Source organism: Triticum urartu, chromosome 3 (genome assembly GCF_003073215.2).
Source record: "Triticum urartu cultivar G1812 chromosome 3, Tu2.1, whole genome shotgun sequence".
NCBI classification, from domain to species: Eukaryota; Viridiplantae; Streptophyta; class Magnoliopsida; order Poales; family Poaceae; genus Triticum; species Triticum urartu.
The window spans coordinates 106,564,088-106,636,176 of NC_053024.1; the positions used below are offsets into that span (position 1 = coordinate 106,564,088).

Below are 72,089 nucleotides of genomic sequence, written 5' to 3' on the forward strand. Positions count from 1 at the left end.
GGGCTCTAGCTTAATAGGTTAGTCCCAAAAATAATATAAGTGTTTAATAAAGCCCATAAACATCCAAAATAGATAATATAATAGCATGGAACAATCAAAAATTATAGATACGTTGGAGACATATCAGCATCCCCAAGCTTAATTCCCGCTCATCCTCGAGTAGGTAAATGATAAAAACAGAATTTTTGATGTGGAATGCTACCTAACATATTTATCCATGTAGTTCTCTTTATTGTGGCATGAATGTTCAGATCTATAAGATTCAAGACAAAAGATTAATATTGACATAAAAATAATAATACTTCAAGCATACTAACAAAGCAATCATGTCTTCTCAAAATAACATGGCCAAAGAAAGCTATCCCTACAAAATCATATAGTCTGGCTATGCTCTATCTTCACCAAACAAAATATTTAAATCATGCACAACCCTGATGACAAGTCAAGCAATTGTTTCATACTTTTGATGTTCTCAAACTTTTTCAATCTTCACGCAATACATGAGCGTGAGACATGGACATAGCACTATAGGTCGAATAGAATGGTGGTTGTGGAGAAGACAAAAAGGAGAAGATAGTCTCACATCAACTAGGCGTATCAACGGGTTATAGAGATGCCCATCAATAGATATCAATGTGAGTGAGTAGGGATTGTCATGCAACGGATGCACTAGAGCTATAAGTGTATGAAAGCTCAAAAAGAAACTAAGTAGGTGTGCATCCAACTCGCTTACTCACGAAGACCTAGGGCATTTTGAGGAAACCCATCATTGGAATATATAAGCCAAGTTCTATAATGTAAAATTCCCACTAGTTTATGAAAGTGACAACAGAGGAGACTCTCTATCATGAAGATCATGGTGCTACTTTGAAGCACAAGTGTGGTAAAAGGATAGTAGCATTGCCCCTTCTCTATTTTTCTCTCATTTTTATTTTATTTTTTTGGGCCTTCTCTTTTTTTGGCCTTTCCTTTTTTTCGTTCGGAGTCTCATCCCGACTTGTGGGGGAATCATAGTCTCCGTCATCCTTTCCTCACTGGGACAATGCTCTAATAATGATGATCATCACACTTTTATTTACTTACAACTCAAGAATTACAACTCGATACTTAGAATAAGATATGACTCTATATGAATGCCTCCGGCGGTGTACCGGGATGTGCAATGACTCATGAGTGACATGTATGAAAGAATTATGAATGGTGGCTTTGCCACAAATATGATGTCAACTACATGATCATGCAAAGCAATATGACAATGATGGAGCGTGTCATAATAAACGGAACGACGGAAAGTTGCATGGCAATATATCTCGGAATGGCTATGGGAATGCCATAATAGGTAGGTATGGTGGCTCTTTTGAGGAGGGTATATGGTGGGTTTATGGTACCGGTGAAAGTTGCGCGCTACTAGAAAGGCTAGCAATGGTGGAAGGGTGAGAGCGCGTATAATCCATGGACTCAACATTAGTCATAAAGAACTCACATACTTATTGCAAAAATCTATTAGTTATCGAAATAAAGTACTACGCGCATGATCCTAGGGGGATAGATTGGTAGTAAAAGACCATCGATCGTCTCCGACCGCCACTCATAAGGAGGACAATCAATAAATAAATCATGCTCCAACTTCATCACATAACGATTCACCATACATGCATGCTACGGGAATCACAAACTTCAACACAAGTATTTATCAAATTCACAACCACTCAACTAGCATGACTCTAATATCACCATCTCCATATCTCAAAACAATTATCAAGTATCAAACTTCTCTTAGTATTCAATGCACTATATATGAAAGTTTTTATTATACCCATCTTGGATGCCCATCATATTAGGACTAAATTCATAACCAAAGCAAATTACCATGCTGCTTAGGACTCTCAAAATAATACAAGTGAAGCACAAGAGTTCATCTATTTCTTCAAAATAAAACCACCATTGTGATCTAAAAGATATACGTGAAGCACTAGAGCAAACGACAAACTACTCCGAAAGATATAATTGAAGATCAATGAGTAATCGAATATTATGTAACTATGTGAAGACTCTCTAACATTTAATAATTTCAGATCTTTCTATTTTATTCAAACAGCAAGCAAAATAAAAGAAAATAAAATTTCGCTCCAAGCAAAACACATATCATGTGGTGAATAAAGATATAGCTCCAAGTAAAGTTACCGATGAACTAAGACGAAAGAGGGGATGCCATCCGGGGCATCCCCAAGCTTGGGCTCTTGGTTGTCCTTGAATATTACCTTGGGGTGCCTTGGGCATCCCCAATCTTAGGCTCTTGCCACTCCTTATTCCATAGTCCATCGAATCTTCACCCAAAACTTGAAAAACTTGACAACACAAAACTTAACAGAAAACTCGTAAGCTCTGTTAGTATAAAAAAATAAATCACCACTTAGGTACTGTTGTGAACTCATTTTAAATTCATATTGGTTTAATATCTACTGTATTCCAACTTCTCTATGGTTCATACCCTCCGATACTACTCATAGATTCATCAAAATAAGTAAACAACACATAGAAAACAGAATCTGTCAAAAACAAAACAGTCTATAGTAATCTGTAGGTTTCAAATACTTCTAGAACCCCAAAAATTCTAAAATAAATTTCTGGACGTGAGGAATTTATCTATTAATCATCTGCAAAAATAATTAACTAAATATCACTCTCCAATAAAATATGGCAGCAATTCTCGTGAGCGCTAAAGTTTCTGTTTTTTACAGCAAGATCAACAAGACTTTCCCCAAGCCCTCCCAACGGTTCTACTTGGCACAAACACTAATTAAAACATAAAAACTCAATAATAACAGAGGCTAGATAAATTGTTTATTTCTAAAAAGGAGAAAAAAGCAAGGAACAAAAATAAAATTGGGTTTCCTCCCAACAAGCGCTATCGTTTAACGCCCCTAGCTAGGCATGATGATTTCAATGATGCTCACATAAAAGATAAGAATTGAAATATAAAGAGAGCATCATGAACAATATGACTAGCACATTTAAGTCTAACCCTCTTACTATGAATAGGGATTTTGCGAGCAAACAACTTGTGGGAAGAAGAATCAACTTGCATAAGAAGGTAAAACAAGCATAACTTCAAGATTTTAAGCACATAGAGGGGAAACTTGATATTATTGCAATTCCTACAAGTATATGTTCCTCCCTCATAGTAATTTTCAGTAGCATCATGAATGAATTCAACAATCTAACCATAACCTAAAGCATTCTTTTCATGATCTACAAGCATAGAAATTTTATAACTCTCCACACAAGCAAAATTCTTCTCATGAATAATAGTGGGAGCAAACTCAACAAAATAATTATCATGTGAGGCATAATCCAATTGAAAACTAAAATCATGATGACAAGTTTCATGGATATCATTATTATTTATAGCATACAAGTCATCACAATAATCATCATAGATAGCAACTTTGTTCTCATAATCAATTGGAACCTCTTCCGAAATAGTGGATTCATCACTAAATAAAGTCATGACCTCTCCAAATCCACTTTCACAATTATAATCATCATAAGTAGGAGGCATGCTATCATCATAAATTTTCTCACCAAAACTTGGGAGATTAAAAACATCATCTTCATTAAACATAGCTTCCCCAAGTTTGTGGTTTTGCATATCATTAGCATCATGGGCATTCAAAGAATTCATACTAACAACATTGCAATCATGCTCATCATTCAAGTATTTAGTGCCAAACATTTTAATGCATTCTTCTTCTAACACTTGAGCACAATTTTCCTTTCCATCATCCTCACAAAAGATATTAAAAAGATGAAGCTTATGAGGCATCCTTAATTCCATTTTTTGTAGTTTTCTTTTATAAACTAAACTAGTGATAAAACAAGAAACAAAAAGATTCAATTTCAAGATCTAAAGATATACCTTCAAGCGCTAACCTCCCCGGAAACGGCGCCAGAAAAGAGCTTGATGTCTACTACACAACCTTCTTCTTGTAGACGTTGTTGGGCCTCCAAGTGCAGAGGTTTGTAGGACAGTAGCAAATTTCCCTCAAGTGGATGACCTAAGGTTTATCAATCCGTGGGAGGCGTAGGATGAAGATGGTCTCTCTCAAGCAACCCTGCAACCAAATAACAAAGAGTCTCTTGTGTCCCCAACACACCCAATACAATAGTAAATTGTATAGGTGCACTAGTTCAGCGAAGAGATGGTGATACAAGTGCAATATGGATAGTAGATAATGGTTTTGTAATCTGAAAATATAAAAACAGCAAGGTAACTAATGATAAAAGTGCGCACAAACGGTATTGCAATGCGTTGAAATAAGGCCTACGGTTCATACTTTCACTAGTGCAAGTTACCTCAACAATAATAACATAATTGGATCATATAACTTTCCCTCAACATGCAACAAAGAGTCACTCCAAAGTCACTAATAGCGGAGAACAAACGAAGAGATTATGGTAGGGTACGAAACCACCTCAAAGTTATCCTTTTTGATTGATCTATTCAAGAGTTCGTAGTAAAATAACACGAAGCTATTCTTTCTGTTCAATCTATCATAGAGTCCATACTAGAATAACACCTTAAGACACAAATCAACCAAAACCCTAATGTCACCTAGATAATCCAATGTCACCTCAAGTATCTGTGGGTATGATTATACTATATGCATCACACAATCTCAGATTCATCTATTCAACCAACACAAAATTACTTCAAAGAGTGCCCCAAGGTTTCTACCGGAGAGTCAATACGAAAATGTGTGCCAACCCCTATGCATAGGTTCATGGGCGGAACCCGCAAGTTGATCACCAAAACATACATCAAGTGGATCAATAGAATACCCCATTGTCACCACGGGTATCCCACGCAAGACATACATCAAGTGTTATCAAATCCTTAAAGACTCAATCCGATAAGATAACTTCAAAGGGAAAACTCAATCCATTACAAGAGAGTAGAGGGGGAGAAAACATCATAAGATCCAACTATAATAGCAAAGCTCGCGATACATCAAGATCGTACCACCTCAAGAACACGAGAGAGAGAGAGAGAGATTAAACACATAGCTACTGGTACATACCCTCAGCCCCGAGGGAGAACTACTCCCTCCTTGTCATGGAGAGCACCGGGATGATGAAGATGGCCACCGGAGAGGGATTCCCCCATCGGCAGGGTGCCGAAATGGGTCTAGATTGGTTTTTGGTGGCTACGGAGGCTTCTGACGGCGGAACTCCCGATCTATTGTGCTCCTCGAGGTTTTTAGGGTATATCGATATATATAGGAGGAAGAAGTACGTCGGTGGATCTCTGGGGTGTCCACGAGGAAGGGGGGCACGCCCAGGGGCGGTGGGCGCGCCCCCCAACCTCGTGGGCAGCCCGGGACTCTCCTAGTCCATCTTCGATACTCCGTGGGCTTCTTTTGGTCCAAGAATAAGTTCCGTGAAGTTTCAGGTCAATTGGACTCTGTTTGATTTTTCTTTTTTGCGATACTCTAAAACAAGGAAAAAACAGGAACTGGCACTGGGCTCTAGCTTAATAGGTTAGTCCCAAAAATAATATAAAAGTGTTTAATAAAGCCCATAAACATCCAAAACAGATAATATAATAGCATGGAACAATCAAAAATTATAGATACGTTGGAGACGTATCACCCATGTGTTTATTTTTCCTTCCTTGGAAGTGGTGAGAAGGAGTTGTTGATGATTTAGGCTTGTCGTCCATCTTCCAAGGCATAGGCTCACCATCATAGAAGGATGATCGAGTCTCCGGGATCCTCAAATCTGCAGCCAAACTCATCCTCTCGAATCTATATTCATACTCACAGTTTTGGTTTTGCAGGTCATAGGTCTGGGCTTGGAGGCGCTCGATTTTCTCGTGAAGCTTGAAGATGACCTCCCCAATGTCCTTGGCGTCCAGCTTGTGGTTTTTGGTGAACTCCGTGATCATTATGTGATTGGAGTTGAGTCCACGCTCCACCATCTCCTAACACTTGAAAACTTGTTGCTTCATTGCCTCGAGCCTTGTGTCCACGCTTCCAGTCCTCCTTGGTCCCTCAACATCGCGGATGTGCAGCAACCCCTCACGCATCTCAATGGTTTGAGGGTGTTGCAGCACCTCCGCAAGGTAGGGGTTGATGACCTTCTTGAAGAACTTGTCCTTGGGGGCACTTGAAGACGCCATGCGATCTAGATCTGTCAGAAGAACAACTCGAAACAAATACATGAGATATTTGCGTGATACGGTGGTTAAAACCTTCAAGAGATTATATAGTGAATTTTTACCGACCAAAAGAAGTATCATGCAAGAAAACGGAGTCCGGAGAGCACACGAGGTGCCCACGAGGCAGGGGGCGCGCCGCCACCCTCGTGGAAGTCTCGTGTCCTTTCCGGTCTACTTCTTATTTTCCTATTTTCTTAAATATTCCAAATCGGAGAAAAATTGCTATTAGAACTGTTCTGGAGTCGGTTTACTTACCGTACCACGTACCTATTCCTTTTCGGAGTCTGAAACGTTCTGGAAAGTGTTCCTTATGTATTCCTCCGGGGTTCCGGTTTCAATAATATTAGTTTCAACATTTATGGGATTACCTAAGATATAATGTTTGATTCTTTGACCGTTCACCACCTTCGGATTTGTGTCTTCGAAGTTGTTGATTTTTATGGCACCGGAATGATAGACCTCCTCGATGACGTAAGGACCTTCCCATTTAGAGATTAGTTTGCATGCAAAAAAAATCTTAAACGAGATTTGTATAGCAATACATAATCACCTACATTGAACTCATGTTTTTGTATCCTTTCATCATGCCATCTTTTAACTTTTTCTTTAAACAGCTTAGCATTTTCATAGGCCTGGATTCTCCATTCATCAAGTGAGCTAATGTCAAATAACCTCTTCTCACCAGCAAGTTTGAAATCATAATTGAGCTCTCTAATGGCCCAATATGCCTTATGTTCTAATTCAAGAGGTAAGTGACATGCTTTTCCATAAACCATTTTGTACGGAGACATACCCATGGGATTTTTATATGCAGTTCTATAAGCCCATAATGCATCATCAAGTTTCTTCGACCAATTCTTTCTAGATCTATTAACAGTCTTTTGCAAAATTAATTTAAGCTCTCTATTGCTAAGTTCTGCTTGACCACTAGACTATGGATGATATGGGGATGCAATTCTATGATTAACATCATACTTAGCAAGCATTTTACGAAAGGCACCATGAATAAAATGTGAACCACCATTAGTCATTAAATATCTAGGGACTCCAAACCTCACAAAAATAACTTCTTTAAGCATCTTAATAGAGGTGTTATGATCAACACTACTAGTTGGAATAGCTTCTACCCACTTAGTAACGTAATCAACAGCAACCAAAATATGTGTGTATCCATTAGAGGAAGGAAATGGTCCCATATAATCGAAGCCCCAGACATCAAATGGTTCAATAGCGAGTGAATAATTCATAGGCATTTCTTGACGTCTACTAATATTACCAATTCTTTGACATTCATCACAAGATAAGACAAACTTACGGGCATCCTTGAAGAGAGTAGGCCAATAAAAACCGGATTGCAATACCTTATGTGCAGTTCTATCTCCAGCATGGTGAACTCCATAAGCTTCGGAGTGACACTTACATAGGATATGTTCCTATTCATGCTCAGGTACACAACGTCTGATAACACCATCTACTCCTTCTTTATAAAGGTGTGGGTCATCCCAAAAGTAATGCCTTAAATCATAGAAAAACTTTTTCTTTTGCTGGTATGTGAAACTAGGTGGTATAAATTTAGCAACGATATAATTAGCATAATCAGCATACCATGGAGCAGTACGAGAAGAATTTATGACAGCTAATTGTTCATCAGGAAAGCTATCATTAATAGGTAGTGGGTCATCAAGAACATTCTCTAACCTAGACAAGTTGTCTGCAACGGGATTCTCAGCTCCCTTTCTATCAATAATATGCAAATCAAATTCTTGTAGCAAGAGAACCCATCTAGTAAGTCTAGGTTTAGCATCTTTCTTTTCCATAAGATATTTAATAGCAGCATGATCAGTGTGAACAGTTACTTTGGAATCAACAATATAAGGTCTGAACTTATCACAAGCAAATACAACTACTAAGAATTCCTTTCCAGTAGTAGCATAATTTCTCTAGGCATTGTCTAGAGTTTTACTAGCATATTGAATAACATTTAATTTTTATCAACTCTTTGTCCTAGAACAGCACCTACAACACAGTCACTAGCATCACATATGATTTCGAAGGTTAAATTCCAATCAGGAGGCTGAACAATAGGTGCAGAAATCAAGGTTTTCTTAAGTATTTCAAATGCTTCTACACAATCATCATCAAAGACAAAAGGAATATCTTTTTGTAATAGGTTAGTCAGAGGCCGGGAATTTTTTGAGAAGTCCTTAATGAACCTCCTATAAAAACCGGCATGACCAAGGAAATTTCCTATACCTTTGATGTCCTTGGGACACTATATCTTTTCAATAGCATCAACTTTAGCTTTGTCAACTTCAATACCTCTTTCAGAAATTTTATGCCCCAAGACAATACCTTCATTAACCATAAAGTGGCACTTCTCCCAATTCAAGACAAGGTTAGTTTCTTCACATCTCTGCAAAACTCGATCAAGGTTGCTCAAGCAATCATCAAAAGAGGATCCATAAACAGAGAAATCATCCATGAAAACTTCACAAATCTTTTCACAAAAGTCAGAGAATATAGCCATCATGCATCTTTGAAAGGTAGCAGGTGCATTACATAAACCAAAAGGCATACGTCTATGAGCAAAGGTACCGAAAGGGCAAGTAAAAGTAGTCTTTTCTTGATCATCAGCTAACACATGTATTTGAGAGAAACCAAAGTAACCATCTAGAAAGCAAAATTTGTATGTTTGGATAATCTTTCTAGCATTTGATCAATGAAAGGCAAAGGGTAATGATCTTTTTTAGCAGCTTTATTTAATTTGCGGAAATCAATCACTATCCTATAGCATGTAATAATTCTTTGCGGAATCAATTCATCTTTATCATTAGGAACGGCAATAATACCTCCCTTCTTAGGGACACAATGGACAGGACTTACCCACTAACTATCAGCAACGGGATAAATTATACCTGCTTCAAGGAGCTTTAATATTGCTTTTCTTACCACTTCTTTCATCTTAGGATTTAGCCGTCGTTTGTGATCAATAACTGGTTTGGCGTCTTTCTACAAATTTATTTTGTGTTGACATAGAGTGGGACTAATGCCCTTAAGATCATCAAGAGTATATCCAATAGCAGCACGGTGCTTCTTCAGAGTTTTCAATAATCTCTCTTCTTCATGCTCTGAAAGGTTAGCACTAATAATAACAGGATATATCCTCTTTTCATCAAGATAAGCATATTTAAGAGTATCAGGCAATGGTTTAAGCTCAAACACGGGATCACCCTTGGGTGGAGGAGGATCCCCTAGGATTTCAACAGGCAAGTTGTGTTTCAGAAAAGGTCCATGTTTAAAGAATACTTCATCTATTTCCCTTCTTTCATTCATAAACATATCGTTTTCATGGTCTAGCAAATATTGTTCTAAAGGATCGGTAGGAGGCACGACAATAGAAGCAAGGCCAATAATTTCATCTTTACTAGGCAATTCTTTATCATGGGGTTGTCTACGAAATTTAGCAAAATTAAACTCATGAGACATATCCCCTAAACCAACAAAAACAATATCCTTATTGTAGTCTATCTTAGCATTAACAATATTCAAGAAGGGTCTACCAAATATAATAGGACAAAAGTCATCTTGTGGGGAACCGAGAACAAGAAAATCAGTAGGGTATTTAACTTTCCCACACAAGACTTCAACATCTCTAAGAATCCCAACTGGTGAAATAGTATCTCTGTTGGCAAGCTTAATTGTAATATCAATCTCTTCTATCTCAGCAGGTGCAATATCATGCATAATTTCTTGGTATAAGGAATGAGGTATGGCACTTGCACTAGCACCCATATCACATAAGCCATGATAGCAATGATCTCCTATTTTAACAGAAATAACATGCATGCCTACAACATGTCTATGTTTATTTTTAGCATCGGGTCTAGCAATTCTAGCAGCTTCATTGTAGAAGTAAATAATATGCCCATCAATATTATCGGCCAAGAGATCTTTAACCATAGCAATACTAGGTTCAACTTTAATTTGCTCACGGGGTTTAGGTGTCTTAATATTACTTTTGTTAACCACAGTTGAAACTTAAGCATGATCCTTTATTCTAACAGGGAAAGGTGGTTTCTCAATATAAGCAGTAGGAACAACAGGATCATTATAAGTGATAGTCTTTTCTTCAACTTTAATAGGTGCAACTACTTTTACTTCAATGGGAGGATTATATTTATGCCAATTCTCCTTAGGGAGATCAACATGAGTAGCAAAGGATACACAGAAAGAAGCTACTATCTCAGAGTCAAGTCCATATTTAGTGCTAAATTCACGGAAAGCATTGGTATCCATAAAAGATTTAACACAATCAAACTTAGGTGGTATACCTGACTCCTTACCTTCGTCGAGGTCCCAATCTTCAGAGTTGCGTTTAATTCTTTCCAATAAATCCCATTTGAATCCAATAATCTTCATCATAAAAGATCCAGTACAAGAAGTATCAAGCATGGAGCGATTACTGAGAGAAAGCCGAGCATAAAATTTTTGGATGATCATTTCCCTTGAGAGCTCATGATTGGGGCATAAATATAACATTGACTTAAGCCTCCCCCAAGCTTGAGCGATGCTTTCTCCTTCGCGAGGCCAAAAATTATATATATAATTATGATCATTATGAACAAGATGCATAGGATAAAACTTCTGATGAAATTCTAATTTCAATCGCTTGTAGTCCCATGATCCCATATCATCACATAGCCTATACCATGTCAATGCCTCTCCCTTCAAAGATAAAGGGAAGACCTTCTTCTTGATAACATCATCGGGCATACCTGCAAGCTTAAGTAATCCACAAACTTCATCCACATAGATTAGGTGCAAATCGGGATGTAATGTCTCATCACCTGTGAAAGGATTAGCTAGCAGTTTCTCTATCATACCCGAAGGAATTTCAAAGCAAACATTTTCAGTAGGTTCGGTAGGTTGAGGAGCAACTCTTTGCTCTACTGGTCGGGGTGAAGATACCCCGAACAAAGCCCCTCAAAGGATTATGTTCCATAGTAACAAGTGACAGTAAATTTCAGCACACTATATAAATTTTTCCTTACCAAATTCCACCTACCAAAGGCGCTTCACTCCCCGGCAACAGCGCTAGAAAATAGTCTTGATGACCCACAAGTGTAGGGGATCTATCGTAGCCTTTTCGATAAGTAAGAGTGTCGAATCCAACAAGGAGCAGAAGGAAATGATAAGCAGTTTTCAGTAAGGTATTCTCTGCAAGCACTGAAGTTATTGGTAACAGATAGTTTTGTGATAAGGTAATTTGTAACGAGTAGCAAGTAATAAAAGTAAATAAAGTGTAGCAAGATGGCCCAATCCTTTTTGTAGCAAAGGACAAACCTGGACAAACTCTTATATGAAGGAAAGCGCTCCCGAGGACACATGGGAATTATCGTCAAGCTAGTTTTCATCACGCTCATATGATTCGCGTTCGGTACTTTGATAATTTGATATGTGGGTGGACCGGTGCTTGGGTACTGCCCTTACTTGGACAAGCATCCCACTTATGATTAACCCCTATTGCAAGCACCCACAACTACACCAGAAGTATTAAGGTAAACCTAACCATAGCATGAAACATATGGATCCAAATCAGCCCCTTACGAAGCAACACATAAACTAGGGTTTAAGCTTCTGTCACTCTAGCAACCCATCATCTACTTATTACTTCCCAATGCCTCCCTCTAGGCCCAAACAATGGTGAAGTGTCATGTAGTCGACATTCACATGACACCACTAGAGGGATGACACCATACATCTCATCAAAATATCGAACGAATACCAAATTCACATGACTACTTATAGCAAGACTTCTCCCATGTCCTCAGGAACAAATGTAACTACTCACAAAGCATATTCATGTTCATAATCAGAGGGGTATTAATATGCATAATGGATCTGAACATATGATCTTCCACCAAGTAAACCAACTAGCATCAACTACAGGGAGTAATCAACACTACTAGCAACCCACAGGTACCAATCTGAGGTTTGGATACAAAGATTGGATACAAGAGATGAACTAGGGTTTGAGATGAGATGGTGCTGGTGAAGATGTTGATGGAGATTGACCCCCTCCCTATGCGAGGATCCTTGGTGATGATGATGGTGATGATTTCTCCCTCCCGGAGGGAAGTTTACCCGGCAGAACAGCTCCGCCGGAGCCCTAGATTGGTTCCGCCAAGGTTCCGCCTCATGGCGGCGGAGTTTCGTGCCGTGAGCTTGCTTATGATTTTTTCCTCGATGAAAGACTCCATATAGCCAAATATGGGCATCAGAGGGCCACCAGGGGGCCCACGAGGCAGGGGGCGCCCCCCACCCTCGTGGCTAGGGTGTGGGCCCCCTCTGGTACTTTCTTCCCTTAGTATTTTTTTATTAATTCCAAAAATGACTTCCGTGAAGTTTCAGGACTTTTGGAGCTATGCAGAATAGGTCTCTAATATTTGCTCCTTTTCCGGCCTAGAATTCCAGCTGCCGACATTCTCCCTCTTCATGTAAACCTTGTAAAATAAGAGAGAATAGGCATAAGTATTGTGACATAATGTGTAATAACAGTCCATAATGCAATAAATATCGATATAAAAGCATGATGCAAAATGGACGTATCAACGGTCATCTTGCCTGAAATCCCGCTAGGAAGAAGAACGCGTCCATGAAGTAGACGGACCAACGTAGCCGAATGGATCCTCACCATCGCAACATAACCGAAACTATTGAGAAGGAGCACAACCGGAAATAAGCGAATAACATGGTAAACACACAAGCATAAACATGACATGGAAAAGAACACATGCTACATGCACGATGAACATGAATGCATATGAAGAATGCAACAGACGGAGCTAAGGCTACTCGTACGAGGGATAGGATGCCGGGAAGGACAAAGGTGTTGACATAATAGATATGGGCAAACTCTTGTCAAACCAAGTATGCCACTGGATAGATGGGAAGATTCTAGTTGAAAACGGTATAAATATCACCGAAATCGGATGCATGGATTGCAAATGATGAACAAAAGAAAATGCAATGCAAAGCTGTCCAAAACAACAAATGCCCACTTGGATGCATCACTTAAATATGCAAGAGAACTTAAACATGGAAACAAATGGCATGGCATTGAAATACATAACATCCACTACAAAACATGATCACTGAACTATTTCTAAAACTTAATGGATCATCACCAAAATAGCATGGCAAACTGACAACTCATAACAGTTTAACAGACTTGGTGAAAACACAGAACATGGCAGGAAATAGATTCAGGATGCAATGTTTAGGTCTAGCAAACTACATGCTACTGGAACATATTAAGGCAACCAAGAGCATGGCATGCTACTACAATATGCACTTAACAAAACTCCCTCACTGAACTTTGTCCAAAAACTCATAGATAAGATGATACAACCAATGCAAAATAGCAAGTTATGCTGACAGTTTCAGACTTAGCAAAATAAACATGGCATGGCTGAAACAGATTTATGATAGCATGTTTGCAAGCTTGTTGCACTCATTACAAGGCACTTCATGGCATGAAATAAATTCTAGCAGTAAGATGGCAGAATGAAGAACATGTTCATATGCAAAACTTTCCCATGGCATAAATGGTATTAAATGCACAAAAATGACAAAATGCTACATGCTGCAAATATAACATGTTCCCAAACTTGCTCAAATAATGAAATGGATGCCACAGATGGCTTGGTGGGATTTTTCTAGTGCAAAATTGCCGGGGTACGGATCCGCGGGCACCTATGGGACCGGCGGTCCGGGTCCCTTTCGGTTCGGCGGGGGCGGAGATCGTGCAAAGAGCAAATTGAGGCGAAGCACGCGAGCGATTTACCCAGGTTCGGGCCGCACGGATGCGTAAAACCCTACTCCTGCTTTGTGGTTCTGTATTGATTTCTAGCTCGGGAGCGCGGAGTGCTACAGTACACACCAGCGGCTAGCAGGACCGAGCGTGAGTGTTCGAACTGGCTAACCCCCCTCTATGTTGCACACGGGCCTCCTTTTATATGCTCAAGGGGTTACCGACAGGTGGCAACGGAGGTAAAGGGCAAAAATGGAAAGGTGCTGTGGTAGGCACAGCTACCTGTTACAGTGTATCATACCTAACCCTGGCGGCAGGGGACAAGGGCATTAATTGGCCATCTGTGTCGCCTAAACAGTACCGAAAGGGACCGCTAGGGACGCCACCGTTTGCCACGATGGTTATCTTGTCAGCGCCTGCTTGCCACCGCACACCCCTAGCTGCACGGCCTCCTACCACGTGTGCTTGGGAGGGTCCTAGAGCGACACGTTGGCGGGTGTGCTGGAGCGCGGGCACGAAGTGGGGGTTTCCCGCGGCAAGCTCCGTGCCGCGGTCGTCGGCTTGTCGTGTTCGGGAGCTTGTCGCTCACCGGGCCTTGCCGGGACGCGTGGCGCGTCGCGGCAAGTTTTCTTGGTATGCCTTGGTTGGCCTTCCCGGCAAGCTCCTCTTGCCGGGGTTTTGTTCCCTTCCCGGCCAGCTTCTCTTGCCGGGGCCTTGGTTTGAGTACTTTGCTCTTGAATGGTCTTCAAAGTAGCCGCGGAGGGCCTTGGCGGTCACTCGGCAAGCCTTGCCGCGGGATGCTGCGACTGCCCGTGCACAAGTTCGGGATACTAGGGTACCCCTACTCTAGTACACCGACAGGAGCCCCCGGGCCTGGGCCAGACACGTTGCCGAGCGCTGTTGGGCCTGGCCCAAAACAGTGCACGGGCACGCGCGGCCTAGGTCACGCAGCATATCTCTCTGCTTCCACCGCGCACGCCCAGAATGGCACGCGTCAAACGCAGCGTCGTGGGTGACGTGGTCGGCGTGCGCGGGGCTAAGCCCCGCGAGCATGCGTCAGGCCATGATGAAGGGGACGGTTCACGGCCTCCTCCCTAAACGGAGGTAGCCGTGGGGGCGTGGTGCATTTACTGGACGGGGCTGGTGCGCGGTTTTCGAGGCGTCCACTCCCCGCGATCACGGGGTGGGGCGAGGCCGCCTCATCCGTCGCCTCGGTTCTGCATCCCCGCCACGCGGCTCCCATGCGCTTGGGGTCGCGGACGGTGGAAGCGGGAAACTGGGCCGTCGCGAGCAGAGGCAGCGGGTCGGCCCCGACTCCCTGCTCTTCCCGTGCCTTGATTCGCTGAGCGGGGCAGCCGAGCCCCCACCTCGCTCCTTTATAAAGAGCGGGAGGGGAGCACAGAAGCCCGCACTCTCTCATCTCCTCCTTTCTTCAGCCTCTGCTCCCCTTTCTCTCATTCGCCATGGAGAAAGGGAACCCTGGCCCTTCATCGGTGGCGGCGAGGGTCGCCGCCAAACAGCGCACCCCTCCCTCTCCCGCGCCCGTGGTGGCAGAGCCAGCCATAAGGGGAAGAGGGAGGGGGCGAGGTCATGGACGAGGTCGAGGACGAGGTCGAGGCGCTCGGGGAAGAGGCGGACGGGGCGGCACGCCAGCTTCGCTTCCGCCGGCGGTTCCTCTCCCCACGGCGGTCCATATAGGGGACGACCCTTGCGAGTTCTTCGTCAGGCTGCGCCGGGCGCCTCGTCGTCGCCTCCGGCTTCCAGCTCCGTTTGCGAGCGCGATGGAGTTGGACCCGCCCGAGACACTGAGACTGCACATGAGGGGCTGTGGGATCAGCGGCACGCGAGTCCGCGTTGTATTCCCAGCCCCTAATGTGATGTATCTTGATCGAGGGTGGAAGACGTTTGCCCGTATCCACAGCCTGATGGAGGGGTCTACCCTCCATTTTAAGTTGATGGAGGGCGATATCCTCTCCGTCAAGGTCTTCGGGTGCTTCGGCACTCGGGCGAAGTGCTGCGTGGACAGCTCCTCCGATAGTGAAGGCTCCCCCTCGAGCGAGAGTGACGAGGAGGAGAGCGACAGCGACGATGAGTCCGACCAGGTGTCGGGCGCCGCTTCGTGCGGCACCGGTGACCCCATCATCCGTGTCGCCGGCTCCTTGAACTCCCCGGGGTCGTCTCCTTGGGCGGCTGGCGTAGGAAGGGTGCGGAAGGGGAAGAGGGCTGGCGACAAGGCCGTCCAGTCGGAGTACGAGGGCGTGGTGCCCTCGACAGCGTGCTGACGTCCTGCCGCCCCGTCTTCGAGCCCCGCTTCCGGCGCCGCCATCACCGTCCAGCCTTCGGATGGCCTCCGGGATGTTCTCTTGGTGTCTTCTGGCACCTGTAGCTCGCCTAGGCGCCCCTTTTGCCCTTTTCGCCTCCTTGACCTACCTCCTGAAGAGAGGGACAGGAAAGGGATTACGGGCATCTTATCTTTTTAATTTGTAAGCCTTCGGGCCTTAGCTGCATCTAAAACTTGTAATCCTCTCTTTCATGTTTTTCATCCTCTATGGACTGTACCTGAGTGGGATGTTTTTTAATGAAAAGGGGATGCTTGCCGGGTTATTTGTCTCGCGGGTTGAACCCACGCCAAGGAGCAAATCCTTGGTATCCCTCGGACAGACATTTCATCTCCCGGCAATAGGCCCTGCCGCCTTCCCACGTCGCTCGACCTTTCTCACGCCTTTGACGGAGGCGGGAACGAGGTGGGTGCGGCCTCCTCGTTTCATCCCTTTGTTGCCGCGACTATGACCAAACTTGGCCCCGGGAACGAGCCCCAGGGCCTAGAGTTGAGGGAGCACGGCAATTTTCGGGAAGAAACGCGGTTTCGCATTCCCCAGTCCATAAGAGGATGCATGATGAGGGACGAAAGACTTATCTGATAACGCAGCCCCCGGCAACCCTGGCTTGCCGTGGATGACTCTTGGTACTCGCAGCCCCCAGCAACACTGGCTTGCCGGGGCCCAGGTGCCGCCGCGCCCTTCTTCTCCTTTTCGTCCTCAAGCGGTCTGGCCAGGATATGCGAGCCCTGCGAACGAAAGAGAAGCAAAGGGACGGACACTCGACCTCTAAGCTAGGGGTTAGCCGCTGTTAGGCACTATCAACCCTAACCAAGGATGAGACTCGACCTAGCATGCATGCTATAACTCCGGGGTGCCAGCGCTTCATTTACTTGTGCTCAGGGTCTGCGCCTGGCTTTGTACAAAGGATTACATGCAACAGCGGCAAGACTTGTACAAAAGGGTGGTTGCCGGACAGGGTCCGACAACCGCGCCTTACGGGTAAAACTTACGAAGATGCTCGATGTTCCAGGAGTTGCTCACTGGTACGCCATCTTCGGTCTCAAGGCGGACAGCGCCAGGCCTTGTGACTCGCTTCACCCGATAAGGGCCTTCCAACTTCGGCGTCAACTTGTTGGAATTCTTGGCGGACTGAACGCGCCGAAGAACAAGGTCACCTTCCTCGAGACTTCTGGCGTTAACTTTGCGGCTATGGTAGCGGCGCAAAGCTTGCTGGTAGCGAGCAGCTCGCACAGCAGCCTGAAGACGGTCTTCCTCAAGGAGCAGCGCGTCATCTTGTCGCAGCCGCTCTTGCTCGAGCTCATCATAAGCGAGCACTCGAGGTGACCCGTATACGAGTTCCGTGGGGATAACTGCCTCTGCTCCATAGACTAGAGCAAAAGGTGTTTGTCCAGTGGCTCGATTTGGCGTCGTTCTGATCGACCAAAGAACCACCGGCAGCTCCTCGATCCAGTTTCTTTCGCACTTGTGCAGCTTGTCAAAAGTTCTGGTCTTGAGCCCGCGCAGCACTTCAGCATTTGCCCTCTCCGCTTGACCGTTGCTTCTCGGGTGAGCAACAGAAGCGAAGCAGACCTTGGCGCCAAGATCTTGGACGTACTGCGTGAAGGTGCGGCTCGTAAATTGCGTACCGTTGTCGGTGATTACCCTGTTAGGGATCCCGAAGCGGCAAACAATCGACCTGAAGAACTTGACGGCTGACTGTGCTGTCACCTTCCTCACTGGTTCCACTTCCGGCCACTTTGTGAACTTGTCGATTGCTACGTACAAGTACTCAAAGCCCCCGACAGCTCGGGGAAAGGGGCCGAGGATGTCGAGCCCCCAGACCGAAAATGGCCAGGATAAAGGGATCGTCTGGAGAGCTTGAGCTGGTTGGTGTATCTGCTTGGAATGAAACTGACACGCTTCACACTTGGTTACTTGTGCAGTTGCATCCTGGAGGGCTGTTGGCCAAAAGAAACCTTGCCGGAAAGCTTTACCGACAAGTGCTCTTGCGCCAATGTGGTGACCACATATGCCTCCATGTATTTCTGCCAACAGCTTTTGTCCATCTTCCCGGGGAATACACTTCAATTTCACACCGTTGAGTCTTCTTCTGTACAGTGTCTTGTCGACAAACTGGTACATACTTGACTGCCGGGCTACTCTCTCTGCTTCTTCTTGCTCTTCGGGAAGTCCTCCTGTCTGAAGGAAATGGACAATCTGCTGTGCCCATGCTGGAGCTTGTGGCTCGACAACAAGGACTAAAGGCAAATCTGCTGCTGCGGGAACATCCGCTTCCACGGCAAGAACCTGCGGCTCTGCCGGAGCTTTACGTTCCCCGACAAGCTTGCCGGAGCAAAACTTGTCGGGAGCTTCTGCTTCAACGGAACAAACCCTAGGGCTTGCCGGAGCATCTTGCTCCTCAGCGCTCTTGGTGTTGATCTTGGAGACTGCTGCGGGAATATCCGCTTCTACGGCAAGAACCTGCGGCTCTGCCGGAGCGTGACGTTCCCCGGCAAGCTTGCTGGAGCAAAACTTGTCAGGAGCTCCTGCTTCAACGGAACCAACCCTAGGGTCTGCCGGAGCAGACTGCTCCTCAACACTCTTGGCGTTGATCTTGGGGACCTTCTTGGCGGCGGCTTCGGGAGGCTCTGCCGGCAAATAGTCACCAGAAACCAACTTCCTCTTCTTGCTCCATCCAGTTGATGGCGTTACGGACGGCTGAGTCAGCTTGAGCGCAAAGATCCCTGGTTCCACAGGTAACTTAAGTGCGGCACACTTTGACAAGCCATCTGCAATGGCGTTCTGAGCTCTTGGAACATGCTCCATTTGTAGGCCGTTAAAGTGTTCTTCTAGCTTTCTCACTTTGTCGACGTAAGCTTCCATCAACGGACTCTGATAACTCTTGTTTACTTGGCAGACGACAAGCTGTGAGTCACCCCTGACCATGAGCTTCTTGATCCCAAGGTCTGCCGCGATCCGGAGACCGGCAAGCAAGCCCTCATATTCTGCAGTATTGTTCGTTGCTTGCTCTTTGGGGAAGTGCATCTGGACTACGTACTTGAGGTGCTCACCGGTGGGTGCGACAAGCAGCACACTAGCGCCGGCGTCTTGCAGCGAAAAGGCACCATCAAAGTACATCAGCCACTCTTTGCTTGCTTCCTTGTCGGGGATGCTCGTTTCTGGAATTTCTTCATCTGGTGTTGGCGTCCATTCTGCTATGAATTCTGCCAATGCTCTGCTCTGGATAGTTGAAGTGCTTTCAAACTTGAGGCCAAAGCTTGACAGTTCCAGTGCCAACTCAACAATCCTGCCTGTCGCTTCTGGATTCTGCAGTATCCTCTTCAGCGGAAAGCGAGTGACAACTGTGATCTCATGTGCTTGGAAGTAATGGTGCAGCTTTCTCGAGGCCATGAGAAGGCCGAAAAGCAATTTCTGCACACCAGAGTACCTTGACCTAGCCCCCTGCAGAAGGGAACTGACAAAGTAAACTGGGTGCTGCACCATCTTCTTGTGTATCTCGTCGTGTATCTGCGCAGATCCATCTTTGTCGGGACCAGAGCTTGTCGGGGAGGCTCCCTGCTTGTCGCTGGATGCGCTTGTCGTGGTTGCTGGCTCATCATCTGCCTCCCTCTCTGCTACTAACGCAGCACTAACCACTTGATTGGTTGCCGCTATGTATAGCAGCAACTTCTCTTGTGGCTTAGGTGCGACAAGTATTGGAGGGGAGGACAGGTATCTCTTCAGGTCTTGCAGCGCAGCCTCCGCTTCCGTAGTCCATTTCATTGGACCTGCCTTTTTCAATAATCTGAAAAACGGCAGGGCGCGCTCAGCAGACCGAGAGATAAACCTGCTAAGAGCAGCCACGCAACCAGCAAGTTTCTGTACATCCTTGACGCGCTTTGGTGCTTCAATCTGCTCAATGGCCTTGATCTTTTCGGGATTGGCTTCAATTCCCCGCTGAGACATGAAGAACCCGAGAAGCTTGCCGGAGGGAACTCCAAACACACACTTCTCTGGGTTGAGCTTGAGGCTGATCTTGCGCAGATTTGCAAAGGTCTCGTCTAAATCTTGAATCAGGGTTGCTCTGTCCTTGCTCTTGACCACTATATCATCCATGTAGGCTTCCACATTTCTGTGTATTTGTGGCTCAAGAGCAAAATGGACTACTCTTGCAAATGTCGAACCAGCATTTTTTAATCCGAAAGGCATCCGTACTAAACAGTACGTGCCACATGGAGTAATAAATGCGGTCTTCTCCTCATCCTCTTCTGCCATGAAGATCTGATGATATCCTGAGTATGCGTCAAGAAATGAAAGCAAATCACATCCGGCGGTGGAGTCAACAATCTGGTCAATGCGGGGCAAAGGAAATGGGTCTTTGGGACAAGCTTTGTTAACATCAGTGAAATCGATACAAAGTCTCCATTTCCCGTTTGCCTTGCGCACGACTACAAGATTGGCCAACCACGTGGGATGGAGCACTCCTCTGATAAGGCCTTCTGCTTCCAGTTTCTTGATCTCTTCTGCAATGAATTCTTGGCGCTCCACTGCCTGCTTCCTGACTTTCTGCTTGACGGGCCGCGCATGGGGACAAACGGCAAGGTGGTGCTCAATTACCTTCCTGGGAACACCGGGGATGTCAGATGGTTGCCATGCAAACACGTCGACATTCACCCGCAGGAAAGCAACGAGCGCGCTTTCCTATTTAGGGTCGAGCGTGACACCGATGGTGAAGGTACCACCAGTGCCGCCCTCCTTGGAAGATACCTTCTTCGTCTCTGGCGGAGCTGCCATCGTCTTCTTGCACTTGCCGGTGGAGCTCGATGGTGCGTCCTCGACGGCAGCGCAGCACTCTGAAGAGGTGCGCTTGCCGGAGTGGGCATCAGAACACTTACCGGACTTGGTCTTCTTCCCCCCGGGAGCTTCAGCGGCAAGTGGATTGCGATCTGCCGTGGCTGCTGCTTCCCGGTAGATCTTGTCGGCACAGATAAGAGCATCCTTCTTGTCGTCGGGGACAGAAATGACGCTTATCGGGCCTGGCATCTTCAGCATGTTATATGCGTAGTGAGAGGCTGCCATGAACTTGGCGAGTGCTGGACGGCCAAGTATCCCATTGTAAGGCAATGGGATATCGGCAACGTCGAATGTGACCTTCTCAGTCCTGAAGTTTAGCTCGCTGCCAAATGTTACCGGCAGCGTGACCTTCCCCTTCGGCTTGCTCCTTCCCGGATTGATTCCTTGGAATGTGCCGGTCTCTTCGAGCTCGCTGTCAGGGATTTGGAGTTTCTGGAGTACAGCGGAGGAGATCAGGTTCAAGCCGGCCCCGCCGTCAACTAACATCTTAGTGACCTTGAGGTTGCGGATAGTTGGTGAAACCAACATCGGCAGGCACCTGACCGCAGTTGTGCGATCAGGGTGGTCCTCAATGTCAAAGATGATAGGCGTGCTGGACCATTTCAGAAGCTTGCGTGATTCGACAGGTGGTTCCGCTGCATTGACTTCCCGCGCCCACTGCTTGAGTTGGCGGTGTGAAGTGTGCAGAGAAGCACCACCGTCAACGCACAAGACCTCTGTGGCTTTCTGAAACTCCTGTTCACTGGTCTCAACATCATCCATGTCTTCGTCGTCGTCATCTTCATCGTTGTCGTGGCCGCGGGGAGGCCTGTCTCCTTGCCGCAGCTTGGCCTTGCCGCGGCGTCCTCCCCGTCCGGCGCGCTTCTTGCTGGATTCTCCAGCACCCCCTTGGGCCCTCTCCTTGTCGCGCCGCTCGTACTCAGCTTTTTGCTGCTGGACAAGCTGCTCGACTTTCTTGCAGCTCTGGAGGTCATGGCCCTTGGTGCGGTGAATCTTGCAGTATTGGTTGTCGGAGCCGTCCTGCTTGTCGGCAGCCGCCACAGCCTGGCAGTGGGTGCATGCGGCAACCTCCTTGCCGGAGCTACTGACCTTGGCTCGCTTGGGGCCACCGCCGCTGCCGGACTGCTCAACGACCAGCACCTCTTTGTTCTGCTTCTTCCTGTTGTTGCACCGCCGGTTTTTCTTTGCCGGGGCGGCATCCTCGCTGTCAGATCCCCCCGCTCCAGTGCTTTCTCCGGGGAATTTCCTCCCTTCCTCAGCGCGTGCACACTTGTTGGCCAGGGCATATAGCTCGCTGACGTCCCGAATCTTGCACATCGCCATCTCCTCCCGCATCCTGCGGTTACGCACGTTTTGATGGAACGCGCTGATTACCGTGGCAGGGTGGATATTTGGGATGTTGTGCTGTACACGGCTGAACCTCTGGATATACTTGCGCAGGGGCTCTCCTTCCTTCTGGACGAGCAGATGAAGATCACTCTCTTGGCCATGAGGTTTGTGGCTGCCTGTGAAGGCGCCGACAAACTGATGGCATAGATCAGCCCAGGAGGATATGGAGTTGTCCGGCAAGTGCATGAGCCAGGACCTGACGTTGGGCTTGAGCACCAACGGGAAGTAGTTGGCAAGGATCTTATCGTCCCGCCCCCCAGCAGCCTGCACCGCGATGGTGTAGATGCTGAGGAACTCCGACGGATGCGACTTGCCGTCGTACTTCTCTGGTACATCTGGTTTGATATTCTTCGTACTGGGCCACTGGACTTGCCGCAGCTCACGAGCGAACGCAAGGCAACCTACCGCGTACGGCAAGTCGCCTGGTTCCCCTGGCGCATGCATGTAAGTAGAGGGCCCAGCGCGCTGGTCTGATTAACGCCGCGCTTCTCTCCGGCGCTCGATGCGAGTACGAGCGTCTTCTTGTTGTCGTTCTTGAAGAACTTGGCGCTGATCGCGACGAGCTCGCGGATCTGACGACGCGGTGGAGTCGCTGTCGAGGTGGACCCGGTGAGTCGGCGATCTTGGCCTTCGGGGTGGAGAGTGCACAGTAGTTGCACCCCCACCAGTCTTGTCGTCTCTGGCTCGTGCCTGGCTGGCTTGCTGCGGCTGAGACGTGCTCGACTGTCGTGGAGTGTCGCCGTTGGCGAAGCAGATGAGACTCTGGATAGTGGCTCTCCAGTCATCGATCTTGTCTGCCGCTGGAGGGTAGTCTAGGAGCAGCTGAGCTCGCGCCAAAGCTTCTGCTGCGGTGGCGGGTGGCAGCGGCGAACGGTGCGAGGAGCGGGATATGCTCGGACTTCTAACTATGTTAGAAGGAGCAGTATCTCGTCCAGGCGACCGTGTCTCGCTCGCGCCAGCAGGTTGACGGGCATGGTGGTCCTGAGCGCTCCGAGATCCACCAGCTCGATCTTGATCTAGCGAACGCATGGTACCGTGAGTACCATGACGCTGCCGGTCCCGCGCCTCCTGAGATGGGCGCGGTGCATGCACGGACGCCGAGGTCTTGGAGTGTGCCCGGTCATTGTGGGAGCCGGCTACGCCGCCGATGGGCAGCGCAGCCTTGTCCTGGGACCTGGCAGCACCGTGAGTTCCCTCGTCGACGCGTGTCCTTCCGCCGGTGCCTGCCCCACCAACCGTTTGCTCCGGCGGTGGCTGGATCGGCGCGGACAGAGCAGGTGCCTCCGAAACTTTCTTCTTCGGCGGCATGTTGATAAATATGATGAAGATCTAGCTCGCGAGAACGCCGGATCTGGTTCACACAACTTCGACGCCCCCTACCTGGCGCGCCAAAGATGCCGGGGTACGGATCCGTGGGCACCTATGGGACCGGCGGGCCGGGTCCCTTTCGGTTCGGCGGGGGCGGAGATCGTGCAAAGAGCAAATCGAGGCGAAGCACGCGAGCGATTTACCCAGGTTCGGGCCGCACGGATGCGTAAAACCCTACTCCTGCTTTGTGGTTCTGTATTGATTTCTAGCTCGGGAGCGCGGAGTGCTACAGTACACACCAGTGGCTAGCAGGACCGAGCGTGAGTGTTCGAACTGGCTAACCCCCCTCTACGTTGCACACGGGCCTCCTTTTATATGCTCAAGGGGTTACCGACAGGTGGCAACGGAGGTGCTGTGGTAGGCACAGCTACCTGTTACAGTGTATCATACCTAACCCTGGCGGCAGGGGACAAGGGCATTAATTGCCCGTCTGTGTCGCCTAAACAGTACCGAAAGGGACCGCTAGGGACGCCACCATTTGCCATGATGGTTATCTTGTCAGCGCCCGCTTGCCACCGCGCACCCCTAGCTGCACGGCCTCCTGCCACGTGTGCTTGGGAGGGTCTGTTGGAAATATGCCCTAGAGGCAATCGAGGCAATAATAAAATGTATTTCTTATTTCATGATAATTGTCTTTATTCATGCTATAACTGTATTATCCGGAAATCGTAATACATGTGTGAATACATAGACCATAATGTGTCCCTAGTGAGCCTCTAGTTGACTAGCTCGTTGATCAACAGATAGTCATGGTTTCCTGGCTATGGACATGGGGATGTCATTGATAACGGGATCACATCATTAGGAGAATGATGTGATGGACAAGACCCAAACCTAAGCATAGCACAAAGATCGTAAAGATCGTACAGTTCGTATGCTAAAGCTTTTCTAATGTCAAGTATCATTTCCTTAGACCATGAGATTGTGCAACTCCCGGATACCGTAGGAGTGCTTTGGGTATATCAAACGTCACAACGTAACTGGGTGACTATAAAGGTGCATTACAGGTATCTCCGAAAGTGTCTGTTGGGTTGGCACGAATCGAGACTGGGATTTGTCACTCCGTGTAAGCGGAGAGGTATCTCTGGGCCCACTCGGTAGGACATCATCATATGCGCAATGTGACCAAGGAGTTGATCACGGGATGATGTGTTACGGAACGAGTAAAGAGACTTGCCGGTAACGAGATTGAACAAGGTATAAGGATACCGACGATCGAATCTCGGGCAAGTAACATACCGCTAGACAAAGGGAATTGTATACGGGATTGATTAAGTCCTTGACATCGTGGTTCATCCGATGAGATCATCGTGGAACATGTGGGAGCCATCATGGGTATCCAGATCCCGCTGTTGGTTATTGACCGGAGAACGTCTCGGTCATGTCTGCACGTCTCCCGAACCCGTAGGGTCTACACACTTAAGGTTCGGTGACGCTAGGGTTATAGAGATATTAGTATGCGGTAACCCGAATGTTATTCGGAGTCCCGGATGAGATCCCGGACGTCACGAGGAGTTTCGGAATGGTCCGGAGGTAAAGAATTATATATAGGAAGTGCTATTTCGGCCATCGGGACAAGTTTCGGGGTCACCGGTATTGTACCGGGACCACCGGAAGGGTCCCGGGGGTCCACCGGGTGGGGCCACCTGTCCCGGGGGGCCACATGGGCTGTAGGGGATGTGCCTTGGCCTATATGGGCCAAGGGCACCAGCCCCAAGAGGCCCATGCGCCAAGAGAGAAAAAAAAGGGGAGAGTCCTACAAGGGGAAGGCACCTCCGAGGTGCCTTGGGGAGGATGGACTCCTCCCCACCCTTGGCCGCACCCTTCCTTGGAGGAAGGGGCAAGGGCTGCGCCTCCCCCTCTCCCTTGGCCCTATATATAGTGGGGAAAAAGGAGGAGCAAACCAATCTAAGGCCTGGCGCCTCCCTCTCCCTCCCGTGACACATCTACCTCCTCCCGCAGCGTTTAGCGAAGCCCTGTTGGAATCCCGCTACTTCCACCACGCCGTCGTGCTGCTGGATCTCCATCAACCTCTCCCTCCTCCTTGCTGGATCAAGGCATGGGAGACATCTCCCTTCCGTACGTGTGTTGAACGCGGAGGTGCCGTCCGTTCGGCGCTAGGATCATCGGTGATTTGAATCACGACGAGTACGACTCCATCAACCCCGTTCACTTGAACGCTTCCGCTTAGCGATCTACAAGGGTATGTAGATGCACTCTCCTTCCCCTCGTTGCTGGTTTCTCCATAGATAGATCTTGGTGATACGTAGGAAAATTTTGAATTTCTGCTACGTTCCCCAACAGTGGCATCATGAGCTAGGTCTATTGCGTAGATTCTATGCACGAGTAGAACACAAAGTAGTTGTGGGCGTTGATTTTGTTCAATATGCTTGCCGTTACTAGTCTTATCTTGATTCGGCGGCATCGTGGGATGAAGCGGCCCGGACCAACCTTACACGTACTCTTACGTGAGACCGGTTCCACCGACAAACATGCACTAGTTGCATAAGGTGGCTAGCGGGTGTCTGTCTCTCCTACTTTAGTCGGATCGGATTCGATGAAAAGGATCCTTATGAAGGGTAAATAGCAATTGGCATATCACGTTGTGGTTTTGCGTAGGTAAGAAACGTTCTTGCTAGAAACCCATAGCAGCCACGTAAAACATGCAAACAACAATTAGAGGACGTCTAACTTGTTTTTGCAGGGTATGCTATGTGATGTGATATGGCCAAAAGGATGTGATGAATGATATATGTGATGTATGAGATTGATCATGTTCTTGTCAAGGGAATCACGACTTGCATGTCGATGACGAGACAACTTCAAGAAGACACGATGATGGAGATCATGATGATGGAGATCATGGTGTCATACCGGTGACAAGATGATCATGGAGCCCCAAGATGGAGATCAAAGGAGCTATATGATATTGGCCATATCATGTCACTATTATTTGATTGCATGTGATGTTTATCATGTTTATACATCTTGTTTGCTTAGAACGACGGTAGTAAATAAGATGATCCCTCATTAAAATTTCAAGAAGTGTTCTCCCCTAACTGTGCACCGTTGCTACAGTTCGTCGTTTCGAAGCACGCCGTGATGATTGGGTGTGATAGATCCTTACGTTCACATACAACGGGTGTTGACGAGCCTAGCATGTACAGACATGGCCTCGGAACACAGCAAAAACACTTGGGGTTAACTTGACGAGCCTAGCATGTATAGACATGGCCTCGGAACACAGAGACCGAAAGGTCGAGCATGAGTCGTATGGTAGATACGATCAACATGATGATGTTCACCGACGTTGACTAGTCCGTCTCACGTGATGATCGGACACGGCCTAGTTCACTCGGATCATGTAATCACTTAGATGACTAGAGGGATGTCTATCTAAGTGGGAGTTCATAAGATGAACTTAATTATCCTGAACATAGTCAAAAAGGATTTTGCAAATTATGTCGTAGCTCGCGTTTCAGTTCTACTGTTTAGATATGATCCTAGAGAAAAATTAGTTGAAAGTTGATAGTAGCAATTATGCGGACTAGGTCCGTAAACTGAGGATTGTCCTCATTGCTTCTTAGAAGGCTTATGTCCTTAATGCACCGCTCAGTGTGCTAAACCTCGAACGTTGTGTGTGGATGTTGCGAACATCTGACATACACGTTTTGATAACTACATGATAGTTCAGTTAAACGGTTTAGAGTTGAGGCACCAAAGACGTTTTTGAAACGTCGCAAAACATATGAGATGTTTTGAGGGCTGAAATTGGGATTTCAGGCTCGTGCCCACGTCAAAAGGTATAAGACCTCCGACGATTTTCTTAGCCTGCAAACTAAGGAGAAAAGCTCAATTGTTGAGCTTGTGCTCAGATAGTCTGAGTACAACAATCATTTGAATCGAGTGGGAGTTGATCTTCCAGATGAGATAGTGATGTTTCTCCAAAGTCATTATCACCAAGCTGCTAGAGCTTCGTGATGAACTATAATATATCAGGAACATATATGATGATCCTTGAGATATTCGCGATGTTTGACACCATAAAAGTAGAAATCAAGAAGGAGCATTAATTGTTGATGGTTGGTGAAACCACTAGTTTCAAGAAGGGCAAGGGAACAAAGGGATACTTCATGAAACAGCAAATCAGTTGCTGCTCTAGTGAAGAAACCCAAGGTTGAACCCAAACCCGAGACTAAGTGCTTCTGTAATAAGGGGAATAGCCACGGGAGCAGAATTACCCTAGATACTTGGTAGATAAAGAAGGCTGGCAAGGTCGATAGAAGTATATTGGATATACATTATGTTAATGTGTACTTTACTAGTACTCCTAGTAGCACCAGGGTATTAGATACCGGTTCGGTTGCTAAGTGTTAGTAACTCGAAATAAAAGCTACGAAATAAACGGAGACTAGCTAAAGGTGAGCTGACGATATGTGTTGGAAGTGTTTCCAATGTTGATATGATCAAGCATCGCACGCTCCCTCTACCATCGAGATTGGTGTTTGCGTTGAGCATAGACGTAATTGGATTATGTCTATCGCAATACGGTTATTCATTTAAGGAGAATAATGGTTACTCTGTTTATTTGAATAATACCTTCAATGGTCTTGCGCCTAAAATGAATGGTTTATTGAATCTCGATCGTAGTGATACACATGTTCATGCCAAAAGATAGTAATGATAGTACCACCTACTTGTGGCACAGCCACGTAAGTCATATCGGTATAAAACGCATGAAGAAGCTCCATGTTGATGGATCTTTGGACTCACTCATTTTTGAAAAATTTGAGACATGCGAACCATGTCTGTTGGTGTATATGCATGAAGGAACTCCATGCAAATGGACCGTTCGGACTCACTTGATTTCGAATCACTTGAGACATGCAAATCATACCACATGGGTAAGATGACTGAAAGCCTCGGTTTCAGTAAAATGGAACTAGAAAGCAACTTGTTGGAAGAAATACATTTTGATGTGTGCAGCCCAATGAGTGCTGAGGCATGTAGTGGATATCGTTATGTTCTTTCTTCACAGATGATTTGAGTAGATGTTGAGTGCATTTACTTGATGAATCACGAGTCTGAATTATTGAAAGGTTCAAGTAATTTCAGGGTGAAGTTGAAAGATCGTCGTGAATAGAGGATAAAATATCTATGATATGATCATAGAGATAAATATCTAAATTACGAGTTTGGCGCAGAATTAAGACATTGTGGAAATTGTTTCACAACTAATACAGCCTGGAACACCATAGTGTGATGGTGTGTCCGAACATCATAACTGCACCCTATTGGATATGATGCATACCATGATGTCTCTTATCGAATTACCACAATAATTTATGGGTTATGCATTAGAGACAACCACATTCACTTTAAAAGGGGCACCACGTAATTCCGATGAGATGACACCGTATGAACTATGGTTTAGAGAAACCTAAGCTGTCATTTCTTAAAAGTTTGGGGCTGTGACGCTTATGTGGAAAAGTTTCAGGCCGATAAGCTCGAACCTAAAACGGATAAATGCATCTTCATAGGACACCCAAAACAGTTGGGTATACCTCCTGTCTCAGATTCGAAAGCAATAAGGGATTGTTTCTAGAATCGGGTCCTTTCTCGAGGAAAAGTTTCTCTCGAAAGAATTGAGTGGGAGGACGGTGCAGACTTGATGAGGTTATTGAACCGTTGCTTCAACTAGTGTATAGCAGGGCACAAAGAGTTGTTCATGTGGCACCTACACCAATTGAAGTGGAAGCTTATGATAGTGATCATGAAACTTCAGATCAAGTCACTACCAAACCTCGTGGGAGGACAAGGATGCATACTACTTCAAAGTGGTACGTAACCCTGTCTTGGAAGTCATGTTGCTAGACAACAATGAACCTACGAGCTATGGAGAAGCGATGGTGGGCCCGGATTCCGATAAATGGCTCGAGGCCATAAAATCCGAGAGAGGATCCATGTATGGAAACAAAGTGTAGACTTTGACAGAACAGCTCGATGGTCATAAGGCTGTTGAGTGTAGATGGATTTTAAAAGGAAGACGGACAATGATGGTAAATGTCACCATTAAGAAAGCTCGACTTGTCGTTAAGATGTTTTCTGACAAGTTCAAGGAGTTGACTACGGTGAGATTTTCTCACTTGTAGCGATAATAAGAGTCTGTTGGAATTATATTAGCAGTCACTGCATTATTTATGAGATCTTGCAGATAGGATGTCAAAACATTGTTTCCTCGACGATTTTCTTGAGGAAAGGTTGTATGTGATACAACCGGAAGGTTTTGTCAATCCTGAAAGATGCTAATAAGTATGCAAAGCTCCAGCAATCCTTCTAAGGACTGGAGTAAGCATCTCGGAGTTGGAATGTATGCTTTGATAAGATGATCAAAGATTTTGGGTTTATACAAAGTTTATGAGAAACTTGTATTTCCAAAGAAGTGAGTGGGAGCACTATAGAATTTCTGATGAGTATATGTTTTAACATATTGTTGATCAGAAATGACGTAGAATTTCTGGAAAGCATATAGGGTTATTTGGAAAGTGTTTTTCAATGGAAAGCCTGGATTAAGCTACTTGAGCATTGAGCATCAAGATCTATAAGGATAGGATCAAAACGCTTAATGGAACTTTCAAATGAGCACATGCCTTGACGTGATCTTGAAGGTGTTCAAGATGGATCAGTCAAAGAAGGAGTTCTTGCCTGAGTTGTAAGGTATGAAGTTAAGACTTAAAGCTCGACCGCGGCAGAATAGAGAGAAAGGACGAAGGTCGTCCCCTATGCTTAAGACATAGGCTCTACAGTATGCTATGTTGTGTACCGCACCTGAAGTGTGCCTTGCCATGAGTCAGTCAAGGGGTACAAGAGTGATCCAAGAATGGATCACGGGACAGCGGTCAAAGTTATCCTTAGTAACTAGTGGACTAAGGAATTTTCTCGATTATGGAGGTGGTAAAAGAGTTCGTCGTAAAGAGTTATGTCGATGCAAGCTTAACACCTATCCGGATAGCTCTGAGTAGAGATACCAGATGCATATAATGGAGCAACAATTTAGAATAGCTCCAAGTAGAACAGTTATTTGGAATAGCTCCAAATAGAGCATGGTAGCTACATCTAGGAGATGACATAGAGATTTGTAAAGCGCACACGGATCTGAAAGGTTCGGACCCGTTGACTAAAACCTCTCTCACAAGCAACATGATCAAACCTAAAACTCATTGAGTGTTAATCACATAGTGATGTGAACTAGACTACTAACTCTAGTAAACTCTTGGGTGTTAGTCACATGGCGATGTGAACTAGATTATTAACTCTAGTGCAAGTGGGAGACTGTTGGAAATATGCCCTAGAGGCAATAATAAATTAGTTATTATTATATTTCCTTGTTCATGATAATTGTCTTTATTCATGCTATAACTGTATTATCCGGAAATCGTAATACACGTGTGAATACATAGACCATAATATGTCCCTAGTAAGCCTCTAGTTGACTAGCTCGTTGATCAATAGATGGTTACGGTTTCCTAACCATGGACATTGGATGTCGTTGATAACGGGATCACATCATTAGGAGAATGATGTGATGGACAAGACCCAATCCTAAGCCTAGCACAAAGATCGTACAGTTCGTATGCTAAAGCTTTTCCTAATGTCAAGTATCATTTCCTTAGACCATGAGATTGTGCAACTCCCGGATACCGTAGGAGTGCTTTGGGTGTGCCAAACGTCACAACGTAACTGGGTGACTATAAAGGTGCATCAGGTATCTCCGAAAGTGTCTGTTGGGTTGGCACGAATCGAGACTGGGATTTGTCACTCCGTGTGACGGAGAGGTATCTCTGGGCCCACTCGGTAGGACATCATCATAATGTGCACAATGTGACCAAAGGAGTTGATCACGGGATGATGTGTTACGGAACGAGTAAAGAGACTTGCCGGTAACGAGATTGAACAAGGTATCGGGATACCGACGATCGAATCTCGGGCAAGTATCGTACCGCTAGACAAAGGGAATTGTATACGGGATTGATTAAGTCCTTGACATCGTGGTTCATCCGATGAGATCATCGTGGAACATGTGGGAGCCAACATGGGTATCCAGATCCCGCTGTTGGTTATTGACCGGAGAACGTCTCGGTCATGTCTGCATGTCTCCCGAACCCGTAGGGTCTACACACTTAAGGTTCGGTGACGCTAGGGTTATAAAGAGTATTAGTATGTGAACCCGAATGTTGTTCGGAGTCCCGGATGAGATCCCGGACGTCACGAGGAGTTCCGGAATGGTCCGGAGGTAAAGAATTATATATAGGAAGTGCTATTTCGGCCATCGGGACAAGTTTCGGTGTCATCGGTATTGTACCGGGACCACCGGAAGGGTCCCGGGGGCCCACCGGGTGGGGCCACCTGCCCCGGGGGGCCACATGGGCTGTAGGGGGTGTGCCTTGGCCTATATGGGCCAAGGGCACCAGCCCCAAGAGGCCCATGCGCCAAGAGAAGAGAAAAGGGGAGAGTCCTAAAGGGGGAAGGCACCTCCGAGGTGCCTTGGGGAGGATGGACTCCTCCCCACCCTTGGCCGCACCCTTCCTTGGAGGAAGGGGCAAGGGCTGCGCCTCCCCCTCTCCCTTGGCCCTATATATAGCGGGGGAAAAGGAGGAGCAAACCAATCTAAGGCCTGGCGCCTCCCTCTCCCTCCCGTGACACATCTACCTCCTCCCGCAGCGCTTAGCGAAGCCCTGTTGGAATCCCGCTACTTCCACCACGCCGTCGTGCTGCTGGATCTCCATCAACCTCTCCCTCCTCCTTGCTGGATCAAGGCATGGGAGACGTCTCCCTTCCGTACGTGTGTTGAACGCGGAGGTGCCGTCCGTTCGGCGCTAGGATCATCGGTGATTTGAATCACGACGAGTACGACTCCATCAACCCCGTTCACTTGAACGCTTCCGCTTAGCGATCTACAAGGGTATGTAGATGCACTCTCCTTCCCCTCGTTGCTGGTTTCTCCATAGATAGATCTTGGTGATACGTAGGAAAATTTTGAATTTCTTCTACGTTCCCCAACAGGGTCCTAGAGCGACACGTTGGCGGGTGTGCTGGAGCGCGGGCACGAAGTGGGGGTTTCCCGCGGCAAGCTCCTTGCCGCGGTCGTCGGCTTGTCGTGTTCGGGAGCTTGTCGCTCATCGGGCCTTGCCGGGACGCGTGGCGCGTCGCGGCAAGTTTTCTTGGTATGCCTTGGTTGGCCTTCCCGGCAAGCTCCTCTTGCCGGGGTTTTGTTCCCTTCCTGGCCAGCTTCTCTTGCCAGGGCCTTGGTTTGAGTACTTTGCTCTTGAATGGTCTTCAAAGTAGCCGCGGAGGGTCTTGGCGGTCACTCGGCATGCCTTGCCGCAGGATGCTGCGACCCGTGCACAAGTTCGGGATACTAGGGTACCCCTACTCTAGTACACCGACAAAAATGATATATAATATGCATATGAGATGATTTTGGCAACAACATAGGATGGCACAATGCAAACACATGGCATAACAAGTGAAATAAGCATGGTGAAAGAAGCAAAGATATGACAAGGCACTCAACATAATCATGGCATAAACATATAGGAATGAATATGCAAAACAATTATGATAATGCAACAAACATAATAAAAAACACTGCAACAACTAAAATAAATGGAAGACATCTGGAGCATCGGTCTCAGGGTGTTACAACTCTCCTCCACTAACAAGAGATCTCGTCCCGAGATCTTAGGAGCGAGACGGAAGTAAAAGAGGATAAGGAGGAATAAGACCGCAAAAGAGAAGGTGAACAAGACCGAGAGCACTCGGGTAGAAAAAAGGAACGACGATTATGACGAGACTCAAAAGCTCAAGGAATACGATAGACTCTGATACCAACTTGTCACACTCAATATGCGATACTATCCTAAAGAGACTCGAGGGTCCCACCAAGGATAGAACCGCATATTGACACGATTTTGCAAAGTGGATATCATTACATCAAACTATTACATAATAGATGGTGATACATACAAAAGGCATACAAAGCCACAAGAATACATCAATGCATCATACATAGAACACCATCCGACTACGGATGAAACACAAACACAAGCTCAAACGACGTCCACCCTCCTAGCCCAGGCTGCAGGGACAATTCTAAGGGTAGCTTACATATGTGGCTGGTTAAACGTTACATCGTGTACTCTCGCCCCCCTGTTGGGCTGCTGTATGCTAAAAGGTCCATTAGCTATTATAGTCCAAGTAAAATATAATCTAATAAATAGATAAAGGAGCCAGCTTAGGGCCTAATCCAATCGTGTATGCAGAAACCGTTGCGGCATGCGGGTCATTATCTAACCACACCGAGCATATACAGCTAACACAGCCGCAAGTGGATTGATTGGTCGTTTTTTCTTCTTCAGAAAAAGGACCGATCGCTGATCGATCTATCTGCCCTATTCCGTCACTCGCCGTCGGCTCGTCTACTTGGAGGTTGCGGACGCTGCGTTGCGTCCCCTATCCCCCGCGCGGCCAGCAAGATGGCGATTTCCTCAAATATACAATCCTACACACTCTTGATTAAGGCTGTCGATTAGTTTTTGATTTCTAACTCAATCTTGGAATCCATAATTTATTTTGACGTGTTCTCTTAGAACTATAGAACTAGAAAATACAACTCTGAAATGATTCAGATGCGTTTGTAATTATAAAGAGGAAGAGCTTTGTTGAGAATATTTTCTAGCCAATCGAAACTAGGAACCAATTATGAAGAAATTATCGAGAGCCTTAATCATGATTGTTTTAGTGCCAAATACAGATTAATAGATATGAAAACTTTATCTAAATTATAGAACCACAACTATATTTTGAGTATTTAGACCTTATTATTATATATATACACTATGCTTGATGTACGTATATTGTCTCTTCTTTGACTGTGATTGATTCTTCTAGTTCAAGTCCCTGCCCCCCCCCCTCCCCCTATCGTCATATTCTGGCTCCGTCCCTGCCAGGCTGCCGACTAGGAACCTATCCCAAGATCGACGAAGAAGAAGAACTCCAAAACAAGCAAAACACCGATCTCACGTCATGATCATTGCATTACATGTACCTGCAACTATTGTTGTAGTAATCTGTGAGCCATAAGGACTCAGTAATCCCATTACCATGGGTATCAATACTAGCAAAGCTTAATGGGTATGGAAAGGATAAGTGGTGAGGTTGCAGCGGCGGAAGCAATGTATGGTGGCTAACTTACGAGTACAAGAGTAAGATGAGAAACTACGCAAACGGTCGCAAACTAGTAATGATCAATAAGTGATCCTGAACTACTTACGTTCAAACATAACCCAACCGTGTTCTCCTCTCGAACTTCTCCGAAAAGAGACAATCACGGTTACGCATGCGGTTGGTGTATTTTAGTTGAGTTTACTTCAAGTCCTCTACAACCGGATATTAACAAATTCCCATCTGCCACATAACCGCGGGCACGGCTCTCGCCAGTCTAAACCCTGCAGGGGTGTCCCTAGTTAGCCCATGACAAGCTCACGATCCGCGGAGACAATCCTCCATCGCGGGACCCTCCCATCAGACTCGGAATCCCGGTGCACAAGACATTTCAGCAATGGTAAAACAAGTCCAGCAAGACCTCCCGACGTGCCGACACCCTGATAGTAGCCGCGCGTATCTCGCATCAGGCCACAACGGATGAGCTACGCGTACAGGTGCCAACATACCCAAGTTGCCAAGGGGCGGCCCCACACAGTGCTCTAGTTTCGCACCAACACCATCGGTACTGGCCCCCGTGTATGTAGAAAGAACCCTCAGGTTCATGACTTCCTATGCCAATTAATTATTTAGTTCAATATTATTATGACAAATGTTAAAACCAATGTTGGGCCTTGATGAAAGAGTTTTATTCAAAGTGAACTGTCAAGAGGGTCCCATAAACCCTCACCATGTTAGGGACGCAAAATTAAGGACATAACACCGGTATGACGGAAAGTAGGGCGGCAAGAGTGAAACAAAACACCAGGCAAAAGGCCGAGCCTTCCATCCTTTACCAAGTATATAGATGCATTAATTAAATACGAGATATTGTGATATCCCATGATATCCATGTCCCAACATGGGACAACCTGCAACTAGCAACGCTATAAGAGGGACTGAGCAAACCGGTAACATAGCCAAACAACGATTTGTTGGGAAGGGTGAAAAGGTTAGAGGCTATCATGGCAATTTGGGAGGCTCGATAAACAAGTGGTAGGTAGCGCGACATAGCGATAGCATCGAGACAACTAGCATAGCAAAGATAGTAGTGAGATCCAAGGTGACGGTCATCTTGCCTGAAATCCGGCTAGGAAGAAGAACGAGTCCATGAAGTAGACGGACCAACGTAGTCGAACGGATCCACACCATCGCAACGTAACCGAACTATCGAGAAGGAGCACAACCGGAAAGAAGCGAACAACATGGTAAACACACAAGCAAAAACATGACATGGAAAAGAACACATGCTACATGCACGATGAACATGAATGCATATGAAGAATGCAACAGACGGAGCTAAGGTTACTGGTACGAGGGATAGGATGCCAGGAAGGACAAAGGTGTTGACATGATAGATATGGGAAAACTCTTGGCAAACCAAGTATGCCACTGGATAGATGGGAAGATTCTAGTTCAAAACGATATAAAGATCACCGGAATCGGATGCACAGATTGCAAATGATGAACAAAACAAAATGCAATGCAAAGCTGTCCAAAACAGCAACATGCCCACTTGGATGCATCACTTAAATATCCAACAGAACTTAAACATGGAAACAAATGGCATGGCACTGAAATACATAACATCCACTACAAAACATGATCACTAAACTATTTCTAAAACTTAATGGATCATCACCAAAACAACATGACGAAGTGACAACTGATAACAGTTTAACAGACTTGGTGAAAACACAGAACATGGCAGGAAACAGATTCAGGATGCAATGTTTAGGTCTAGCAAACTACATGCTACAGGAACATATTAAGGCAATCAAGAGCATGGCATGCTAGTACACTATGCACTTAACAAAACTCCGTCACTGAACTTTGTCCAGAAACTCATAGATAAGATGATACAACCAATGCAAAATGGCAAGTTATGCTGACAGTTTCAGACTTGGCAAAATAAACATGGCATGGCAGAAACAGATTTATGATAGCATGTTTGCAAGCTTGTTGCACTCATTACAAGGCACTTCATGGCATGCAATAAATTCTAGCAGTAAGATGGCATAATGAAGAACATGTTCATATGCAAAACTTCCTCATGGCATAAATGGTATTAAATGCATAAAAATGACAAAATGCTACATGCTGCAAATATAACATGTTCACAAACTTACTCAAATGATTAAATGGATGCCACAGATGGCTTGGTGGGATTTTTCTAGTGCAAAATGATATATAATATGCATATGAGATGATTTTGGCAACACCATAGGATGGCACAATGCAAACACATGGCATAACAAGTGAAATAAGCATGGTGAAAGAAGAAAAGATATGACAAGGCACTCAACATGATCATGGCATAAACATATATGAATGAAATATGCAAAACAATTATGATAATACAACAAACATAATAAAAACACGACAACAACTAAAATAAATGGAAGGCATCCGGAGCATCGGTCTCGGGGTGTTACATAGGGTGAAAGCCTGTTTCGAGATGGTGTCGCATGTGTTCTACAAAGTGCAAAATGGGTCGGTAACACTCACTTCGCAGCATAAGGCAAACAGTTGCAGAAATAACACTGTCTTCTCAGAAAGAATTATTATTTACTCACACTTTTCCAAAAGTTAGTGTCGTGTTTTCTAGTTCAAATTTGAACTAAAACCACACTTATTTTTGGAACGGAGGGAGTACAAACAACTTAGATTCGACAGGTTTTTCAAGTCAAAGAAAAAAGTATCATGAGCTTGGGCCCTGTTATGTTGAGAATGAACCTTGCAAATATAAAATGTAGGTAACATTTTCTGCCAATAACATCTATTTAGCTTCCAGACCAGGAGTAACAATACAGAAATATAACAGAGTACATGTCTTAGGCTACACCAGCCATGGATCCAGGTTCAGCTGACGAAGTAACTACTTACGAAGCAAACAAAGCATTTGATGTATCACAACAGTTACAACAGAAAAATGTAACAAACACTTTTCAAAAGGTTCCAACTAAATGAATGAAATTGAATGAAAACAGGGCGATGTTTTATAGATCCATGCAACTGCAACCAAGCAAAAGTTCTACAAAGGGTATCATGCTCCTTTGTTCTGAGGACCTGCAGCATTTGTGCTCCTACTTGCGAACGAAACACAGGAGTACACAGGTGCAGAATCGCCGTCACCTGTGCTATTGTTTGGCACCAGTACATGCTTCGCCCCAGGAGTAAGCTTCACTGGGCCTGATCTCTTCTGCACATAGCGGCCACTAGGTGAAGTATTGGAATTGCCAAGAATAACACTCCCCACTCTGTTATCTGTATTTCTGGCCAAAAGGGTCGCATCTCTTATGCTGTTGGAAGGTACTTGAACTACCGGATCTGGATGGTTGAATGTTAAACCCACAGAATTAAGATGACAAACTGACGAGCTTGCTGGATGCACAACATGTTGCTGACGCAAATTGGCTTGGAAACCTGAAGATGGTGTACCATGCTGTCTGCTTGTAGGCAAAGGTGGTGCTGTGGGTGGTTCTGTCCTAGTGATAGAATCAGAGTAATAACAGCTCGACCGGGAATTCTGTTGGAATGCTGCACTGCCATGATTGGAAGGAGGTGGGCACCCCAATAGAAAAGGCCGATTGGTCTTCGAGTTCGAAAAATCAATAAACCTGTTTTCATATGGCAACTGATCTCCAGAAAGTACATTAGCTGCCGGCAAATGGTGGCTGTAACCATGTGTAGTCCGTACCTGACTTCCACTTGCATTATATGTTGGAGCATGAATTATACTGGTAGAATTTACTGTATCATTTGGGAAATTCTGGGCTTGTAAAGAGAGAAAAGGCCGTCCTTGTTGTGGCAAGAACACATTTACGTTCAGATAGTCATTGGTGAAAGTACCTGTATGCTTCTGCGCAGTCTCAGAAAATGATTCAGCTCTGGTAGTGCAAACTGAAAGATCTTTACCCATCAAACGAACTGTCTGTCCTGTGGAAGGTCCATTCTCACGCGGCACGTTCAACTTAGAACGAAAATTTAACTCCTTACTTTGCGACACATTAGATTCATGAGATGGCCAGGAAGAGAATTTGCCGCTGGTAGAAAACCAACTCTGGTGCTGCCGAAATGAACCCTGAAATGTATGATCTGGCAATGCGCAAGGAGACGTACTCATAGTCATAGTATCTTTTACTGAAACATTACTGCAACCACGATGAGCCTCAGCATGTTCAGTTAAGCTCAATGGAGGAACAGCAGCATCTGTATCAGAAACTTTTATCACCTCACCATGCAAAAATGTGCCTGCCGAACTTGAATTCGTTATTCTTTCCAAGTCAGCAGTAGATTGTTCGCTATCCAGTCTGTGTGAATCAACAGAAAAATTCATCCGGTTTTCTCTCCCATCAAGCAATTGGACATCAGAACTTAAGGTTTCCTCATGTGTATGCTCCAGGTTTGGTACCTCTGAATATGAATCATACCTTTGGTCCAATTCAGTAGATTCCGGTAGCGCCATATTCAGATCAATCAGAGAAGCGGACATCTCCCTGTTACCAGGCTCAGGAGAATCCTCATGATCTGAATTCTTATTTGCTTCTTTCGTCTTAGTGAAAGCTTCCATGGGAATATGAGAAGTACCACTTTCTGCAGTTATGCATTTGTCAGGAGAATCCTCATGCTCTGGATTCTTATTTGCTTCTTTTGCCTTAGTGAAAGCTTCCATGGGCATATGAGAACTACCACTTTCTGAAGTTATGCATTTGTCTCCTTCGGTAGACGTGAATGATGATGATGATGACGAGGATGACGATGAAGAAGCCATAGCATCTGAAAAGATCTTACAGAGACTTTGTCGTTCTGGTAGCTCAAGTATAGCATCTGCTTCTGAGAATTTGACACGTTTCACTGATTTGCGGCAAAGTTCTATTACTTCCTTGCCCTCTGAATTGCCACGTTTCTCCTTGACCATTTTCACTGATGTGTGCTTTGTGCACTTTAGAATGCCATGCTTAGGGATAAAACTTTCCAGATCTCGCTGTTTCCCCACTTTGTCAGCTTTATTGTTGTCGATATGCTTTTGTGTGTCAGCCTTCTTCTTATTTATATTATTAATCTTCCACTGCTTCCTTCTCTCAGACATCTTTTCTCTCTCTTCTCTGTGATGTTGTGGAGCCTCAGGTTTCTGTGATGAGTGGGTATCCAGTCCATCAAACAGGTTTGGATTGTGAAGTACTTCCTACAGAATTGAGGAGCATTATTTGAAACCATAAGATACATATAACTGTAAGTACAAAAAATAAATGAAAAACTGAAGAGCACAAATCAGATCTACCAGATGTATACCAAGTTCAAACAAATCATCAGGAAAGCAGAATACCCTAGACGGGAAAGTTGCTGCATATATATACTATGTTGTGTTCATAGAAATTTCGGCACAAGTGGGTTATACACAAATGACATTGGTGTTGCAGGCATGCATATAGGTGATGAACCATGCGTTTACACTTTACACCCACTGCAAAATTCACAATCTTAAATGTTCTTCTGTAGATACATTTGTTAATGTCAGTCTCGTATATCATCACCAATGTTTAGGAGAAAAATAGTTTTAAGATCACACCCGGGTTACAGTCCTATGTACATATATATTGGTGATGATGGATGTCTAAAGTGGCTCTAACACTTTCTATAGGAATGAATGCTTGATGCAAACATGGTTATGCTCTTTTGGAGAAGTGTCAAGCTAACAAGACCTTCACCACATACTGACATCTAAGGCACACCTCGCAGGTGCCACAATGGAAATGATGAGGCATTGGTGTGTATGACCTGTCCTTGACAAAATCTAGTATAAAGAATTGCTTAAATGTCGATACAATGCACAAAATCAGTAACATGAAGCGGCACGCAAAATAAGTGGGCGTTCAGACTTGATCCAGGACAACATGCAACAATTGATGCCACCTAGTGTTAAACATGGCGTCTCGAGTGCCCAAGATGCCAGATGTCATGTGGGTATCGGCGTATGCGGAGAGCTACAATACCACCAGCCCGTAGGAGTCCAGGCAGATCGAGATACGCATTACCTCTACTTATTCCTAATTAGCATTAATTTCGAATGAGAGTTTGGAACTTTGGATGTGGAATGATTCGCCCCGAAGAAAGTTTTCCTGCTATATACAAATTTAGTTAGACTCCGGATGAAGCCATCTATGGACGTAAACCAAAATGTGTCACATCTACAGACGTTTCGTTGCATGATGCATGTGAAGACGGTGGTGCCGCACCTCTCAAAACACACTGATCGCAGCACCAAGATGGTGTTCATTGGATGCGAGAGGACTTCCGGCAACAATGCATACCGCTTCTACGACCCACGACTACTACCTCAGATCCAATGCTCAAGTATGTGACAACAGAACACACACGGCAAGGTAAAAGTAATAACCAGGTGGAATGCAAAACTCTCGGTAGAATAATCCACTATTACGCACAAATATTTACAGCTACGCTAGTTTATACAGCTTAAATCCCATTATACTAGTTAAAAAGTGCACTATACTCACAAACATATGTGTAATAACCACTTATACCAAAGGATATAAAAGAAAGAAAGATAATATTTGGATCAGACAGGAACTGAATGTTGGTTATGTCACATTCATATCCATATTTTAAGAAAAATACATATACAATTATGCTGCAATCCAAATTTGAATTTAGTTAAGAGTTCTCCTTTACAGTGACTTCATGTTTGCATCCAATTTATTTTATTCTCTTCTCCAGCTTGTTACCCAAATTTATAGAACAGTTTCTATATAGCTAGGCCAGTCCTTACATTAGATCATTCTATAGCTCTAACTTAAGAATGAAAAATCAACTTAAACTAAAAATAATGCAATATATATTTTGAAGTCCTTCAGAGTTTAGACGCATACAGAATGAGTATTCGTGTAATGAACCTATTCCTTGAACTTTTTTTATCTATCGATGCATCGATTGTGACTAAAAGTTTTCATGTTTTTTCGAGAAAAATATAGTTGTGCACTCATTAAGCTCTGTAGTTGATTTTTTTGACAATAAGGATGACATGGTTGCCACAATATGGTGTCTACTCGTCCTCAGTGCACCAACTATAAACAATCTTTTGACAATTACCTTATATACTTAATAACATTTAATTGACAGATCAACTAATAAACTTCCTTTTTAATGTTATAAATGAATATACATGACCAATTCAGCCTTACAGAGTATCTTCATAGGGTAAAACAGACTTCGACGCAATACACTTTTTTCACTTAACATCTATTAATAAAGATGCACGCAATGAAGAATATGTATAACAAAATATCTAAATCATTAAGCTGAGAACAAAACTAAAATTAACAATCTTATAACAATGATCTCAATATTAAAGATTTTGTGTATTATACAAGGTAAGTAGGAAATAAAAAATGCTATTTGCACATGAAGAGAAATATCTATGTTCACACACACGCTTCAAACTTAGGTCCACCAAAGTACCCTAAAGATATTATGTGGACCAGCCCATCAAACATGGAGTATTATCCCTTAGTTAGAGTCCTAGTTGGTTAAGCATCTTTGTTACAAAAGAGTTCAGTCAATTTAGAGATCGTACTAGAGTTTGAATAGATTTATCGCTTGTTGGTCGAGTCTTGTCTACTATATTAAAGGACCGACCCCTCTCAATAAAGCAGAGAAGAATATTGTCGTTTACTTTTATCTACTTTTCAGTGATTAGGGTTAGCTGAGTAGTAGATTCTTCCAATTTGGTATAAGAAAATAGAGATCAAGGCTGTGGAGCATGTGAAGATCATCACAAAGCAATTGGAGGTCTTCACACGCCAATGATCAGAGGACCAAGCGTTTCTTGTCAGGCTGGTGCATCACTTGAGCAACGGCTGACGGCCCCACCGCCAGATTCCACGGCTGCAGAAGCCGCCCATGAGGCCATGACGCCACCTCCAGTTCTCAAGCCCTTCTCCCCAGCGACGACACGCCCCTGGTGCTTCCCCTCGCCAAAAGCACCTCGATATCCCCTTATCCAACGGGGGAATCACAGCGCCGCCACTAGCAGTCCTCCACACACCAGGCAGATTCCCCACCACCATCACCCCCTTATTTTCCTGCCTTCACCGTTTACTTCCCCTCGCAGCGCAACCATGTGTAGACTACTGCCAACCACACCATCAGCCCCCAACACCCTTTTAACACCTCTAGTCATCTCCTTACTCGCCACAACCACCCCCCTAACATTGACCTAGGCCACTTGGCACCCTGACCCTACATCCCAAATCCCGCACCAGTTTCTCCGCCCACCTATCAGCAACGGCAACATACCATCAGCAGCAGCAACCACAGATTTTTGCCGCCGCCTGTAAGGGCATCTCCAGCCGTTGGCCCCCCAGGAGGGGCAAAAAATCGCCCCCTGGGGGCGCACCGGCGCTAAACCGCGCACTGGGGGCGTGATGCCCCCCCCAGTCGCGGCCCCCACGGGTTTTTAAAATGTTCAAATTCGGCGCAAACACAACGCAAACACGTTCGAGTTCGTTCAAATTTAAACATATTTTACAAAAAAAGGAAAAACTACCGCGGGCTACCCCCGCCGTCTCCCTCGCCGCCCGCCTCGCCGCCCGCCCACGCGGTTCTACATGCCGAGGAGGCTGTAGAACCGCGTGTAGTCACCGCCGTCATCGTCGTCGTCGTCGTCGCCCCCGCCGACGCCTCCGCCGTCCCTGCTACATCCCTCCCCCGGTTGGCGCGGCGGGTTGGACGGTCCGAGGGCGTCATCGTCGTCGTCGTCGCTGTCGAGGACCACGACGCTGTGCTCGTCCTCGCGCCCACGCTTGCGGGGGCGATCTCCTCCAGGGCCCGGCGCTGCCGGACCATCTCGTCGCGGAGGTAGTCGTCCCGCGCCCACGCAGGGCGTCCTCGTCGGAGAAGCCACGCCGGGCTATCTCCTCGTACTCCGCGGGGAGGCCGGGCTCCGGCTTGGGCTCGACGAGGACGAAGCGGCCGGTGGGGGAGGCGTTGTCGCCGATGCGGACGCCGGAGCGGCGGGTGCGTGCGCTGACAGGCGTGCCCTGGGGCTCCGGCTTGACGGAGCGGAGGTGGAGGGAGGGGGAGCCGCCGGATGAGGAGGACCCCCCGGTCTCCATGCGCCTCGGGGTCCAGGAGCTTCCTCGGCGGCGTGAGAAGGACGGGGGAGCGGGGTACTCGAGGCGCGGCATGTTGCCGCCCTCGATGTACTCGAGGACGGCCTCCAACGTGCGCCCGGGCACGCCCCACCACCGACGCCGGCCGGCGGCGTTGAGCCTGCCGGAGGGCACGACGCCGTTGGTGGCCTCGAGCTGCTTGGCGTGACGGCGGCGGAAATAAGGCTCCTAGAGGGGGCTGTCGGGGACGTACCGTGGCCCCTCCCTCGCCACACGCGGCAGGGACGAGCGGATGCGTGCGATCTCCGCACGCCGCGCCGCGCCGGTGGGTACCGGCGGCACCGGCACGCCGCGGCGCTGATCCTCCACGCCCCGGGACCAGGTACTCGGCCTCGAAAAGGAGGCGAGCCTCGTCCTCGTGAAGATGGCGGCGGCCGAAGCCGTTCGCCGCCGCGCCGTCGCCTGGAAAGCGCTCGGCCATGGGTGTGATGAACTGGAGACGGCGAGAGAAAGGAGAGGGAGGAACGACGACGGCGAGAGAGTGCGAGTCGCTGAGTGCGTTGGGCGCGTCTTATATAGGCCGAGGCGCCGCCCGTGCGCGAGCCACCGTGTGTACGTGTGGCGGGCTAGGGAGAGCGAGGGACGCGCATCATCCGGTCTTCACTGCGCCGCCCGTGAGGCATCAATGGCGCAGGCTGACCGGCGCACCAGCGCGACAGCTTTGGCATTGATTCGCCGCGGGAAACGAGGCAGGACGACGAAGGGGCGAGAAGAGAGCCGTGTCCCTGACGCGGCGGGTCCGCGGCTGTTTCGTGCCAAAACAGTTCGCCCCGGCGCCCCCGGGCGCCCCGTAGCGCGCCGGGTTCGGCCTGGGTCCGCCGGCGCTGTTTTCGGCCCAGGCCGGCGAAAATCGGGCTCCTGGGGGCACGACTGGGCCGATTTTTCGGCGCCGGCGCAAAAAAAACGCCTGGGGAGGCCTTCCTGGGGGCGCGGCTGGAGATGCCCTAATGCCTTCATGCCTCCACATGCCAACCGATTTCACACGCCATCCTTCCTGGGGGCGCGGCTGGAGATGCCCTAATGCCTTCATGCCTCCACATACCAACCGATTTCACACGCCATTATCGGCGCTCCCTCCGTCCACAGCCCATGGATACACCCCACCCAATACCTTCCTTCGGCCCTTACCTAACAATCACCTCAGATCAACTTCCACAACCACAACTTCCCAATGAACCATGGTTCAATCGATCCTCTTGGCCGGCTCAATAGGTGTGAGCAGTTTTTTCGTTGATAGCGTATGGATGAGGCTGACAAGGTCTGCTCTGGACCGCAGATGACCACCACACAAATGACGCTCAATTCTGGTACTTACTACTCAAGTGTGATTTCAGCAATGTCAACATGGGAGCAGTTCAAGGAAGCTTGCCACGAGCCACGTTCAGTTTGGGACGTCACTCCATGCCAATCCCTTGGATGAGTTGGCACGTCTGTCGTTCACTAATTCCTCGGTCGCCGACTATACTATCAGGTTTCTAGCGCTCAAGTGCAGCAACAGTGAGCCATTGACATCGTCCAAACAACGGTTTATGTACACATGATGGTTGCCTGATGGTCTTCGCATTGAGGTCGAGCTTCAACGGCCAGCTGACCTCCACACCGCCCTCTCCTTCCCCAAGGCGTATGAGTAGATGCATTTTCCTCCAACAACATCACCACACCAGCCTTCTAGTCCTACAGGGCCCTTGTGCACCGTTGATCTTCCTGCGGTCAATGCAGCTACAATACTTTCCCCTGTAGTGCCACTAGCACATATTCTAATCATAGACCACACCAAAGCCAATCCCACCACAACAGGTTTAGCGCCTCGTTCTAGCTGTCAGGGCCTTTCCATCAACTTCGACAAGAGTTATGCTAGGGGTCTCACCAATGCTCGCGGCTCTTCTTCATCAAGGCTGATGACTACGACCAAGATAGCTCACATCTGGTAACACCCAACGTCCCCTGGGAGGAAATTGACAACCTACGGCTTGCAGACAAGTTGTTTTCCATGGAAGGGAGAGATGTTATGTGGACCAGCCCATCAAACATGGTCTTATCCTTTAATTAAAGTCCTAGTTGATTAAGCATCTTTGCTAGAGAAGAGACTTTAGAGATTGTATTGTAACACGAATAGATTTACTGGCTTGTTCGTCAAGTCTTGTCTACTTTATAAAGGGGCCGAGCCCTCTCAAATCTCAATAAGGCAGATAAGAATATTGTTGTTTACTTTTATCGACTTTTTTTATCCACTTTTCAGTAATTAGGGTTAGGTCAGTAGTAGTAGATTCTTCCAAAAGAGTATCCTACTAAATTTCTACTTTCTATTAGTCCAGTTTACTAGTTAATTAATGGAATAGTCCCTAATACAGTACAAACAACAGATTATGGAACATGTCAAACATACGGTGATAGACTGACTGCGACATGCATATTGGGAACCACCACCCTCTTTGAAACGCTGCTTGCATGCATGCTTTACGGTTGTATTACGAATAGCTATGATGAGCATACATACATCACGAATAATTGAACAATAAGATAGGTCGATAGAGGTGAATAAAAGTACTCCCTCCGTTTTTATTTACTCTGCATATTAGATTTATAGAAAAAAATATGAACATTTACAATAGCGAATCTATATGATGTGGAAGTGCATTCAATAATGAATCTAATGGTATTGATTTATTGTTGTATATGTTAATATTCTTGTCTATAAACTTTGTCAAAGTTTACAAAGTTTGACTTTGACCAAAACTAATATGCGGAATAAATAAAAACAGAGGGATTATCTATGTAGTTAATGATGAAACCCCCTTATATCCAAGAGAAATGCAGAAGATATCAATGAAATAAATGCCGGCTCCACGTCCTCGTCCGATTATAAAATCTCTGTGTATGGGTCTCCGGGCCCGACTGAAATCTGCATGAGGGACACTAAGTAGGCACCTCTCACAACTCACCGTGCATGGTGTCAGAAAAGGCAAAACGACACACCATGCATGTGCTGTAAGATAAGGTACGTATGCTGCAGTATACTACCACTAGTGGTTTGATTACTGGTGGTCATCATATAATCTACTGGATTCTTATTGATTATATTGGTCCTAATTCACTGCATGAGCAGCCATCAACCTCACCAAGTTCCCCCAAGATCTGCCCAAATTCTCACACGAATGTCCCATTCCCTTTTTTCCCTGACTTGCACTGATCGATCAAAGTCCACAAATTAAGCATGAAATAACAATATTTCCGCATGCAGATGGTAAAGAAGTAGCAAATGTACCAAGAAAGAAAACACAGTGATCGTTCTATTGTTACTACCCAATCCCCATAAAGGTTTGGCCAGAAAATCGCCGTGCACCTGCCAGCAATTACCACACAATCTTCTAGACGAACTAGCTAGGAGTAGGCCTGGCTCAAATTAGGTACCGGGATCGGCACATCTATCCACAATCCATACATAAAATATCCTGCGAGGCGATGCGTCGGTCCCATATAGAACCACAACTAAATTGCCCCCACAATATGTATCCACAAATAGCAATCACATTAGTTGCTAATACTACTGATAACATGGCAATAAGACAACCAAATCCTAATTATATCGTGCTAGCAAGCATCTAACCATCCTCCTACTGTGTCTAGCAAGTCAATCAAGACCTGAACCAACCATTCCATCAACTCTTAGGAGTAGTAAAAAGTAAAAATACGTGGAAATAATAGCAGACGTGATATCATTTCATTGGCACACACGGAAGACTTGGGTTGGGCTGGACCACGCACCTTTGTGGCAGCGAAATTCCCCTCGGGCTCTCGGCCTCCGCTGCTCTCCGGCGCGGCAGCCACTGCCACCGTCTCCTCCTTCTGCCCCTCCTCCTCCTCCTGCAGCTTTCTCTTTCGTTTCTTCTCCTCCTTGGCCCGCCTCGCGATCGCGCACAGCACCTCGTCGCCGTCCACCTCCGCTTGCTCTTTGCATCCCGTATCACCGGCGGGGGGCACAGCCAAGGGGGGCGCCGCGGCGAAGAGGTCAGAGATGGACCTCTTCTTCGGCGGTTTCGTCTTCCCTGGCGCTCTCCTCGGGGACGCCGCCGCAGCTGCAGCAGCCACGGTGGAGGCGAGCTCGTCCGCCCACCACCGGCACCTCGGCGCCCTGAGAGGCGGGAGATCCTCGACGCCCAAGAGGCGCCGCCCCTCCGCCGATGTCTTGCACCTCATGCTCGCCGCGTACTCCCTTCGGACAGATCACAGCCGGAGATCAAGAAAAAATAAACGCAAACACGACCGACATAATACCGACGAGACGGCGCAGCGCCTCCACACGAACCTGATGGAGAACGCGGCGGCGGCGGCGGCGGCCATGGGCGCGACGTCGACGCGCTCCCTCGGCGCAAATCTGGGTTCGATTTCGGGGCGGGTTTGGTGATCTGGGGGGAGGAGTAGACTCTGGAAGGAAGGAAGGGGGGGGGGGGGGGGGGAAAGGGGGGGGGGGGGGGGGGGGGGGGGGGGGGGGTAGGAAAGAGGTGCGGGGCAGGAATGGCAGGTTGTATTTAAAGGATTGTGACCGTATATATGGTATTAATAATTCGAGGTGCCTTTGATGACACCGAGGCGAATATTTTACTTTTTTTCCCGCTCTTCTCACCGCTTATTTTTCAGTCAGTAATCAATGTCCTGGCTGGCATCCGTGTCGGCCCGTCCCCAGGAGTACTGCCGCGGACAGCGACAGATGATGAACAGTGACCAATTTGTTTTGCTTTATTTTGTGCTTGGCTGGTGACGTTGCACCATCACGGTCTTCGGTTCGACGGAGGGCATCATCATGTGATAACGACCGTGGGCGGTGGGGAGCGCACAACTCAGCCCCTCCCCCATCCAAGCATCTAACCTTTGCGTGCGGCTACCGTTTTCTGTCCAGGGTATTGAGACACACAAAGAACCACTTATAAAATTTTGCTTTGTTTCAAAAGTACAACCCATGCTGTTTATAGGGCTATATGCATGGGTATTGCTGTTGTGATTTGTTTATTTGTGAAATGAGGCTAAAAAAGGTGTTCCTGCATTAAAACACGTAAATATGATGGTTGGCTAGGTGGGTCGGTAGTGTTTATGCCTACGGTTTAGTATTTTGTGCTCATGTAAAAACACATAATAGTACAAAGTGTATAGTTTCCAGAAAAGATGCGTTAAGGATGAAGGAGTAAACAAGATGGTTGGCTAGGTGTGTTGGTAATGTTTATAACTATGGTTTAGTTTTTCAACTCATGTAAAAACATATAGTAGTACGTTTAATTATATGAGCTGGCATGCACCATACACGCCAGCACAAGAGATTATGATTTGACGTTATTGCACATATAAACCCGCATATAGGAAAATTGGGGAAATGCACTGACGATGGTTATTAATAATATGCGCCGGCATGCACCACGCACGCCAGCACAAGAGACTAGATTTGGTGTTATTGCATATAAACCCCTATATAGGATAGTTGGGGAGATGTGCTGGCATTAACCTGGCCCGGACCATCCCGGACGATGAAAAATTGCCCCCAATTTCCAGCCCCCCTCCCCCCTTTCCCAAATTACTAGCACTTCAGCCCATTAGGCCTGATAAATCCTTGGCCCAATTTTGTCCAGTTGAAAAGCCTTCAGTTCCCTCATGTTCTCGACGATGGTACTTCGTCTGTCCCTTGCGGCAAGTTTGTACAATAGACGTCTCAAAAAAAAAAGCTTGTACAATAGAGCATAGGCCCAATATTTTATTCCTCTATCGAATTTCCGTCCTATCTCTTCGTCAATTTGACTTTGATGACCCATGTCTTTGTCTCAGGGTGATCGGTATGGGTGACTCACTGTCCTGTGTGACTGGGTGTCTCACCCTCACTTCTCCCTCCCTCGCCTGTTGCCCAGGAGTTCAACGTCCATTGCTTAAGACCATGAGTTCCACAGTCCGCATGGCGCGCCCTCCTTCTAATTGCTCTAAATAGCGGGGTGTATGGGAATTGGGATCATCCCTTAGTACCCCAACACCATGTTACTCCGTCCTTCCAAACATATAAGGGGCGGTTGACTTTGCACGGTCATTGACGACTTTGACCAGTAATATATACCAAAATACATGAACTGAACATGTCTAAATAGCATCGATATATTTGTCTTGCAAAACAATTTTATTTCATATGTTTGTGTACTAATTTTATAGACATATAATACATAAAATTATATTCAAAGTGGTGCAACGAAGACCAGAAAAGTCAACCGACGCCTTATATTTTGGGAAGGATGGAGTATTTATGCTTTTAATCTAATTAATCATAAAAAGGGACATCAAATTTTAGACGTAATATGATACAAAGAATCTTTTTTCGTTTATTTTGTAAAAAAATTACTATTTACATTCTCGATGTCTTGCGTAGCTTTTGATATTAATGTGTTCCCCTTATTTAAAAATAATTTCACAGAAGAAAAACATGATAATATACTTTCCAGAAATATATATTTTTCAGGTATGTTGGCATTGTGCAAACACGTCATTGACGAGACTATGCTCGACACAGGCCGGTGCTCATTAGTTTCTAGTTTTGCATGCCAAACACATGTGTTTTTATCTTCAAAGGTAGAATATTATGTGAGCATCTGCTATTGTAATGTGTTCAGAAAAAGTATGAAAAATAGGGGGTTTTAGGGCAGTGCACCTCCCAGCCGACAAATTTAAGTGTGTAACGCATAAACCCTATACTTGTGCTATGTATAATATACTAACGAGCATCATGATGTAAGAAATTTCAAACTATAATATTTTGTTTGTCATTTGTTGGTCCACTGTAAGTGTGTAAGGCTCACTACCGGACTCGCGGGCTATGCCTACGGCCCAGGGCCGTCGGCATAGGTCCTTTGCCGTCGGCATATATCTATGCCTACGGCCGCCGTCGGCATAGCCCCGTCGGCGTAGATCACGTCAGCGTAGATGTGTCAGACCGTCGGCGTAGTATAGCCGTCGGCATAGGTGCATATGCCGACGGCCGTGGGATAGCCGTCGGCATAGTTTAGCTGTCGGCGTTGTTTTCCGTCTGACGGCAACGGACGGCGCCGTCAACAGCGCGATTCAGGAGACGACACGTGGCGCGATTCAGGAGACGACACGTGGCGCAGGTATGCCGACGGCTAGGTCGTCGGCTCTATGCCGACGACCTAGCCGTCGGCATACCTGCGCCACGTGTCTTGCCCCGGCTTCTCCTGGCGGCAGGGCTGTGCCTACGGCAAAGCCGTCGGCATAGATTTCCATCTATGACGTATGTCTGCCACGTGGCAGCTCCTGGTTTCTCCTGGCAGCAGGGCTATGCCTACGGCAAAGCCGTCGGCATAGTTTGCCACGTGGCAAGCCCTGGTAACTCCTGGGCGTATATATGCCGACGGCTTTGCCGTAGGCATAGTTTTTTTTTGTTTTTTTTTATTTTCCCTGTTTTCTCTTTTCCAATTCATTTGACAGCATTTCAAAACAGAACAATATGAAATTATGCAGAAATATGACAATTCATCATGTGAACATACTCAAGTTCATCTAAACATACTCAAGTTCACCATCATCATCTAAACATACTCAAGTTCATCACATCATCTAAAGATCATCACCGATGGAAGTTCATGAACATAAAAGTAGTGCAAGACATGAAACATGATAAAAGTAGGAATATGAAAGGCATGGCACGATGGCCACATGCACGGAATCATCAAGCAAGAGCACCCCCGCCAAAAGCACCACCTCCGCCATAACCACCACCACCTCCGTCAAAAGCACCACCTCCGCCAAAACCACCACCACCACCTCCGCCAAAACCGTCATCGCGACCACCACCACTCTGCCAGATCGGAGTGACTGGGGTCGACGGAGGAGGAGTCGAGCCACCGGTCCCCTACATGTTTCAGAAAAGATTCTAACGGTAAATATGATATGATAGTGTTTCTTGAACGAGAACTAGTTTGCTAGTAGTTAGGCAAATGTACTAACCGAACCATCACTGCCTAGTGCCACCCATTCATCGAATGTGGGCACGTGTGGGGGTTCTCCCGCAGGTGGTGGTGGGGGTCCCATTTGTGGTGGATCCGTGCGGTTAGTCCAAGACGCCAACATAGCTTGAATGTTAGTTAAACAGGCAAACTAGAAGATCAGAAGGAATGAAAGTGCAAAAATTTAGGTTGGTTTTAAGAGGGCAAAACTAACCGTCATCATCTGACGGTTGTAATCATCGTTTGCCTTCACTCGTTTCAAGTACTCCCGCACCTCGAGATTCCTATGCTCGACAAACTCCTTATATGCCTACATAATTTAGGTTGTTTCTAAGTGAGCAATGCTGAAAATAAACTGAGAATGCAATATAGAAAAAGATAAAGAGGAAGTACTTACAGCATGCTGGCGGGCTAAGGGAGTCTGTGAACGCCCCGTACTCTCTAACTGGCTCGGGTTGCTAGCCCGAAGCCGTGTGTCCGAGATCGAAGGAGTGATCAAGCCATCGAAACACGGATACCAGCCATTCTTCTTCCCCTGGATGGCCACCACCGCTGTGTCGTCGATCTGAGACTGGCCGACCTCAGCAACAGGAACATCCGGATGCAACTCCTGATAGTGATGAATGTAATACCCCAGGTGCTCCTCGGTCTTGCCGTAGTACTGGCTCTCGCCCTCCTTGCGATGACTCCGCTCGCGGGCCAGCTTCCACGACTCCATGTCTGAGAGCGGCCTCTTCAACTTGTCCTCCTACAACGTTAAATAGAAGTCAGCCATACATAAGAACATGACGTAAAGAAGAAAAAAAATGCATCATGCACATAGATATACCTTCATGGCCTTGAAGCCCCAGTGGTTCCTGTTTCCTTGGCCGTGTGTCCCGTCGTCTCCACGGTTAGCCCGGGCCTTGATGCTCTTGGCAGCAAACTCTGCATCGGCGCCGAGCCACCTATCCACCAAACTCGCCCATCCGTCATGCCTTCCATAGCACCAACGAGGAACAACCTATGCAAATTTTGGAAGCATGACATGTGAGCACGAAACATATAGTTGACTGCTTGAAACAATGAAAAGTTAGTAATAGTTACCATCATGAACTGCTCCTTGCTCAAGGTAAGTCGTAGCTTCTGTGCTTGAGTTTTGGGCATCTTTTGGTGCAGGTAGTAGTGGTAGTACTGCGAGACGGCAACCCAGCGCACCTCGTACTGCAACTGACGAGCTTTCTTCTTCGTAGCCGCAAGCAAGACCACGTCGGCTCTGGCCTTGTGCTCATCAAGAACTCTATAGAGTTGCTGCAACCATGCAAAAACCAGAAGCAAACAAGGCATGAGTTGAGTGATTCAATGATAAACTATGAACGAAACTGAAGACAAATGATTCAGAAGAGAACTTACCCAAAATTTGGTGATCATGGCCTTAGCGGTCGTCCCGTACTCCGCGTTGCTGCAAGCCTCGTAGTGGGCCCAGCTCGTGGCCAAAACCCGCTGCTGCGGGTCCCTGTCTGGCCGCGGGCAGAATAGGCCAGGCCAAAACTCCTTCAACAGGACAGTGATAAGGCCGTTCGGTTTACGGCCCTTTCCGTGAAGGATCCAGTTTCTGCAAAAGAATCAAATGATTGCCATGTGTACAATAAGAAAATGTTGTCATGTGTTGAAAATATGATTGAGAGGCACTTACTCTGTCCCCACAGGTTCAATGAGCCACTTGTGCTCCTCGATAGAAGGTGGTGTAGGTAGTCCGGCATTACCACGCAGCCACCCCTGCGAAGAACCCGGTGGCAAGTCACCCCACAACGCGGGATCAACCTCCCCTCCACCCTCCTCGGCCTCCTCCTCACCCTCCTCCTCGGCCTCCTCCTCATCACCCTCCTCCTCGGCCTCCTCCTCCTCGCCATCAGGAACATACTCCTCCTCCTCAGACTTAGAAGGTGCCTCTGTATAGGAGGGCATCGAAGAAGACCCTCCTATTTCAGACACGGCCCAGAGTTTTTTGCCCCGGTTGCCTCTCCCCCACCTCCTCCTCCTCCTCTAGGGGCTCTCCCCCAACCGCCTCCTCCTCTAGGGGCTCTACCCCCACCGCCTCCTCCTCTAGGGTCTCCTCTCCCGACCCCTCCACCTCCCTGTGAGGTGTCATCCTCGCGTAGTCGGGAGGGAACCTTGTGGGCTCGTCCACTCCGAGTAAGTCCTTTAAATTTACTGAGGAAACTAGCGCCGCTGGACTTGCCCATGATTATTAAACCTGCATTGAGAAGAGAATAAACAATTAGTAAGGATATCAATTAAACAAGCATACAGGAAAAACATTAATACCAGAAGAGCACATTAAGCATACTATTGTAATGATCATTAAAAGAACTTACATTTTCTAGAACCCATATGAATCATCACTATTGTAATCTATTTGTGGACCGGTCTCATCATCACTATCACGCATATCTTCTTCGTTGTCTGACGGAGGTGGAGGCTCTTCCTCATCGTCAGCGTCTTCATTTAACTTTTCAAGCATAATTATGTCTCTTTGATTCACAACTGCCTCACCATCAATCCGTGCGTCGTCGTCGTTTGGGTCCAGGTCAACATAACCCAAGTCATCATCCTTGTTGTTTCGGACCACGTCATCATGTTCCTCTTGATAGAACACTCCCTCGTATGTCATGGGGTTTATGTTGTAGTAATCATCATCGTTCGGGTCCGGTAGCTTACCATGCGGCGACACCTTGAACACAACTTCCCAACCCTTTAGGTACTCTTTCTGGCATGGGTAAGGCAGATAATATACTTGTGTGGCCTGGGTAGCGGCGATAAAGAGATCAGCTCCGGCATAGACGGTTGATGGTTTAACTTCAACTAAACCAACAGAAGGCGTATGTCTCAGACCCTTTTTGGGGTCGAACCATCGGCATTCGAACACAGTGAGACTTAGGTGTTCGCGGCCACGTTTGAATGTAAGCTCGTATATTTTTCCTACCCTTCCGTAGTAATCTACTTCATTATCTCCTTCAGTGAAGACTCTGGTATTTATGGTTTTGGGATCAGGCCGACTGTTCTGGTGCTCCTCTGTATGGAAGCGATACCCATTCACATCATACTTTTCGCATGTCATGATGACAGGATCAAAACCCATGGAAACCCATCTCAATTCTTCATCCATTGATTCGGTCGGATCATTTCCCTACAAGTTTAATTGAAATTATAGGGTGCATGAGTTTAATTGAAATTATAGGGTGCATGAGTTTAATTGAAATTATAGGGTGCATGAGTTTAATTGAAAGTGTGAAAAATTACTTTCTCGATGAACCACGCAACGAAATTTTTCCTTCCATCAGCACCCTTTCGGAGAAGAGCAAGTGCCTCCGCTTCAGAAGGAGGCAGCATTCCCGTCCATTCTTCTTCAACGAATCGACTACAATAAGAAAAGCGGTATAAGAACTAGGCAAAGTGAACATAACGAATTGACTAAAAGAATGGTGCAAAGGTATTACCTCATCCACTCATCCTCAACTTCCTTGATGTTGTGCAAGATATAGAACATGACATCCTCCCACTCATCTCATGGCATGAGATAAGATTTCGAGCATCCAGCCCTACTACCTTGCCCGATGAATAGAGGCAACTTGGGTTTATACTTGGGTTCTTCTGTATTGTATCGAGACACCTTATTGTGCAACGTGGGAACATGGTCCGGATAGTAGGTTGTCCTGAGGTCTGCCACCTCCTCTAGGATAACTGCCTCAGCTATGGAAGCTTCAATCTTAGCTTTGTTTCCACATTTCTGTCTCAGATGCTTGTTCTGTCTCTCAGGGCCGTACTGCCAACGATTCTGCACAGGGCCCCCCAACAATACCTCTTTCGGGAGGTGCAAAAGGAGATGTGTCATCGGAGTAAAGAAGCCTGGCGGGAAGATCTTCTCTAGCTTGCATATCAACTCCGGCGCCTTCTTATGCATTTCTTTTATCTTCTCAGGACATACTTCTTTAGCACAAAGCGTGCGGAAGAAATGGCTTAACTCCGCAAGCACACGCCAGACACGCTCGGGAACATAGCCCCGAACCATCACCGGCATAATCCGCTCAATCCATACATGATAGTCATGACTCTTGAGCCCGGTCACTCTGCCCGTTGAAAGATTGACCCCCTTACTTATATTCGACACATAACCATCAGTGAACTTCACGACGTGTTTCAGCCACTTGAATGTCTCCATCTTATGATCCTTTTTAAGTACGAAGTCAGCATCTGGCTTGAACCAAGATTTTCGACTGCCTGTGGGAGGCTGCATGTGTAGACGTGGTCTATCGCAAATATTCTGTTGATCAACTCTAGCATTAACATTATCCTTTGTCTTATCAGGAATGTTGAGGATCGTGTGAAAAAGGGACTCTGCGACATTCTTTTCGGTGTGCATCACGTCTATGTTGTATGGAAGTTTGAGGTCCTTAAAATAGGGAAGCTGCGTGAAGGGGGTAATGTGAGTCCAGTTGTGCGTCTCACCATATCCTTCAAAAATTTTCCCTTTACTTTTTCCTTTGCCCTCGCCCTCGTCTTCGCCTGTGGCTTTGCCTTTTCCTTTGCCTTTGACTTTGCCTTTCCCCTCACCGGCAGGCTTAAGAGCTTTTAGCTGAGCAAGCACATCCGCACCAGAAAACGTTGGAATCTCGTTTACTTCATGGACAACTTTGCCTTTTATGAAGTTCTTCTTGTCTTCCCTATCAGGATGGTCTGGAGGGAGGAACTGTCGATGCAGGTCAAATGCAACATACTTGCCACCCTTCTTCAGCCAAATGAAAATCAAGGCTTGCATGCACACTGGGCAAGGCATCTTTCCACTTGTACACCATCCGCAGAACAAGGCATAACCGGGAAAGTCATGCATGCAATATTGTAGCCAAACTTTCATCAAGAAATTTTTCTGCAGATGTCGGTCGTATGTCAACCTCGGGAAGTACCAAGAATGGTGCAAATCATCCACCAACGGCTGCATAAACACACTCAAATTCTTCCCCGGATATTCAGGCCCCGGAATTATAAGCGACAGGAACATGGTCTTGCGTTGCATTATGGCGCCGGGAGGGAGATTCAGTGGAATAACAAATACGGGCCAACAGCTGTATGGATTAGACGACATACCATATGGATTGAACCCATCACCTGTTATAGAAATTCTGACATTCCCAGCCTCGGCTGCTTCCTCCGGGTACTCTATATCGAATGACTTCCATGCTTCACGTCCTGATGGATGTACAATTTTTTTTGGATTGTACCTTTTCCCTTCCTTGTGCCACTTCATCATTTTGGCAGACTCCTCGGTGATGAAAAGGCGCTGCAGTCTTTTTATAAAATCAAGATACCGAAGAACCTTCACAGGGATTTTTAGCTGCTGCTTCTGACCATGCTTATCGACCACCTCAATATACTGAGAGGAACCGCACTTCCTACAGTACTTGTCATCCGCATACTCATGCCTAAACAAAAGGCAATTCTTTGGACAAACATGTATTTTCTCATAGTCCATCGAGAGCGCCTTCATGATTTTCTTCCTACCGTACATGGTTTTCGGCAGTTCATGGCCCTCAGGCAGGCTGTTAGCCCATACTCCCAGAAATGCTTCGAAGCAACCTCGGCTACAGCCGTACTCAGCCTTGACTGCCATCAGTTGCGAGATGGCATCCAGCACAGACAACTTGGCACCCTCATAGAGAGGTTTCTTTGACGAGGCCAAGATTTCCAGGAAGGCCTTTGCGGTTTCCTCCGGCTCCTCCGGTTCATTCGCTGAATGTGACGGAGGTGTCGGCTGTGCAGCAAAGACATCATCTAGCATGTCTCTAACCCCATCGTCCTCATAACCAGCGACGCGTTGTCGTATCACATCCTCTCTACCACGGTCCCGCTGGGCAAAGTTTATCGGCATATTAAAGTTGGGCATAAATCCATGCGTGCGAAGGTGCTTAGTCATCTCACTCTTATCTCTGCGGATACGCCTCTTACATCTGGCACACGGGCATTCTGGCACCATCCTCATTGGACTACGGAATATCTCTTTCAAAAACACATCAGTTTTCTCGACCCACTCTGTTGTTACTTGATTCCGACGGAAAAACCCACTATACATCCACTGATTATCTGCCATCTCTGCTTTATTGGAAGCCACACAACAAAATTAAGGATTCATTTAAATTACTCACATCAATATTTTATTTTTTACAAGGTTGACCAGAAACGACATTTAATCCACCTACATCTCTAATAGGTAAAGATGGGTCCTAATCCCACCCGAGAATGTGTAGATTGAGTACGTTGTCCATGCTCTACCCCATTCCGAGACAAAATTTTGGCAGCACCTCCCCGCTGTTCTCCAAATACACGTCTCGGCAAAATGCCGAGAGAATGTGCATCCGGAGAACAACAGGGAGGCGCCGCCGAAATCCTGTCTCGGAACGGGGTAGAGCATGAACAACGTACCCAATCTACACATCCTCGGGCTGTCCGTGGAAAGCGCTGGACAATCCGAAAGAGTTGCGGTGATAAATATGCAATTGAATGCATATTTATCGATGCAACCCTTTCGGACGGGAGACCTAGGTTACGCGACTTGATGTGAAAATTCAATCTAGTTAAAAGAGGCTAGGAGTTGAAGGTGGATTCGTAGCTCACCCTCCGCTGTAGAGGAAGTAGTCTAGCAGCGGCAGGATCACGGACCAAACCCAGACGACGAAGGCTCCAGTGAGATGAAATACCACAAAGCCTATAAATTTTACCGAGTCAAAAATTTGAGGGCATCACATCACATAAAGCTGAGGGCATCATAAAAAATTTGAGAGCATTGACACTTCAAACTATGAAAAAAATCATATTGCTGATGACATCTAGTCAAGGTTTTAGATCATCATGATACTTATAATCCTAATTTTCATCAAGTGTCAAATTTTGTTCTTCAATTTTTTTAGCAAGATCATCATGATAAAATAACTACTCATCAGATATAGCTATTTGACAACATCATCTCACATATACCAATTTTGACAACATCTCAGATATACCTATTTTGACAACATCACAAAATGAAACTATAGCTATTTGACAACATCTCAGATATACCAATTTTGTTCTTCAAAATTTTTATAGCGCATCTCACATAGCTATTTGACAACATCACCAACTTGACCAAAGCTATAACTAACCAATATACATCAATCCATCCATTCATCCATAGAACATGCATCTATCACATATATAACAAGTAGTAAAAATTGCAAAAAAATGAGGAAAAAAAAGCTCACCGGGGCGGCCGGGGATGGTGAGGCAGGGGCGGCCGCGGACGGTGAGGCAGGGGCGGCCGCGGACGGTGAGGCAGGGGCGGCCGGTGCAGCGGGTGAGCGGGGGGCGGCGGTGGAGGGCAGGGCCGGCCGGGGACGGGAGCACCGGGCGCACGGCCGGCAGGAGCTGCGGCCGGCGCGCGGTCGGTGGGAGGCCGGGGCAGCGGCGGGGTCGGGAGAAGTGCGGGGCGACGGCGGGTGGGTGGAGGGGGGAGGGCGGCGCGGCAGGGGTGGGGTGTGCAGCGAGGGGGCGGGGTGGAGTGCGGCAGCGGCGAGGGGGCAGCCGGGGTGGAGTGGGCGGGGCGCAGAATGCGTCGGCGGCGACGCAGCTCGGGGGGGGAGGAGAGAATGAGTGGAGGGGGTTCGCCCCGCGGGTGGATAAGGCAGCCTATGCCGACGGCTAAGCCGTCGGCATACGTGAGGAGGCCACGTGGCACCTATGCCGACGGCTTAGCCGTAGGCATACTTTTTTATTTTTTTATTACCCACGTCACTGATCCGCGTAACGCCTACCGTATGGCCGCAGCTACGCCGACGGCTTTGCCGTCGGCATAGTTTTATTTTCCTTTTTTATTTTATATAAATTTTTTAATGTTTTCTTATAGTTTTTTTTACTTTATATAGATTTCTAAATTTTTTTATAGTTATAATTTTCCTTTTTTATGTATTATTATTTCATATAGATTTTTTATTTTTTTAAACCGCTCAGCCCTCTCCTCTCCCGGAACCACACAGAGGGGAGGGGAGGGGAGGCGCCGAATTCGAGCAGCTTCGTCCGCCAAGGCCGTGGCCTGGTCGCGGGTATGGGAGCGCCATGGCCGCCCTCGATTGCGTGCTCGATCTGGAGCTTAGTTCGTCAAGTGAGTGAAGGGGGAGGGGGTCGTCGACGGTGAGGGTGGGGGTGGGGGCGGGGGTAACTTAGTTCGTCAGGTGAGTGAAGGGGGAGGGGTCATTGACAGAGGGACACCCGGGAGCAACATCCGGGCCAAACCCACAGCTACATCCACTCCGTGTAGACCCGACGCGTCCGTTTCCCCCCTCCAGGTGCCGGCGGCGGCGCCGTCCGTGTCGGGGGGCACACCCCGGAGATGCGTGTCGCCTCTTCGGACATGCCACAACACCAACCCGCGTGTATGAGGGCCCGGTACGACGCTCCGGTGGCATTACTACCCCCAGGGCCCCCGTCCCGACTAACCCAGGAGCGGTTGATCACGAGATCTAGCCCTTTGACTTCCCACGGACGGGCTTTGACCAGTGGACCTCTCCACCCGGTTGTGTCAGGTCTACCCATAGGGACACCCGAGAGCAACGTCCGGGCCAAACCCACAGCTACATCCACTCCGTGTAGACCCGACGCGTCCGTTTCCCCTTCCAGGTGTCGGCGGCGGCGCCGTCCGTGACGGGGGCCACACCCCGAAGACGCGTGCCGCCTCTTCGGACATGCCACAATACCACCCCGCATGGATGAGGGCCCGGTACGACGCTCCGGTGGCATTGCTACCCCCCTAGGGCCCCCGTCCCGGCTAACCCTGTAGCGTTTGACCACGGGATCTAGCCCTTTAACTTTGCACGGACGGGCTTTGACCAGTGGACCTCTCCACCCGGTTGTGTCGAGTTGGCCCAGAGGGACACCGGGGAGCAACATCTGGGCCAAACCCACAGCTACATCCACTCCGTGTAGACCCGACGCGGTAGTTTCCCCCCTCCAGGTGCCGGCGGCTGCGCCGTCCATGAGGGGGGCCACGCACCGGAGACGCGTGCCGCCTCTTCGTACATGCCACAACACCACCCCACATGTATGAGGCGCGGTACGACGCTCCGGTGGCATTGCTACCCCCCAGGGCCCCCGTCCCGCCTAACCCTGGAGCGGTTGACCACGAGATCTAGCCCTTTGACTTCCCACGGACGGGCTTTGACCAGTAGACCTCTCCACCCGGTTGTGTCAGGTCGGCCCAGAGGGACACCGGGGAGCAACATCCGGGCCAGACCCACAGCAAGATCCTCTCCGTGTAGACCCGACGCGTCCGTTTCCCCCTCCAGGTGCCGGCGTCGGCGCCGTCCGTGACGGGGGCCACACCTCGGAGACGCGTGCCGCCTCTTCGGACATGCCAAAACACCACCCCGCATGTATGAGGGCCCGGTACGACGCTCCGGTGGCATTGCTACCCCCCCCAGGGCCCCCGTCCCGGCTAACCCTGTAGCGTTTGACCACGGGATCTAGCCCTTTGACTTTGCACGGACGGGCTTTGACCAGTGGACCTCTCCACCCGGTTGTGTCAGGTCCGCCCATAGGGACACCCGGGAGCAACATCCGGGCCAAACCCACAGATACATCCACTCCATGTAGACCCGACGCGTCCGTTCCCCCCCCTCCAAGTGCCGGCGGCGGCGCCGTCCGTGATGGGGCCACACCCTGGAGATGCGTGCCGCCTCTTCGGACATGGCATAACACCATCCGGTTGTGGTAGGTCATCCGATATATATGAACACTTGAAGCAAAGTCCCCTTCGTATAGACCCGATGCGGCTGTTCCCCATTCTAGTTGTCGGCTGGCGGCGGCACCGTTCGTGAGGGGGGTCACACCGCTCTGTACAGAACCGAAAAATAATGTATGTATGCTTATTAACACATACTGTATGTAAGTTAGTTAAATAATAATAATGAAGAAAACAGTGAAGAAAAACAAAAAAACTATATGTATGCTTATTAACACATACTATATGCTTATTAACATACTATATGCTTATTAACACATACTATATGTATGCTTATTAACACAATCTATATGTATGCTTATTAACACATACTGTATGCTTAATAATAATAATAATAATATATGGAAAAAAGAAAAAAAAAACTATGCCGACGGCAAAGCTGTCGGCATAGCTGCGGCCAGGGCAGATGGACAGCGCCACGGATCGATGACATGTCGGCTATGCCGACGGCTGCCGTCGGCATAGGTCCTGGTCGGTGCGCTCTGGATCGGTGACGTGTCACCCGTATCTATGCCGACGGCCACCCGTCACGGCCGTCGGCATAGATTTGACGTCGTTAGCCGGTCGTGATGAGTGTTGTCGGCGGGCCCGCATCTATGCCGACGGCAGCTGTAGGCGTAGTCCGGGATAAGCCGACGGCTGTGATGTGCCGACGGCTGCTGTCGGCGTAGACGGGGATAGCCCGACGGCCATTGTACGCCGACGGCCAGGATCTAGCTGTCGGCATAGCTCGGATTAGGCCGACGGTGGCCGTCGGCATACATTTGGCTGTCGGCTTAGAGCCCTGTTCTGGTAGTGGCTGCTGGTGCTTATGACTTCCTAGCTATGCACTCCAAACTTTTTGACTGTTCTTTGCCAAAAAAATCTACAAAAAAAAACGTCTACACCATCTATCTTAGCCTTCATCAATTGTAATTTTATTTTGTACAGGTTGTTATGCTTCCAGTCGTCTTTTCATTGTACTGGCTACTATTTTCCTTGATAATTATCATATCTAAGTGCCCTTTGGCATCTTGTTTAAAAAAACATGATGATTCAAAATAGACAACACACATATATCGGTTTTTTTGTTATATATTGAATTTTTAAGTAGATATATACAAGCACAATGGGATTCTTGTTGTTCATGTTGTGCGTAAAGATCAGGTAGGAAATGACGCAATACATATGATTGTTTCCAATAACGGGAACGGCATAAGTTACATAATTGAAATGGTTAATATTTGGCTAGATAACCGTTTTACAAAGAAAAAAAACTTGCCTTCAGTTTTAGAAAATAAAATTACTCAGATAGTTGTGGCGGGTCTAGGGCTAGGGCTAGGGCTAGGATGGCTCTAACCCTAATACAACCCCAGTTCTGAAAGCGGCATACATGCATAATTTTGGACATATCAAATATGGACAATCCCCAGCACTGCTAGGCCCAAGGAACGTCGCTTTGGGAAGCACTTGCTCCTTGATGAATAGTAAAATTTTAAAAAATGTTTTAAAAGTTAAAAACATATTATTTTTGTTTATGTGCATGGTAGTGTCCAAAACATACTTGAAAAGAAAACAAAGTTCAGTGGTCTAAGAATGCCAAAATATTGGTGGTCAACACGTTTTATTTGCATTGGTCGTAATGGTTAAGTACCGCACCCCTCCTGCCCTGTCAAAAAATTTGCAGATAACATTTGGATATGAACATAAACGTGTATAATTTTTCAGCATTCTTTTTGCATTTTTTTAAAGCGGGAGCAAATGCTCCCAAAAACCAAACTGAATACCTGCAACTCAGCCCCCTTGGTTCCTCATTTTTGTGCCCGTCCCTTCCCATAGATCAAATGGACAAAGTGTGCACCATTGGATGCACTAGAACCTTCCTAGCCGAGATTTGCCTTGGATCATTCAAGAGCCTCATATAAATCATGATTAATTGTTTGGATACCTAGAATCGTCCACGTAAATGAAAATAATTATTACCTAACATTGATTCACGTACGGGGCGTTTTCGCCGAGTTGCATAAGGCTCTCAAAATGAGAATTATCATATAATAGTGTCTTGCATATGATATTAGTGTATGGTATTTTTTTAACACAATATAGACTCACACGCTCACATAAACGCGCATACACTCATCTCTATGAACGCATACATGCGCATCCTACCCCTATGAGCACCTTCGAGAGACTGAGCCGGCATGTCATTTTGAGATTTTATGAAGTCACCGTAGGCTCCTCGTAGTCGACGGGAACGTCTTGAACGTGCATCACCAGAAATCCTGAAATAAATTCAGGATAAATACGAGCACCATGATTTAAACTCTGGTGGGCTGGGATACCACTGTCCTCCTAAGCATCCAACCACAACTTTGTTCGTATTATGATACTACCTCCCTAAGACTGCTCACAGTGGGGAGTAACATAAAGTAGTAACTTGCCGATGTTACTAGTCTATGTTACTATCTTCATAGTGGGTAGTAATATATGGGTGGTATCATGAAATAGTTTATTTATTAGGCTATAGACTCATTATGCCTTAAAATGTGTGATGTTATAGTAACTACCTAAGTTATCACAAACCCTCTTTCCTTATTAATTAGCTGCAACATAAGCAATCTTGTATTGAAATGTGTGATGTTACTAGTTAAGTTACTCCCATTGTAACTAGTCTACGCATAGTATCATAGACTGATATCATAAATGACCTAACTTATTGTCATTTATGATCCATAGTAGCACATCATTTAATACAACACAGTACCAACACATCATGCATGATAATCAATCAGACATTTCTTTATTTAATATATGTCACTTCATCTAAACTACTTAGTTGACATGCATAATACTTCATATGGTAATTCCGTTACGAGCAGCCAAACGAGTTCAGATCATACATAGTCCACTAGAGAACCCTCATCTTCTATATCCAAATACCTAGCCCCTGCAACCACATTTTTCTCGTATGTGTACTTCCACATCACCTCAGTTATTTATAGCCATCCAATCAAAATTGTGTTACATCCTCAAGTCATGCACGCGCTCATAATTTACAATCTTACATTATTATGGCCACCTAAACCACGTCACCCCTCATATAGTCACGCATGTACGTTTTCTAGCTGAATCAATTCATGCATGTCAGTCATAACTTTATTTTTTGTGTCAGTTTTTGAATGGTCATGGACGGTATATATGTTGGACGCTTGCAATAAACATACATACTTCATGCTTTCCATTTTTTTAAAGACGACACCACATTAAGTTCAGTTCGAATGTATTTCTATTTGTATACTCATTTTGCCACATACTTGGTAGGTTTTATTATTTTTAAAGTGTAAACCAATGACACTTTTACATTACTTTTTCTCCAATTTAATTAATTTTAAATATTTGTTTAGAAAAGGAGGATGACCCTAGTCTATGCATCTGGGAGATGCATGCAGCCACTTTATTAATTATTCACAAAGTCCTTAAAAATAATACATCAATATGTCTGAAGGCGCCGTAGTGGCAACATCTGTCACTACTCCGCCTATCCGTTGATGAAGCAACATACCGGGTCTGGGGCACAAACTGATCCGACGCACTCATAGGTCGTCATCGCTGTCTCCCATCAATCCATCTTCAGAGTAGGTACTGACGCATCGACCTTGCCAGGCCTGCCCTTGATGCCCCCACGACGCCAGACAACACTCCCTCCCTACGCACGTTCATCATCACGCATCCGTCGCCGAGATTTTGCCACGCCTTGCCGCCAAGACTCCACGGCGTCGATGCATCACAGGGAAAGCCGCTCAACCGCAGATGTCGTCCACTGGTCCCTTGAGTCTATGCACACCTCCAAGAATGACGCCCTCAAGAGGGGTACGACACATGGGCGCCGCCGTCATCCGATCGACTGATCTAGGGTTTCCCTTGTAGGTAGTAGATAGGGGTCTAGAGCTTCTCCACGACGATGCCTTCAAAAAGTGGACGACGCAGAAAAACGCCGCCATCGCCGACCTTGGCAACGTGCTAGGAGTAGGGTTTCCACCTGAATCCGCTCGGGGACCCTCCATCCAGCATTGTGTGCAGGGGATCGCCACCGATCACCGCCACCGCGCTTGGAGCAGGCCGCACCGGCCGGATCAGATCTGACTGGAGACTAGGCCCACCACGCCGTCGCTGCAGTTGAAGTCAGATCAGATCTGACACGCCGTCGCCGTGGGCACACAACCAACATACAACGGGCCGCCCCCACCGTGTCACCACCCCGATGAGGATGCTACCGCCTCTCCATGGGGCCGCTGCCCCTGATCTATGGATCACGGCCGATACAGCAGCGTCGCACGGGGCATCATCTAGTTATCTATATATGTGCTACCTCTTGAGCATGCGTTGGTTTTCCCTTAAAGAGGAAAGGGTGATGCAGCAAAGCACCGTAAGTATTTCCCTCAGTTTTTGAGAACCAAGGTATCAATCCAGTAGGAGACCACGGGCGAGTCACCTCATACCTACACAAACAAATAAAAACCTTACAACCAACGCGATAAAGGGGTTGTCAATCCCTTCACGGCCACTTGCAAGAGTGAGATCTGATAGAGACGATAATAATAAGATAAATATTTTTGGTATTTTTATGATATAAGTTAAAAGTAAGGATTGCAAAATAAAATAGATTGGAAACTTGTATGATGGAAAATAGACCCGAAGGCCATAGGTTTCACTAGTGACTTCTCTCAATATAGCATAAGTATTATGGTGGGTGAACAAATTACTGTCGAGCAATTGATAGAATTGAGCATAGTTATAAGAATATTTAGGTATGATCATGTATATAGGCATCACATCCGTGACAAATAGACCGACTCCTACCTGCATCTACTACTATTACTCCACACATCGACCGCTATCCAGTATGCATCTAGAGTATTAAGTTCATAAGAATGGAGTAACGCTTTAAGCAAGATGACATGATGTCGAGGAATAAACTCATGCAATATGATATAAACCCCATCTTTTTATCCTTGATGGCAACAATCAATACAATACGTGTCGTTTCCCTTAGTGTCACTGGGATCGAGCACCGCAAGATTGAACCCAAAGCTAAGCACTTCTCCCATTGCAAGAAAGATCAATCTAGTAGGCCAAACCAAACTGATAATTCGAATAGACTTGCAAATATAACCAATCATACATAAAACAATTCAGAGAAGATTCAAATATTTTTCATAGATAATCGTGATCATCAACCCACAATTCATCGAATCTCGACAAACACACCGCAAAAGAAGATTACATCGAATAGATCTGCAAGAAGATCGAGGAGAACTTTGTATTGAGATCCAAAGAGAGAGAAGAAGCCATCTAGCTAATAACTATGGACCCGAAGGTCTGAGGTAAACTACTCACACATCATCGGAGAGGCTATGGTGTTGATGTAGAAGCCCTCCGTGATCAATGCCCCCTCCGACGGCACGCCGGAAAAGGCCCCAAGATGGGATCTCACGGGTACAGAAGGTTGCGGCGGTGGAATTAGGTTTTCGTGGTGTCCTCTGATGTTTTCAGGGTACATAGGTATATATAGGATGAAGAAGTAGGTCGGTGGAGCCACAAGGGGCCCACGAGGGTGGAGGGCGCGCCCCCCTCCCTCGTGGCTTCCTCGTTGGTTGCTTGACGTCCACTCCAAGTCCTCTGGATCACGTTTGTTCCAAAAATCACGCTCCCGAAGGTTTCATTCCATTTGGACTCCGTTTGATATTCTTTTTCTGCAAAACACTGAAATAGGCAAAAAACAACAATTTGGGCTGGGCCTCCGGTTAATAGGTTAGTCCCAAAAATAATATAAAAGTGTATAAATAAGCCCATTAAACATCCAAAACAGAATATATAATAGCATGGAACAATACAAAAATTATAGATACGTTGGAGACGTATCAAGCATCCCAAGCTTAATTCCTGCTCGTCCTCGAGTAGGTAAATGATGAAAATAGAATTTTTGATGTGGAATCCTTCCTAACATATTTTTCAATGTAAGTTTTCTTTATTGTGGCATGAATGTTCAGATCTGAAAGATTCAAGATAAAAGTTTAATATTGACATAAAAATAATAATACTTTAAGCATACTAACTAAGCAATCATGTCTTCTCAAAATAACATGGCCAAAGAAAGTTATCCCTACAAAATCATATAGTCTGGCTATGCTCTATCTTCATTACATAAAATATTAAATCATGCACAACCCCAATGACAAGCCAAGCAATTGTTTCATACTTTTGATGCTCTCAAACTTTTTCAACTTTCACGCAATACATGAGCGTGAGCCATGGACATAGCACTATAGGTGGTATAGAATGGTGGCTGTGGAGAAGACAAAAAGGAGAAGATAGTCTCACATTAACTAGGCGTATCAACGGGCTATGGAGATGTCCATCGATAGATATCAATGTGAGTGAGTAGGGATTGCCATGCAACGGATGCAATAGAGCTATAAGTGTATGAAAGCTCAATAAAAGAAACTAAGTGGGTGTGCATCCAACTTGCTTGCTCACGAAGACCTAGGGAAATTTGAGAAAGCCCATCATTGAAATATACAAGCCAAGTTCTATAATGTAAAATTCCCATTAGTTTATGAAAGTGCCAACATAGGAGACTCTCTATCGTGAAGATCATGGTGCTACTTTGAAGCACAAGTGTGGAAAAAGGATAGTAACATTGTCCATTCTCTCTTTTTCTCTCATTTTTTTATTTGTGCCTTTTTTGGCCTCTTTTCTCTTCTTTTTTCGTCCAGAGTCTTATCCCGACTTGTGGGGGAATCATAGTCTCCACCATTCTTTCCTCACTGAAACAATGCTCTAATAATGATGATCATCACACTTCTTTTTTACTTATAATTCAAGAATTACAACTCACTACTTAGAAAAAAATATGACTCTGTGTGAATGCCTCCGGCGGTGTACCGGGATATGCAATGAATCAAGAGTGACATGTATGAAAAAATTATGAACGGTGGCTTTGCCATAAATACGATGTCAACTACATGATCATGCATGGCAATATGACAATGATGAAGCGTGTCATAACAAACGGAACGGTGGAAAGTTGCATGGCAATATATCTCGGAATGGCTATGGAAATGCCATAATAAGTAGATATGGTGGCTGTTTTGAGGAAAGTATATGGTGGGTGTATGATACCGTCAAAAAGTTCGCCGTAATAGAGAGGCTAGCAAATGTGGAAGGGTCAGGGTGCGTATAATCCATGGACTCAATATTAGTCATAAAGAACTCACATACTTATTGCAAAAATTTATTAGTTATCGAAACAAAGTACTTCACGCATGCTCCTAGGGGGATAGATTGGTAGGAAAAGACCATCGCTCGTCCTCGACCGCCACTCATAAGGAAGGCAATCAATAAATAAATCATGCTCCGACTTCATCACATAACGGTTCACAATACGTGCATGCTACGGGAATCACAAACTTCAACACAAGTATTTCTCAAATTCACAATTACTCAACTAGCATGACTCTAATATCACCATCTCCATATCTCAAAACAATTATCAAGTATCAAACTTCTCATAGTATTCAATGCACTTATATGAAAGTTTTTATTATGTCTAAAAGAAAATTACCACGATGTTCTAAAGCACTCTCAAAATAATATAAGTGAAGCATGAGAGATCAATTATTTCTATAAAATAAAACCACCACTGTTCTCTAAAAGATATAAGTGAAGCACTAGAGCAAAAACTATAGCTCAAAAGATATAAGTGAAGCACATAGAGTATTCTAATAAATTCTAATTCATGTGTGTCTCTCTCAAAAGGTGTGTACAACAAGGATGATTGTGGTAAATTAAAAAGCAAAGACTCAAATCATACAAGACGCTCCAAGAAAACACATATTATGTGGTAAATAAAAATATAGTTCCAAGGAAAGTTATCGATGAACGAAGACAAAAGAGGGGATGCCTTTCAAGGCATCCCCAAGCTTAGGCTTTTTGGTGTCCTTGGATTTTACCTTGTGGTGCCTTGTGCATACCCAAGCTTAGGCTCTTTCCACTCCTTGTTCCATAATCCATGCAATCTTTACCCAAAACTTGAAAACATCACAACACAAAACTTAACAGAAAATCTCGTGAGCCCCGTTAGCGAAATAAAACAAAACACCACTTCAAGGTACTCTAATGAACTCATTCTTTATTTACATTGGTGTTAAATCTACTGTATCCCAACTTTTCTATGGTTTATAAACTCCATTACTAGCCATAGATTCATCAAAATAAGCAAACAACACACGAAAAACAGAATCTGTCAAAAACAGAACAATCTGTAGTAATCTGTATCAAACGCATACTTCTGGAACCCCGAAAATTCTAAAATAAATTTCTGGACGTGAGGAATTTATCTATTAATCATATAAAAAGGGAATTAACTAAATAGAACTCTCCAATAAAAAATGGCAGCAATTCTCGCGAGAGCTAAAGTTTCTGTTTTTTACAGCGTGATCAAAAAGACTTTCCCCAAGTCTTCCCAACGGTTCTACTTGGCACAAACACTAATTAAACACAAAAAATACAACCAAAACAGAGGCTAGATAAATTATTTATTACTAAACAGGAACAAAAATAAAGGAATAAAAATAAAATTGGGTTGCCTCCCAACAAGCGCTATCATTTAACGCCCCTAGCTAGGCATAAAAGCGAGGATAGATCTAGGTAGTGCCATATTTGGTAGACAATTCTTCACTGAGGCATCTATCTCCCTTAGGAATTTCTTTATTTCTAGTGATTATCAAACTCTTAGGCGCAAGATCGAAAAATTCATTTGTAGCAATTTGTTCCTTAATGATAGCAAACAGATTGGGATGAATACTTATAGATTTAAGATCCGCAGTTTCCTTACTAGATGATTCACCCTTATTTTTAGGAACATACATAAGCTTGGCAATTTTAGTAGGAGGACTTGGAATATTCTTTACGGAAGAAAAAGCGGTTCCCAAGGTCGTAATGATACCCTCAAGTTTATCGATTCTAGTAGAATCTAAGTTTATTTTCTCATTAACTATGGGTTCCTTTTCCTTAATATTTTTCAAAGTCATTCCTACCTTAGATCCGTATTGGGTAATTTGATTGTGGATCTTTTTATATAGATTTTTAATTAATTCAATAGTAGCAACTTTATTTTCAATAATTTCAAGTCTGTGCATAACATGCTCCAAAGTTAACATAGTTCCATTAACCAAAAGAGGTGGTGAGCCAAATAAATCTAACATAGCATTATAAGAATCAAAAGTATGGCTACCCAAGAAATTCCCTCTGGTAATGGTATCAAGGATATATCTATACCAAGGATTAGCACCTACATAAAAATTGCGGAGAAGAACTGAAGTAGATTGCTTCCTGGTAGATCTATTTTGAGCATTCCAAATTCTATACCAAGCATCTTTTAGATTTTCTCCCTCCCTTTGTTTAAAATTTATAACTTCATTCTCGGGAGACAATGGAGAAGATATGAGACTAGCCATGATGACAAGCAAGCAAACTAACACACGAGCAAACAAAGAGCAAATGGGCAAAAGAGGAAAATAGAGAGGGAGGATAGAGAGAGAGAGTGCGAATAAAATGGCAAGGGTGAATTGGGGGGAGAGGAAAACGAGAGGCAAATGGCAAATAATGGAACGCGGGAGATAGGGATTGTGATGGGTACTTGGTATGTTGACTTTTGCGCAGACTCCCCGGCAACGACGCCAGAAATTCTTCTTGCTACCTCTTGAGCAATGCGTTGGATTTCCCCGAAGAGGAAGGGATGATGCAGCAAAGTAGCGTAAGTATTTCCCTCAGTTTTTGAGAACCAAGGTATCAATCCAGTAGGAGGCTACGCTCGAGTCCCTCGAACCTACACAAAA

The 72,089-nt window shown here is 46.1% G+C and overlaps 2 protein-coding genes across 2 annotated transcripts; both read right to left on the reverse strand.

Moving 5' to 3' along the window:
• Positions 1-37,989: 37,989 nt before the first annotated feature.
• On the reverse strand, positions 37,990-48,860 carry LOC125543156. Its single transcript, XM_048706410.1, has 3 exons — positions 48,725-48,860; positions 48,184-48,631; positions 37,990-40,415 (listed from the first exon to the last, which is right to left on the reverse strand). Exons 1-3 carry the CDS (start codon positions 48,757-48,759, stop codon positions 38,274-38,276), a joined length of 2,625 nt encoding a protein of 874 aa, XP_048562367.1. The 5' UTR covers positions 48,760-48,860; the 3' UTR covers positions 37,990-38,273.
• Positions 48,861-52,901: 4,041 nt separating this feature from the next.
• Positions 52,902-53,816, reverse strand: LOC125546715. Its single transcript, XM_048710872.1, has 5 exons — positions 53,799-53,816; positions 53,493-53,696; positions 53,236-53,409; positions 53,039-53,154; positions 52,902-52,941 (listed from the first exon to the last, which is right to left on the reverse strand). The coding sequence occupies exons 1-5, from the start codon at positions 53,814-53,816 to the stop codon at positions 52,902-52,904; spliced, it is 552 nt and encodes a 183-aa protein (XP_048566829.1).
• Positions 53,817-72,089: the final 18,273 nt, after the last annotated feature.

What these genes read in the sequence shown, in the direction of transcription:
- LOC125543156 (XM_048706410.1), bottom strand. Translation starts at nt 48,759, where the DNA reads ATGGCCGCCGCCGCCGCCGCCGCGTTCTCCATCAG. An exon ending in GCCGCCGCGTTCTCCATCAG is followed by an intron (nt 48,632 to 48,724) that starts GTTCGTGTGGAG and finishes ATCTGTCCGAAG; the next exon opens with GGAGTACGCGGCGAGCATGA. An exon ending in GGAATTTCGCTGCCACAAAG is followed by an intron (nt 40,416 to 48,183) that starts GTGCGTGGTCCA and finishes TCAATTCTGTAG; the next exon opens with GAAGTACTTCACAATCCAAA.
- LOC125546715 (XM_048710872.1), bottom strand. An exon ending in GCAAGGAGCAGTTCATGATG is followed by an intron (nt 53,410 to 53,492) that starts GTAACTATTACT and finishes AAATTTGCATAG; the next exon opens with GTTGTTCCTCGTTGGTGCTA. An exon ending in GGGGCTTCAAGGCCATGAAG is followed by an intron (nt 53,155 to 53,235) that starts GTATATCTATGT and finishes TTAACGTTGTAG; the next exon opens with GAGGACAAGTTGAAGAGGCC.